Source organism: Homalodisca vitripennis, chromosome 7 (assembly GCF_021130785.1).
Source record: "Homalodisca vitripennis isolate AUS2020 chromosome 7, UT_GWSS_2.1, whole genome shotgun sequence".
NCBI lineage: Eukaryota > Metazoa > Arthropoda > Insecta > Hemiptera > Cicadellidae > Homalodisca > Homalodisca vitripennis.
Genome location: NC_060213.1, coordinates 37242268 through 37314356, shown reverse-complemented (window position 1 = coordinate 37314356; position 72089 = coordinate 37242268). Strand labels below are relative to the sequence as shown.

Here is a 72089-nt window from a genome sequence, read left to right as displayed (position 1 = left end):
TGATCGTCGGTTGGCGGAATATTTCCCCTACTCTCTTTTCCAACTGAAATTTTATTAACGATTTCGAGTGATTAAAAGGCATGTTATACGAGTATATCATCTGTTAAGATGTACCACAGTTAAAAATTTAAAAGCCACCACAATCTCACTAATTAAATTAACAATTTCGAAAGGTTCAATAAATATAAGGAGTAACCAATAATTTCTGAGAAGGAACTAGGGAGGAAAAAATGAATAGGTATTGATGGAGAAAGGGAGGGAAATATTCAAGTCAGAACATCTCTTGTCAGCGAAGTGGTTAAATTACGTTATTTATTAATAAGACATTTTCCTAAGAAAACTATCCCACCTTAGACTTGTATTTAATCAAGAATAAATACCTTCACTCCGTGCTGTAGTACTAACATATTAATTGACATCCATTAGATACATCATATTAATAGCTAGAAAGTTTCTCGTCGACCTATTCAATCTCGTTGCTTTTTGGCATGCTTCAAAATCCTCATGTAGATATCGCGATACAAGTATAAATATTTCACAAGCGGCTTTGGGGTAAGGTATGTTTATTTCAAAATCGTCACTTTCTATATTCTCTCCTATCGTAATGTTCAAAGACAGATTTCACATTGCTTCCAATATAAATTGCACTCAAATGATTAGTATGCAAGGACGACGGTGTATTCCCTAGTATATACCGGGTGTCCCAAAAGTTCCACCCCCCCCCTCAAAATTTTGAACGGAATTAAACAAACCAATATCCTTTAGGGGGTTGTTATATTATGACAAATTATGATTTTTGAACTACATGAGAACTTAGCCCCTCAAGCCAAAATGGGGGTTGGGGGTCAAGTGAAAATTTTTAAATGCAAACCCCCATCAAATGACACTTCATTTTAAAGGTGCTTATTAAAAGAAGAACAATGCCAAGTCTGAACAGATGAGTTAAGAAAAATAGTGTTTTTTAGAGTAACTTTTTAATAAAACTTTGACAAGCCGTTGTTTCGTACTGGATTGAGATAGTGACCTCTAGTCTGTGGCAGTTTTCTTCTTCTTTTTTCTCGTTTGTAATTTCCCAAAGTAATAAAATTTACCTTACGCTTACTGTGGAAAGAGTTATGAAACATGGCGTACAGCAACGATATATATTTCTCTTCAAATATTCATAATGCTCCTCAAAGATGATAGGGACCATATAAATTTCCATGGTATTATTCCGAGTGGTATCAATATTTAGAGGTAATACATTCCATCCTATGTTATGATATTTAAACGTGCCACAGAGTAGAAATCTAAAGGTTTGTGGGACAAAAATAACATACTAAGTAAGTAAGTTGCTCTAAAAGTCTTAATTTTGAGGAATGATATGTAAAAAAAATCTAAATTGTTCTATACAGCACAGAAAACAAAAAGCTGTTAGAAGCGTAAATCTTGCTGTTGGACTTGTTTCGATGGAAGATATACTCACTAGATAAACCATTTCACGTTCATAACAGAACTTTCTCCTGTTACTGAAAATAAAACAGCAAAAGAACTGCAACATAGTTTTTAAGTCGATTATAATAGACGGAACACAGTAGTAAAAGATATGCTATACATTGCGTTTCAAATGTATAAATCGGGATAATAATATTATACAATATCAGTTAAAATATTTTAAATGATTTAGTACCTGTTTCTTATGATTTATGGATTCTATGTAATTTTTAAATTTCAACGTATTTTATGTTTCCTTATAGGCCTAATATTTTTATTATTTATTCACGATTGAAAAAAAAACAAGAAATACTCGTATTAATAATATATTGATTTTATATTAATAAAAGCTGTCATCAATATTACTATTTAAAATTATAATAAGTTCTCTCTCTCTCTCTCTCTCTCTCTCTATATATATATATATATATATATATATATATATATATATATATATATATATATATATATTGCTTAGACTATTTTCTAAGTTGTGCTGTCTCATGAGAGTATTATTGAAGAGCTTACAGAAAAGAATTGTTATAATAATAAATAAACAATGATACCTCAATACTGTTAATAGTTGAACCGATGTCAAGGAGACTAAGGGCACAGACTAACTTATTTGTGGTTTGGGCAAGGACGCTAAACTCGTCTTTGTGCAGCAGCTAATAATTTAACTCGCTTGTATCGTTCTAGTTCCAGTTGGTTATTGTTGAGGTCAAGCGAACAATCATTTCTTCACTTTTCCTTTTTTTATAATTCAAGAGTAAAAGTATTTTATGATAATATATTATAAAAAACTCAACATAAAAGAACATAGGAGACATTGAAGCCTTGCAAGTGGAACTGTTTGGGTAGTCAGTCACGGAAATTGCAGACGGAAATTAGCTAAGAATAAATTAGTTACTCAATCGAGGAAGAGCTCAATTTAAATGGAGGGGACTCGTCTTTGTTGCAGCTCAGGAAATTTGTAATTTTTTCATAAGTGGATCAGGATCAGCTGCACTAATGTTAAGTTAACACTCAAAGTTTTGTTAGTGTTTAGGGGAGATAACCTCAACCAAAGGTCAAAACTGCTTGTAGTAATACTGATATTTAAAGGAATTTAATCTATGTTGTTACAATATTATCGCGATAAATTTATAAACAATGCATAATATTGTTACATATAAATCTATTATATTTGAGACACTTGGTAATAAGTAGTTTATGCCCTTGTAATAGAGCATAAAAAATAAATACTCTCTAACTGACGGCTGGTAACGGGGGAAACATTAGAATTTATGTGACAATGGAAGGTATAAAACAACAATCCATTGTTTGTGTTTTACCTCTAGTGAAACTCCACGTGTGTGGAGTGGGATGGGAACCTCTAGACATAAATATTTATTTTACCAACTGATATACTCGTAGAGTATCAGATACGGTCCGTAACGTACAATGATTTAAACATACGTACTGGTTCATACTTTGTCTGACAATACTTCGTTTTCACTATCAGCCAAGAGCAATGATTAAGAACAATGACGATGCAGTGGCGGTTTATGAGGGGATGTGGTCCTTGGTGCAGTAATTCCAGAGCAATCGTCTGCATTTGAACGGCGACAAAACTAATATAACATTACTTATTTCCATATTGTGGGTTCTGTCGATGATGGTTTCAGGAGGTACCAAATTGGAGAAGATAGTGTCTCCTCCTGTAATTCTTTTAAGTTCCTTGGAATCTTCATTGAAAGAAACCTGAATTGTTCCCCTTTAAGTTGACGCTGTCTGTGGGGGGATCTTTTGGGGATATTTTTACAGAGATGCTTGTCTGCGTTTGCTGATATAAGTTTGTTAGAGGCTTATTATTGGCATTGTATATCTATTTCTGTCATACGCTGTTGACATTTGGAACTCTGATTGCACTATAACTAAACTGATATTCAGGCTTGAAAAAAAGGTATTAAGAGCCATCTTTAAAAAGTCGCAGATTTCTTCACGCAAACCTTTTTTTAGGAAAGTACAATTTTTAACTACCTATCCATTTATACCTATCTTGTTCAAACAGGCCTACCAACACATAACCGCCACCTCCGGGAAAATTACCAAATGCCCATCCCCAAACAAACAACTACTTTCTTTTAGCTTAATCTTCATATTATTGGGATCAGACCTTACAACTTCCTGCCGGAGGAGCTTAAGGTCGAGAACTCCTTGCAGTCACTTGGAAGGAGGGTAAAGAGACTTCTTTTGCAGCGTTGTTTCTACAGCATCGAGGATACTTTACTCAGTTAAGAACAAAGACAGTTATTTGACTTATTTATATAGTGTGTAGATTATGAAGTTGCATATCTATTATAATCAACAACTAGTAATTAAGGAACATCTATTGTACATTCTAGGAAATGTTCTGTTGTGCATATTACGAATCGTATTTCTTGACACTACTATACGGCTTCTTTAAACTGTCACAATACAAATATGAGTTGAGGCGATTTGGGATAGCTGAGCGTTATCGAAGGTTGCTGATGTGGTCTGACATTTTGCTCTAATCCATTATTGGCTTAACGTTAGCGAAGCCTATTACTCCAGGAACAGGAAGAATTTGTTTCTGTCTCTCCTTCTAGTATTTCCTGAACGAACTAACCTAAATCCTTGGAGTTTTAAAAGAAAATGTATTTCTATACAAGTAAAATTAATTTCAATACTAGTTCACGTTACCATTTGGGTTAGGATGAGCGTTAAGCGTTTTTTTGGCATTTTTATATTAGTGTCATGGGTGGAAACGAGAAAATCGCAAAATAAATAAATTTGTAATCAATTTGACTACAATCATATGACCTTCTATTATTTGACATAGTAATACACGTAGAAAAACCATCCACAAGGTATATATCGAGAAATATTTTACCTGTTGACTATCAATTTGCGTGAAACTTCACTCTAAACAGGCAAAAGTGACATCTGTTATGGAGCTTGTCCAACCATGAGATTTGGCTGAGCGTCATTGAAGGCAGGCACAATTTTTGTTTTGTCTGTAGGGGATGTAATTATTCTTTCTCTGTATGATTGTCTGTCTGTTTTCAATAATGAAACGAGTTATAGACTTGAAAATCTATACACAACCTCAACGAAGCTGTTCACAGCGCGACAGGAATGTGGCGTACTCCTACCTTGTAAATATTGACAAATTCAATAATTAATTCAGAACAAAACAAATTAAAAACGTACTTTCGTTAGTATTTAAACGTAGTAACTGTAATGACGTAGCTACATGTCGTTGAACTCCCTTTATAAACAAGGTAATCACTTCTTGATGTGTTATGCTGGCAGAAAGAAGGAAAGATAAATAATAAATATAATATTTATAGGCTTTAGAGACGTTGAGAGTCAAATCTTATCGTTGGACGTTAACCGTTGAACTCATTCTTGTTTGTTTCTAGAAATGAAGTTTCATGCTAAATTAAAAAATTGAAGATGAACTCTTTCTCGAGATATCATACGGATATTTAGTCTCTAGTATGTTTCTATGTCACATGTTAAAGTTTTATATGATTGTATTGTAACAAACGTATTCATCGTACGTTTTTCTTGTTGGCATTATAGTTTCCCATAAGACCAATGTAAAAGTTTTCACTAACGCTCAGCAAAATCATTTGATTTAGTGCACAACCATCAACTAAATGTTTCCTACATAGAAATTAACCTTTCCTTCCTTCAAAATTCTGCATAGAAGGCTGTTACATATTGATTTTTTTAATAAATGTATTTTTATTCGATTTCTTTGCATTTATTTTATTACAATAATTGTGTTTCGCTAAATACTAATTTAAATACAAATTTATTCCTAATGTAGATTGCATACTTTAAATGTATAATATACATTTTTAAACGAAACCTGTTTTAATTAACAGATTACACTATCCATCAAAAATCTTATTAGTTAAAGTTATTAATTATTCTTGATATGTTACCAAGAATAACATATGTTGGTTGTTGTTGTTCTTGTTGTTATCATTGCTTATTACTAACTTTACCGATACAGTCATTAACTTCCACTCATCACTGTCATCCGTGCGTCATCGTCTCTGAGATAATGTATTTTTTTGTTTGTCCATCTTCATTTGTTTTTACCGTGTTTTGATTTAAATGGTGCTAAGACAGCATATTCTAGAATTTTTGTGTGATTTCTGATTAAATGTTATACTTTAAATTATGTATAGACTGTCAAGTTTTTATTTTTTAGTTAAAGTTTCCTTTAGTTCATTTCTATTTTTATTTATTTATTTTTCATTAACATATAGCATTTCTTATTTTATTATTAATACTTTGTACATTCTAGATTTGAAACTGGACAGCACGCACAGACTTTGTTCTATGTGCTGTCAATTTTCATGCATTAACATGTACAAGTGTTGGAAATTTGTTTTTGAAAATAAAATTTATTTGAGTTTGCTGAGTATGTTATGAAATGTTGAGATAAAAATTGTTTTCAAATAGACGATAGTTTGTTCATAAAAGTTTTTTTTATGTTTTCTTTGACATGAAAAAATTTACTTTCCATTGTAAAAAGTATTTTCATTTATAGGCTTATTAAATATACGGAAACATACATGTACATATTTGATATGTAACAATTTACAAGTATTTTTATATAGATATCCGTGATTTCCACTAGAAAAGAATGTAGAGTTACGTATGGCAATTTCTAAGTGTACAGTTTTACATTTCGATCTTGTTTCGAGAACAAAATTTATTAAAGTTCATTAATATTGTGTAAAGTAAATATCAGAATGTTATATGCGGCTATTGGCAGCAATGTGTGTCGCTTACCAGTTTGGGGGGTTGCCAGACCTGCTTGTTTCCAGGACATGCAGTTTGGTGCAGCTTAGCTTCGTCGGAGATTGCAAAAACGTTTACACATCTTATGGTTGGCATCTCTTTCGTTAAAACAACAGAGAATACGTATTATTTGGAGATAATAACAATATATCAGTACTGTATGCGAAAATATATATTTATTAAGGTTTGGTTTTTACCTAAGACTTGTGTCATGCAGAAAATTTTTAGCTTGGAAGTAAAGTATTCATTCCCTCAAAAAACAGTTTGCAAGCAATCAACACCGTACCCGATTCCAGTGGTACACTGGTTAATCATTAAAATTCATTGGCTACGAACCAACCTAGATACGTTTGAGAAATTTAAGGTTTTAACGTTTTATGTAAATAGAACTGTAGTTGAAAAGATTTATAGATAATTTTTGTGATACACTGAGATTTTAAAATTTCTAATATTTCTAATAGTAAAATTTAAATTTACTTCTATTTTATCTCAAATAATATCACACAATTTTGTTTTGATAGATTACCCCCTCATTACGAATTTAACCCCTTATTTTGCAAAATGTTAAAACCTAATTGATATTCCTCAACGTTTTTGGGATTTCTTTCTTTAAAAAACAAAGTTTGAATATTTAATGGGCCTTTAATGGGCTTTAAGCAAAACACATAGTAATGATCCCATTTAATTAATTTTAAAATATTTAAATTGCCAGCGAAAATCTTTTGAAAGACTAATGGAACAGTTTTTACATTTTCTGAATTAGTTATAGTAAAGATAAAATAGAATTTAGGACATTTGCTATCGTTTTGAGAATTACAATATATCCTCTTCGTCAGCTGATAAGACAATTAGTGCACGGCAGTTTGAATGTGTGGCATTAGGCTGCCTCTAAGAAAGAAACAAATAAATATAAAATAAAAAAAGATATTTTGTTATTGGCCGTCCATTGCTGCATATTGAAACTTTCACTATTTGTCTTCCACCTAATTCCAATCCTCTAAACGTTTTTTGTAAATGTTGGGGATATTTGTATGTAAGTTTTGTTTGTTAATTATTAATAATTTGTATACATTTTCGTACAGCTTTATTCACGCAAATGTATCTATTTCTCAAGATTTTTTTGTAATTTGTAACTGGTTTTTAACCTCATGAATGTGCAGCACATTGTTGTTAGCAACAATATAACACCACAAATCCAATCTTATTAGGACAGTTTTAGTACGATGTTGGACTCAAGAGCGAGATATCCTCACTATTGTTGTCACTGATGAGATTTCCGCCTGCCTTTGTTCCGTGAGATACGGAGTAGTTAGCGAAAAAGTTAATGAGTGTGAATAAGAGCTTATTTAATCAATTCGAATAAAATCCTAATAATTTTGACAACACACCAATAAAATTGTATAAAATTTAATACAAATACAAATGTTTTTATTGCTATACATATATACTTTACCAACAAATAATAACACAAAATTATTACACCTTTCAAGCATCATTCATAAGGGTGGTTTTAAATAGAAAGTAGTTAATTTGGATCGCAATTGGCGAGTAATAAATGTTTGTATTTTCTTAGAGTGTTGGCTTTTAACGCTCTAAGGAATCTTGTGGGTCTTTATTTGAAACTGTATTCTCCTCGGCTTTTAAATTTATTGTTATATTTTCTCAGTTACTAAAATGGTTTTGATAGCTCACTTTCTTGTCTATTTGTTGAGTGCCGATTTTGTAATCGATTTGAATCAACTCTGAGAAGACCTAAAAATTTTGGACATAACTCAGAAATGTATTACAATGCCTTGTCATCCTACAATAATGATATACATATAATGGTACATGCAATAACAGGAGTACCAACATCACAGCTGTTAAAAGATTACAGATAAGAATACATCACTTGAATCCATAAATATTTTTTATTTGAATTTAATGGCAATACACACATATAAAGTATAAATCACGAATAACTAAAGGTAAACTGTGGATTAAATTCATAAAAATGTATAAAGATCTATGAGAATGAAATAAGAATAAACAGTAAATTTAAAAAATGATTATGCAGGATCATATTGGAAGACAGCCACTACTCCTCTTCGAAATGTTGAGGCACTTTCATTGAAAAAATAAATGCCATGGCAGATACTGTTTTCCAGCCTCACTATTCTCGCAAGTGGACCATGGAAGTTATAACCACGTGAGCAGTGATGCCCGCCGAACAGAGTCCTGGATGGAGTACGGTAATCCACTTGAGAGAGGAGTACCGGAGAGTCGAGTACGGAAGCCGTTCATCAATTAGACCAGAGGTTCTCAAAGTGTGGGGCGCGACCCTCAAGGGGGGCGCAATGGAGGTACAGGGGGTGCCAATGCTTGGTTAAAAAATTAATTTATTTTACTTACAAAATAATAAAGCAAACTTTTTTTAAATTTCAACAAGTGTATGTATAACTTTTAGTCGCCATCGTAATAGTGCCAAATATGTTATTTTACTTAGTTTATCGGCAGCAAAATACTGTCAGTGTACACCGACATCTTTTCAGTACAGGCCTGGAGATGACTTGCGGTAGCACCTGATTGTTGTGGTTTCCCAAAGTACACTGGACTTCGAGGGTTGATCAAAAAGGTAGCTCCAGAATTTACATAGACACACTACATACATAATTTATAGAGAGGCTTTAGCAGCAAAAGGTATGACCTAGGAACTTGATGAAATTTTACATGTGGTCTTTAAACAATCAATTTCATTAAAGGGCATCCTTTTAGTCTGAAGTTTTTAAAATGCTCTGTGAAGATGTCGGCTCAGAACACACAGCTTTTCTGTTTCATACTGAAGCTCGCTGGTCATCGAGAAGAAAGGCTTTGGTAAGAACATTTTAGCCTAGACATGAAGTCCTTGCATTTTTGCTTGACAAAAACCAACAAAACTCAATGTTTTTCACTGACTCAGATTTTGTGCTGCGATTAGCGTAGCCTACATGAAAAATATTTAACAAAACAAGTCTTCACAGAAAAAAGATACAAACCTTCTGCAATGGACTGAAAAGGCGAACACCTTTGTAAAAAAGCTAAGTTTGTACGAGGGCGGTCTGAAAAGTCACAATATTCAGCTATTTCCTAATCTTAACATTATGATTGAAGAAAAGGATAAAAAAATATTCTAAAGAATCCAAATAAATGCTTTCTTAAACACTTAGAAGTCCTTAAATCTCGTTTGAGGACTTAGATGGTTTGGCATGGATTCAAAATCCTTTCAAAACATCCGTCGATGAGTGCTCCCTCAACATGATAGAAAGTAAAATCTCATTGACCTCAAGGGTGACACTGACCTTGAAAGTAAGTTTAAAGAATCTTCTCTCACATCCTTCTGGATTTGCGTACAAAAGGAACACCCAATTTTGAGTGCAAAGGCGTAAAAAATAATCACTCCATTCGCCACCACTTATTCTTGTGAAACTGGGTTTTCTGCCATGAAGAGTAAATATCGCTCAAGACTAGATTTGTCCAAGGAACTCATCAGAACTGACACCGCGTTTCGACAAATTACGCACAAAGAGAAAACAACACATTCTTCTCATTGAAGTTCTTTTTATTATGATTACTTTGAGTTATAAATAACAATTATGTACTGTAGTAACTGAAATAAATAAATAATAAGTTTTAATTGTATATATAGAATTAGTTGCTTGATTACGATTAAACCTATTGTCCCATTAGGCTCTAATATAGTATTCATAAAATGTGCAAAACTAAGCAAATAAAAGTCGACTAAAATTTCAAAACTGACTCACTTATATAGTACGCTTACATGTAGGGGGGGCTCGGCTACCAGCTGGATTATGCAGGGGGGCTCGAAGTAAAAAGTTTGAGAACCGCTGAATTAGACAATAAATAAGGTATCGGCAACTTCATGCCTGACTAGAAGATTCGGAAGAGAAGCTTGGCTTCAGAAAGTGGTACTATCCCTGACGCATCCCCACCAGTCTTAAGAACTTCCTCTGGATAACTTTACACATATTAATAAGACCAAGCTGGTAGGTGGGCCAAACAGGGCTAGCATATTCCAGGAGCTGACGTAAAAAGGATGATAAGAGTGTTTTTAGAACAGCAGGACTCGTCATGCCAGAGTTACCTTGCGGTGGACCCCAACATCCTGTGTGCACGTCTGCATAAATATAAACATTCCGCTAAAGTAGATAGCAGCACTTAAGGTAACACCCAAATCCTTTAAGGTACTTTACTAAAAGATCCATAATTTCAAGCAATTTTACAGTTTCATAACATCACATAGACAGAAAGTTTTGAACATTTTAAATGCAAGCATAGGATGACATGCATAACAAATTAAAGGACTTTGTTAGTATAAACCTGCAAAACAGATAGATGGCGCAATGTCCATCCTAGACAAACAAAATGGCGACGGTTAATATTTAATTAAATATCTACAACTTAGCCTATGACAAATTTTAAGAACTGTGTTGTTTACTAACCTGTGTTAAAGTTCAATGATCGAAATATACTCTATTGGTGGTCTGCCAGTGTGTCAATCGGTTGTGAAAACTGGATACTGCGCTTACATTCAGTACTGAAGAGAAATATCTCGAATGTTTTATACTCTCCGGAAGTCTCAGTTACTCCAAATTTTGAGGCCTAATTTGATTGGCTTCATCTTTGAGTTACTCCGCCACAAAATTAAAGAGTTGTGAGAAGTCATGAGATCAGCAAGGCCTCTCTATTGTTCCACGTCTTCTAACATGCTTTGGAGGAAATATTTATAAATATAATATTTAAATGTTACCTTACTTGTACACGAAAGTGTAGTGGTTTCAAGAATAGTAGAGTAGGAAATGTTTTATTTTGGATCATAACTAGGTACAAGTGTGCATTTACATTTCCTTAAATTAAGAACGAGTTCATTGGGAATTGTGTTCATGTTAGGCAAAATATTATAAAAATATAAATGAGTAACCAATTCATACAATCGTTTTATCACCAACCATGTATCATTATAATAGTCATTATTTTCCGCTGACTAAGCTACATTCTCAAAATAACATGCCTAATAATAATATTAAAGCCTTTAGAAGTGGGATCAGTCATGCAACCACAACTGAAAGAAGATACAAATCCATTCCTCTTATCAATAAGAACTGGGGTTGAAGCCCGTTTCATGAGAATATCCAAAACCACTTCTGCAGCTTTTGAATCATGTTGATTTAGTACTGTTTGTGGTGGAGTTTCTTTGTTTTGATAACTATCATAAGACGGTGTATTCTGAAATATCTAGCCACTGTTTGCATATAATGGTTTTCTCTGTTGTAATTTAACTGAAATAGATTATAAAATAACATTTAGCTGCTGCTTTTTTGGCTGGTGCGAACCTTTTGAGATTCGGTTTACGGCGTTGTGTTCTATTAACAAAACCCTTCAAATTGTCGTGATCACTTATAAATGTGAATAGTTAGTATAATGGTACATTCAAGTGTTACATTCTTATACAGTATGTAATATTTCAACGACTGAAAGGCTGGTTTCGGATTGACACTGCATATTGATTTGTGTTAATATTGTTGGATAGTAATATTATATTTAAGATTTTATTGTGCACATAAAAATAAATGTTTACATTGGTCTTATTCTTAACCATGATGGCAAACACAAAAATTACATAATCAACAGATTGGTAAAACAAACTGACTAAACTTTGGAAGTAATCATTTTAAATGTTCAGTAAATTACTGACATATTAAAGGGTCTTACTATATTGGGTTGGTTGGTTTGATAAAAAATTGAATATTTCTCCTTCATAACCTTCAGACGAGCGCTTCGATATTCATATTTCACACCGGCGCTGTGATCAAGACCAAAATTCGTCAAAATAAATGTTGAGCGTACTGAACAATCAGGTGTGCATTGCTCTTAAAAACCCATAAAAACTGTAAGTTCCTAAAATTTTCTGATAGTTTGGAAGGATTCCTATTTCTCAAGGACGGATTGTTATTGCTGTCGTTAAGACATCAACGGAATCCAAACAATGATGTTTTCTATGAACTCTGACGAAAGTTGAGTTAGGTTTTAGAAAGCAGCATTTTCGTAATCAAATTTTTCAGAATGTTTTATAGGACGTTAAAAATTTCGTGAAACTTCGAAAAAGAATTTAATTTATTCAATAATTAAAGCAAGACCTCTCTGTGGAAGCCCTGTTTTTTTTGTCATAAAAATAAGTTCAGTACTTTCAGATAAAACCCAGTGGACAAAAAATCATATAAATAATAACAGAAACATAGAAAGAAGTCGAAGTCCATTAAAACACTATACCCATTCTAAACTAATATAGACAAACATGTAAGTCTGCTAGATAAAGTGTGTAAATCATGTGTGAGCTTGAGTTGTGTAGTGGTTTTTTATTTACACTTCTCGTGACTTTGGTGGTGGGCTTAATTTATATATTTGATTCTAAGAAATGCACATTTTCTGCCATGATGGTGACCTTCATCCATCTTCCCATCTTGTTATCTTAAATTGTTATGCATATTTTTAGGTTATTTTTTATATTTATAATATTTTAGGTTATTTCACTTCAAGTAGAAGACTGATACTAGCTTTCGAATGAAGTCCTCCAGTTTTGTATCATATACCGAAACCCTTTTAATCCTTCTCTTTTGGGAGGGTAAAAGCTGGGAGTGGGTGTGACGTGGAAGTGTGTGGCCTGCTCCACTGTCTAGTGCTGGTTTCATTAAACCTGGCTCACAGTGACTGTAATATAACCAAAGCCAAACAAAATACCAATTTATGTACAAGCTGATGGCAATCCTCTTGTTTTGAGTTTGAGATTACACACATGTGAAAGCCACGCTGATTGTGTTGTACGAATATATGTGAATGTATTCAGAGGTTAATTTAATATGAATATTTTTTATTTTTTATGAACTATTATCCGTGTGCGTTACTTCTGTTTTTTTCTTTGACACGTAATATACGTACCACACACACACACACACACACACACACACACACACACACCACACACACACACACACACACACACACACACACACACACATATATATATATATATATATATATATATATATTATTTTTAGTAAATTACTGTACAACAATTAAAACAAAGTGTTTTTAAAACATTGGCACTATATTTCGGTGAAAACCGTCTTCAAGTGCAAACATTGTATAAAATATAAAAATATAAAAGAAAAAGAAAACAGTACAAACGAAAGTAAATAAACAGTGAATAAATAATAATAATAATAAATACAGATGACATGAACTAAACAATTGTTCCATATGTTGATTTCAAATTTAGACGTTTTTGGCTAAGTTATCTGATGTTGAGTCCATGTGGAATTTTGCTCTTTAAAACCAATTGGTGTGCTTGTTCTAATGTTCTGATGTAAATTTGGTTTGAATTTGTATGTACTTGCCGAATAGGTTTGACTGAATATGTATTTTCAAAAGTTTCATTGTGATTTATACCATGAGTCACGACAGTTTTCTTTAAATCTTTGTGTTTATAATCAAATCGGTGTCCTGTCATTCTTGTCCTCAAGGTATTTGTTGTTGATAATATATATATATATATATATATATATATATATATATATATATATATATATATATATATATATATATATATATATATGAGGGTAATGTACCATATTCTTATTGTTATTATAATACCAGTTGACTAGTTGTCCCATTAATAACTATGATCTTTATAAAAGTTCTGATATTTAACCCATTTAAAAATCGATATCTCAAAGTAACAACTTAAATTTTGAATATATTATAAGTAGAATATTAGTGTATATAAACTATACAATCTGAAATCTTTTTACAATAAATACAACCATTTCACGTGAATATATTCTACAACAAACTAATTAGAATTAAAAAATTGTAACAATATTTCATTAAATGGGTTATATTATGTTTCCAAGTTACAAAGTCTCCGACTTAGAAAGTTATATTTTGTATATATACAAGAGAAAACTCTAAGTTACTCACATCACTAACTTCTCGACATTCCAGAAAATTTAATTTTAGCACAAGTATGTTTTATGATTAAAACAGAAAACTAAAGAATTTTCATGGAGATCAAATCTCCACAGGAGTTGAAATGGAATTTAAACCACTGGAAGATCTCTTTTTTTGGTCTTTTCATGTCCGATAGATATGATATTTCATACATATCTTCCTCATCACATAAAAAGAAGAAACCACAAGGATTTTTATGCAGATAAACACGTTATGTGTAGAATCCATTTACTCCATTGAAAACTGTTTGAATGAAATAATATAGTTTATTTATTTCTTAAAGTCTCCGGCCTATGTATTGAAAGTATTGTTTTGTGCCAGATACGCTAATGTACGCCGGTAGTCTGAGCAGACGTGACTCAGTCTGCATTGAAGAAACAAAACATTTCATATACACACTGCTCAGTGAACTCTTTAGGCACATGTAACGTTAGAATGTGTGTTATCTAACCTTTGCGAATCACAGCTACAAAACCGAATATGCGATGCAATTAGGTAAAACAACTGTACTTCAAAACATTCTAAACTATTATAACTGGTAATGATGAAAACCTTAGAATGGCCAAGAAAGAATATTACTTTGACAGGAAGATCGTGCCTCAAACATTTGGGAGCCTCTAACAGAGAAGCCTTATTGGTCGCTGTCTTGTATTTTTCTTCGACGGTTGGTCTCAGAAAAAGCCTCAGCAAACCACATACAGCTTCAGGACAGGAGAACTTATAGTTTTTTTATTTTAAGATGGGTCTTCAAAGCAAGATCAACGTATTTCATTATTTTTATTGTGTTGATAATGTTTCGATGCGATATGAACCAAAAATCTATGATGATAGGAACTTTATCATCTGGCTCACATTATCACGAAGTCTATTTTTACCACTTATCACATTTGCATAAATTGGTGTTCGTGGTGAGGATAATCAGTGGCGACTTAAGAATCAAAGCAGTCGCGCGGTATGTGGGTCACCTTAAAAATATGAGTTGATATTTTACTTTTTCGACCTTCTTATTATATTATAATCGGCCCGTGCATAACTGTTCACATATATTAAGGTTTTGACCGCTGCAAATTTTAACAACTTTATTTATTGTAATAAAATTAAATGTTACACTTTGTTATAGACAAACCTGGATCTCAAAGAATGTCAAGGTGAACATATTCTCAATCGTTAAATGTTACATGAAACATGTCGGGACAGGTTGGCGGAGACGTGTTTTTAATGAAAAGTCCTTCCTAGAAAACCTATTAAGGCAGATCATCTACTCAAAGATGCAAACGTAATCACAAACAGAGGAGAGACAGCATATAACGTTCGTTACGTTACGTCGAGTCCTTCGATATTCTATCGTATCTATTTATTTTTTATCAGCTAAATTGCATTTTTGGTGTATTATCAGGATCGTATAAAAAGGTATATTTATAACAAATAAATCCTAATCCATTTCGAATATCAGAATTATTACATTTGTTTATTTCTGTTATTGCAATTACCACTTTAGATATGGATAAAGTTAATAACAATTACAGTTAAATGTTTTACACATTTATGAATTAAATAACAACGAGAACAATTTTAAGCACCACGTTAACAAATAAGCACGACACACTCATTATTGGTGCCTGGTGAGGACAATGTGTCTGTGAACCAGGACGGTTGCTAATCGAATACTATCATTTCTGACACATAGGAAATTATCACTTAACACATTTGGTCTCTACTGAGTGAGAATGATTGATGTATCCAAAGTTTGACACATTAATGTGTCTACTGAAATCGTGTTACTCCGCATTGTTCAATTCCAGTTGAAAGGATGATAGGATTTTAAACATTTTAGAGGATTTAAGTAAATTCCGTCATCAAATTATCAACTCCTCAGAGTATCTCTGAAGGAAACCTCAATACGAAATTAGTCATTTCCATGTACAAATAAAACAAAACTGCTTACAAAAACTTAAGGGAATATGAATTATTTATACTATAGTATAATATTGTTATTATTCCTTGGACACATAGAAGGCTAGCTCGTTTAATTTCGTGTGTTGTTTTGCTTGGCTGTGACAGATAAAAATATACGCCTGTTATCAAAAAGAAAGTCACTGAAATTTGGTGTTGCAATGTTTTAATATAATTTAATCAAATACGAAAAATGCTTTTGAAACTTTTCTATATGCATCTCCTGTTTAGTAGATATAAGCTAAAAGCTAAAACATTTATAAATCGGTATAAAGAAGTATAAAATGACCCAACAGAACATATGATCAGAAACAAATGAGTACATACGGAGAGGGAGACAGTGTGAATTTCTGAACCGAAAATCAATAAAGTTCTACCAAGGACCAGGAGAAAGTTATGCAATAGGTTTAAGGCCTGTAAGTTATTTTTTTTAGATTTATCGCGCATTCTGGCATACATATATATAGGCAGACATATGGACTGTTCCTTTCTTTACACGTAAATCAATAGCGATATTCCTTTGTACAAAAAGAAACTTATATACTTAATTTCAGGTATGTAGGGCTTTTATATCTAGATTTATCGTATAGCTGAACAGACGGACAAAACCCTACATGATTTAAATAAGGCCCTGTCGAAACCTTAGATCTAAAGTTTAACTTTACCACGTATCAAACGTTTTAAGAATTTCTAAACTTATGGATACAGGATATTTTTCTGCTCATCGTTGTGACAAGAAATCTATTGCTGGTGCAGAGTTGTTAAATAAATTCGTGTTATTGCCTTTTTGCAAAGGAAAAGTGCATACAAAGTTTATTTAAACATAAAATATTATTTCATGCACCTGTGATTAGGTAAAATATTTATCTTTACATGTTTCTGATGTTTCAGTGTAATTGGCTACTATGAACTTTTTATAATTTATGTGTCCTGAATTTTAAATCTTATCGTCTAAGGTTCACGGTAGTCACCAGACGTTTCGTAGCACTAATGAATATAGGCATATAGTGCGAGGTCCAGTCTTCCAAAAAAATATATTTTTGGGAGTTTTCTGGGTGAAATAGTCCTAGGAACGCCGGTTTTAGATTTCTCACTCGATTATTTAAGTTGTATCAATGTAATAAAACCTAAAATTATATGATTTGGGTCACAAGTCAGTTTTTAAATTGAAATTTAAGTGTACGTTGGGGAGAGCCGTTCTCCGAGCGGTCTAAGACGTGGATTTTGAGTCTCAACTAGAGACAGCGCAGTTATGTAAACGTTGAAGCTTTTATTACTACTATTTACTTGTACTTATTCATAACGTGATATAACTGGTTTTAACTAAGGAAGCGTTTAAACCGTAACATTCTGTCATTCGTATTACTAAAGACCATTGGATTTTAGTAGTTACAATGTTGTCTGACTGAAAGGGTGTTCGGTCTTTTGAAGGTACAGTATTACGTATACGCTGAGACAGCAATAGACATGAAACCGTAACCTTAGCTCTTGTTCATTGACACTAAACATTTCGGTAGTTGCTTTATAGCTATTATAATAAAGTTCAGTACTGAATATTACGATACAAAATCGTAACTAAACACCTACAATTTCGTATACGTGACTGAGTTGAACAATTTTACTTCTGGTACAAGTAGAATAGTATTCGACAGATAAATTGAACTGTTTCAGACCCGAAGGAGTATTCTCGCTGTATTTGTCAGTAAAATGTTAATTTTGCGTATTATTGCATTATCCTAGTTATAATCTGTGAGTTGTTATAAATAAAAATACTTTGTACTTTTGTTATACGATTATATGTAGTCCTACAGCACCTTTTAGTGCAGGATATACAAATTCGACATGTGAAATTGGGAAACACTCACAAAAACAACAGTGTGGTAAAAACAACAACAGAAAGCTGAAAGTGTGTTAATTAACGGAATTTATGTGTTTGTTTTTGTAGTGGAATTGTTATGGAGGTTTACACACATTTGCAATATGAGAGAACCGTCTTCACTGTTGTTTTTGAGTTTCTCTGTTCACCCCTTAAACGTCGGTTATAACGACTGTATTACCTTGTTTGTATTTCGACCTACGTGACGTTTTTCCCACTTTCTGTTTTTTCTGTTACTTTGTGTATAAATGTGTAGATTAAGCTAATTCTAGTCTGATTCAGTAAAGGTAAAAAATATTGTTTGCAAGAAGCATTTTTATTAATTTTTCCAATGAGCTACAAAATTGTATATGTACTTTTATACGTTATAAGGGTATTTCAATGTACGTGAGAAACGTTATTGTTAAATCAATTAAAAAACATTACGCATTAACCTAAAACTCCTTTTATAGAGATTTTCTATCATAGAAGTTTCTATACAAGCATCGTCATTAAATAAATAAACATTATGTTACACGTTTATGTTATACTAATCATAACGAAATTAACAAGCACGAAATACATAATGGCATGTTTCATTTCAAAATATGACAATTTAAATTGTTAAAAACGAATATCCTCAAACATCACAAATACAAAAATGTTGCATCAATAATTTTTGTTTTGAATTTAGTTTAAAATCCAACGATGTCCTGTTTTATAGTATGTATATATCAAATTATTCTACTTTAAATTGGAATTTATATTTTTATAGCAAGTGCTGTTGATGAGTCTCAAATCCATAATAAAAAAGAGCAATTAGACCTAATTTTACCCTGTCCACCCACAAGCAGTATTTAATATTTTTTTATTGAAAGATGCAAATTTCTGAAATTTAGTTTTAACATTTTTCTTTTCTTAAATAAAACTAACAACAAACATAGCTGAATCGGAATCATCTTTACCCCTCAAACTATAACATTGTTTACGCCCAGTATTATATACAAGTACCCCCAGATTAACCGTGGCACCCGATTTGTTGTTACCGTGGCAATTATTTATAACATGTGTTTATAAATGTTATATATCTTAATTTTTGATACAGAAAGAAAATATCCCTATTATTGCACTAAATAACTAAATCCCTTATCAAATTATTGCTGCAGTTTTTAATATTCTACTGTTATTTAGATTTGTTTCCAGATTATAATGTCTATTACAGTGCTTTATTGAAACAGATTCCGACGTTCCTAGGCAACCATGCATGAGATGCTACGCTTACGATCAGCCAAGACTACCATATGTGCAATAATACTCGTTTCATCCAATCAGGATGGAAATATAAGTCAGTCCATGTGTGCAGATTAAACTTTATTTAGAGTTTCATTCATTCTTAGTATTTTAAATTACCTTTTATTGTAATAAAAGGGTTACAGTAATTATTCTGACACAATCCATTAATTACATATATTAACAATAGGGTTGTGCGTTTATAATATATTTTTGAGTTTCCCTAAGGAAACTCCATTATTGTAGTCGGTGTGTATTACAAGAATAAAAAGGACAATAAAGACAGGATGCAGGATATCACATTATGTTTCATAAGTGCTTATATCTCTGCATGTAGTTTGTATTACAAACAGCTGTTTCTGAGAAGTTCAATAGTTGTTCCTCTGTTGTTATTACTAGTATAGCAATAAACCGGGCATGTGTACACAAAGTATTGTATTGTTATAGTGGGTCGCAACTGTTGCAGTAGAGTTTTTCTAACTTTAAAATTTCTATATTCGACACAAATTGCATTCATTATATCTACAGATATTGTAGATTTTTATTAATTCTAAGGGAACTAATGATGTATACGATTAAATTATATTACGAAGTAACACTTCATTAATCTAAAAGTGTTTGCTATTATGCTACGATAAGATGCTCTACCCAGCCTTCGAGTAAGAATTGGAGCTAAAATTCCCTTGTAAATAACATAATTCGACTGAAAAATTCAATGCTTCAAAAGTGGAAGTATTTTTTAGTACGTGAATAAACCAATCTAGTTTGCTGCACCTGTTTGAACTATTCATGAGATTAAGTACAAACTCGAGGTATTTGGAGTCTGTGGATTTCCGCTTCAGTGTTCATGTCGTACTTAAATGGCAACAGTCAAAGAGTGCACGTAAACTTCTTTCAAGGACGAGCTATCTCAATAAATCATAGAGTCCTCCAGAGGTCTATACTTGGCCCTGTTTATTTTTTATTATATGGTGATTGTCTAAGTTGTATATACAATTAGCATACGAAAGGACTCTCTCCGCATAAGCAAACATTAGCACGTTTAGGAAACAAATATACTATATTAAACTTATGAATTTTCTCAGTTACATTAATTTAAAAAGAAGTCGTTGTAAATCAAATTATGTAAACATCTGTCTTTGGCAGATTATAAGTGAAGATAGACCAATAATATTACCGCACTCGAACAAAATTATTCTTCTTGAAATGTGCATCTCGACAAATTTTTGACCTGGAACGACCATATCGCAAGCATTTGTTCTAAGATTGTATCAAGTGTTTTTGTCACGTAATCGAGTCCAGTTCTGCTCATATTTCCTACTCTACACATTGATAGAGTAACTCAAGGGGGTAAAATTACAAAAATAAAATTTTAAATATTGTTTAGGATGCAGAAAACGGTATTCAAATACTTTTAAAACTACTAGCCAAGGAGTCACACGAAGTTGGTTTCTGGGGATTTGGCCTGCTGATGTTTCCCTGCCTTTACATACCAATAGATAAAGGCTACTGCTGTATACTTATTGTAAGTTGACACAGGGTAAAGACATGTTCAGGTAAACCACGAGAGGCTGAATCAATTTCACGTCCTACAGCATAAAACATCTCTGATTGTTTCGTCTCAAGCTGGATCCAAGGATATTAACAGGCTTCTTGAGGCAAAGAAACCTTGAAAATATAACCATTTAAACTAATAAGATCCATACACACGGCATGACTTTGAGGGCAACAACAAAAAAAAAAGGTTGGTGACGGCTGCCCTTCGCTCTACCCCCTCGCAACCACCGCCTTCCTGTTTCTTTCGTTTCAGGTGACACGCCGCGATATCACAGGAAGTGCCGAGTTCTTATTCATTGCAACACCTTCATTACTTCAGGTGCGACGTGTTTGTGCTCTTGGTTCCTGAGCAGTGACATTCCCTGGGTTCATTCGCTCCAGTCTCGACCTAATATTTAACTTTGAGTGGCAGTCTATTGTCCAGTATTTTATAATTTTTTCAATGCATGAGATTCTTTTACGCACCTAAAGAAGATTTTAATCATCAAAGTGTAATGTTATAAATTGTTGGAATGACAATATCTGTAATCGTTTTATCCTTTTAAACATTTCATTGTAAACAAAAAACATTAAAAAAGTATTCACAGTTTAGTTAACTAACACCACCTAGTACCACAAGCCTTATATTCTATGGATATAAGGCTCCTATGGATAGAATACAACTCCTGTATTCTATGGATTCCTCACCATGGCACCAGTTGGGTTGTTTAACTATTATAATTACAGCAACACTGCTACTACTATATGACGTTGGCATGAATGGGAGCGTGATTAAGTAAGATTAACAAGTATTGATAACAGTGTATTAATACAAATTATGTAATTTAAATGTATTTGATTCATGAATATTACGTTTGGTTTTATGTTCTACCAGACTATAGTAAAATGTTATCAGTGTGTTTCCTCACTTTTATTTAATTCTGTTTAGTATTGGAAAATATATTTCGTACCTTCAAGGTGGCTAGTTAAACCACACACATACAACACATTTACATAATACCTAATGTAGTTTTACATTTCTATAATCATCCTTCTGGCATTTTCTTGCTAATGCTGTGTTATACTTGTTCAACAATACGGGTTTCCGTAAGTTAGGAAGAGTTACCTATACGTTGTTTCTGTAATCAAGCTTGATAAATCCGCCATAAGTACATTAACACTATGTAAGATCGTAGTAAATAAGTAAATAATTATTAACGTAAAAAAACTTTTTGTAAGCAATACTTTCCGTGTCATAGCTGAAATAATTATTGTTCTCCAGAGTCAAATTATATGAAGCAGTGAATAAAATATTCCGTTTTCGGCTACGGTCAGAAAAACAACATCGATGAGATCACATCAGGAGACTAAACGGTTTCGTCCGTTATTGGTTTGTTTTCATCCGTTCTGCAATATCGAGTTCTCTTGTTTGTGTAACGCTTCCTCCGGTTTGTTTTTAAAAGAATCGATACATGTTCCTCGCCTCCATAGGAAACAGTCTGTAGACATTGTTATGAAAATGTTACTGTTGATATCCATAATTGCTGATTATTCTGATAATCGGCATTTCTTTGATAGCTTATTCGTAATTGCTTTATTCAACAAAACAATAATAATAATTTTATTTGTCATAATAATTATTTTCTGTCATGTGACATACCACATAATATTATGGGCTAAATAGCCTTATCATTTTACTGTTCTTATCCCTATTTCTTGCTCGAGCGACTTATGTCAGTCTTCCTTTGCACTTTCAACATAATGCCTCTAGTTCTATGCTTCCTTTGTGTATTCTCTTTCGAATTTCCTTTAATTTTATACATTTTTGATTTATTTTATAATATAAATTAAATATTTATAGTTATTCTCTAACATTTAAAATTCTTAATCTAAGGTTTCTTGTGCATCCCTACATTCTTCATGATTTCTTGTGTTTGTATTATGCTTACACATAATTAGATGTTCTTGTACACATTTCACCTCTGGATAAAAAAATTGGTATTGATTGTGTCTTTTGTAGTTGTTTTGCCCTTATATTTTGTATTAAAAAGATGTGAAATTCATCATTGTAATAATACTCAATGGAGATTTAAACAAAGAACGTCCACGACCATATACGAGTATATGTCTCTCGTATGTCTCTAAAGACCTACCTAATAAATTATATATATACAGTTGTAAGGTTTACGTGGCCGGTTAAGAACCAACTACTGGCTAATATCCAACTTTTCCGGTTTACTCCACATGTAAACACTGCTCACACGTCACTGTAGTGAGTCATCTTCACCCATCATATGGTAAATTTAAACTACCAATAATACACTACTGCCTATACAGAAGGGGACGGAGAGGGCCCTAATTAGCTGAAGCTGAATCAAGCAACCAATATGGCTTCAGTCCCACAAGATTCCTACCGTCAGGCTAAGAAAAAGCTGACAATATTTTCGAGTGATACAGTCGGATATAAGTCCAAAATAATGTATAAATAATAAAAAAAAATACTTATATTAGAAGTAAAATAATTTTCAATTGAGTCGTACCATTCTTTTGTACCAACAGCACCTCAGGCACAAGTTCAAGTTCTTATAACTGTAACACAGATCTCCCAATCACAAAATATTGACAATAATGATTTAGTTTATTGCGCTGTGATGACCTAATATGTTAAGTCCGTTTTTACATAACCCAAGAAATGTCAATCATTTGTCCCACAATGTGGATTTTTATTTTAATCACTGATGGTCTATTTTTCAAGATACAGGCATTTGAAAAATATCTATGTTTTAAGAAACAGTAACTGTTTCTTAAAAGATAGATATTTACAACTGTTGTTGTGTACAACAGAAGAATTTATTATTTTAATTTTACTTTTAAAAATAAATTTATTTAAATAATAAAAGTAATAAAGAATAAATATTTCTCCTATATATATATATATATATAACACCTTCATGGCTAATGTGAAATTTATTTGGATAAATTCAAAATATACAAGAGTTTAGTTATATATCTAACTAAAAAAGTATCAAATAATATTTCAGTAAAAGTAGTTTGTTGATAATATATAAAACTATAAAAGATGGCAAAAGTGTCTTATTTCACTTTTTTATATATAATTATGATAGTTTTGGTTCTATTAAATGAACTCATTATGTAACTAAAATGTAATACGTGTAGAAGAAAAAATTAAGTTTATGTTTTATGTACATCATTTCAATGGCAACAATTTCTATTTTACTAAAGTAAAAACTGTGAAAAAAAGGCCTAATCTTTTTTAGGTAACAAATTTTTAAACAAAAATTATTTATAGGCCTATAGAAAGTACACTTACATAAGTTTACAACAATACATTTTGTACATACACATAGGCCAACCTGCTGGTAATAACTTACACACACATTTTACATTTCATTAATTTATAAAACACTACACAAACGGTTATTTATTCACACTAAACAATTGGAAAATGTAAAAGCTACAAATAAACAGCAAACAATACATAGTATTGTTGTAATGGTGTAACGATAACCGGTAAATCACTAGTAAACACACGATACGAATTCTTATCTACTACGTGAGTCGGTGATTGTGCAACAAAACAAAAATAAAATAACAGTTCATGGTCTTCACTGACGATAATGTTGCTTAGCGAAGTTATTCTTTGATCCGATATGATTTTCACTAATTCCAGGCAACGATAGAGTAAAGGAAATAGCAAAATGTAATGAAGCTCTTTCCGACACGTTAGGCATTTTGGAATTCTACTAAACACAACCTATTCAAACAACACTATTGTTTTAACGTTTAAATTGGGAATCGATTTAAAATTTTAATTCAAAAATATTCGAGACTGCTGTTGATTAATTCTTTGGTATTTTCAATAATAAATTACTCTCTTCATGTGTTTTGAAACTTACTGTTTCACCCAGGAAGTATAAATGATATATTTGATATTAAAATGTGAGTATATACCATATATAGGATAATATATAAGTATGTATGATCATTTCACTGAGGCGAAACTGCACACAAAAGTTTGTTTTCATTGTGAGAAAATTATATCGCACTCCTCACCATATAAAGTCAGCCAATGTTCTATCAATTGAAGATCTGGGAGGGATCATGCATAAGGTTTAGGAAATTAGTGAATACCCTCAACTGTCAACGCGAGCGATTATTGTAGATTGTCACACCCGACAAGATGACATGCTAAACAGTTTCGTGAAAGGCTGGAAGCAACAAAGAAAGCTTCCTTGTTTTTCTGGACTCCAGGGATACAAAGCCTTCCACCCACCTTTGAAGGTTAATACGAAATTCAAACTTTACTTATAGCTTGGCTAAAATAACGTGTTAGTATTTTACTCTTTTCCATCTTCATGGTTGAAAATATTAATGAATTTATATATAGTTAATTAAATTTTGTTCTAGATATATTTATATTTAATGGCACAGTACAAGATATATCATTGCAAGCCTGATCTTTTCACTTTATCATTTTATAATAATGTAATGTCATTTAAATTAATATTTCCAATGATAGATACCAATCTCCTATAACCGTGCTGTTTAGTAAAGTTTCAATAATACATCTCAGAATGAAGTGCTCAAACAACAGTTTATTTGCCTCAAACCAGGTTTTAAATTATGTATATCGCACTATAATCGACTTGTGAACCAGAGTTTTAAGACTGAAATCTGATCAGGAATAAAGACCATTTTTATATATTTTGCTGCTATTATTATAATATTAGTATAGCAGGCGGAGATTTTAAAAAGATGTTTAAAAACAAATTCAAGAATGAATAAACATAATTGTTTATGATGGATCATATATTGAATGACTAAAATGGGTACATGATGAAAAGATTTTGTGATAATTGTCAAAATAAAGCTTTATGAATCGTTGAATATTGTTTAAATGCAAACCTCTAAAATTTATGACACGGAATTAAGTATTGATTTGTTAGATATAAACTGCAATAACTTCATGCCATTACAGGTCTTTGTGGTCTTGGTATGAAGCTCCTTCCCCCCTCCTCTCTCTTCCCACTCTTTATTAGTAAATTCATAACTATCCAGAAGTCGTCATAACAAATTAATATACAGGACATGATGTTTTTCATCCATGAATAATTTATTATCAATTTTCAGAGTATTTTAGATAAAGTTTCAACTTCTAAAATTCTTATACAAAATCTGCATATAGCATTAAAATTCAATTTTAAAACCGTGAGACCAATTAAAATAACTGAGTAAAAGGAAAAATTTATATAAAACTTCTAATCTTTGTCAAATTTCAAAACAAATGTCTTGTAAGGATTATTATTAACTACATTATCAAAGTATGTATAAAAGATTGATATGATGACAACTTTAGAAGTTATAGATCATTGTTACTTAAATGGAAACTTTAGAAGTGCTGCTTATAGAATTTGTCTTTTTAATTTTAAATTTCCTTAACATATTACTTTTTATGTTATAATATGGCAAACTACGACACTAATTTATATATAAAAGAGTTAGCAAGACAATATGAAGATATATTAATATAGTTGAAAACATGCCATTTATAAATTATGTTGAAAATACTTGTTATTGTGGTTATGAGTATTTTTGTCTAACTAATTAAATCTTTTATTTTTAATATTAAAAAATGCTTGGCAACTGCAAAACTGTTTAAAACAACGATTGATAACTATTGTTATCGATTTAATATTTGAGGCTTCGCCAACTTAAAATCTAGTAAATTTGGCACTACATTTAGTGAAGCTAGCTACTAGTCACGTGGTATGGCGTACCTACCTTGCAAGTAAAGCTACGTATATTGTGTTTGTATCTCGCAATGAACACGGGTTGGTAAACAAGACGTATTAATGAATCACGGTATGTCTGTTATACAGTTTACATTATATCCCAGCTGCTTGTAAGTCGTTAGTGCTATATGAGCTGTCAGATATGATGTCTTATACGGAACGAAACCCTGTTCCTAAATGGGTAAGCTAAAAAGCTTATCTTCTTGCTTGGAAATTAAAGGAAATGTTATGAACTTTTGACGTGACAACGTCTTAAATTAGGTTGCGGCTCGGAGTCACTCATGAAAAAGTGTAACGCCCGGTAACGTTACGATGCCCGTCCAGTGGGTCCGCCGCACGGGATCCGCACGGGATAAAGCAGATAACTGTGGGTCCGCCGCACGGGATAAAGCAGATAACTATGTTTATTCGTGAAAATGTGGAGTGCTTAGATTCGTCATTTACAACAACTACAACAATAAAGGTAAATAATTGTACACTGATATTTCATTATCGTAAACTATGATTGATTGATTAATTGTTAGATTGACACAAAAGTTGAGAAACTGAGTTTATAGGTTATGTCACACTATTGACAAATGTTGATAGTGTTAAGTAAATTATTAGTTTAAATCACTCTGCAATCAATCGTAATTCAGTCGATTGAGAAGAAACAGCGCGTATTGCTAGTCAAACATTTAAAATAACAAATTATAACCTCTAACCTGTCATAACAGTGCGACCAAACAAACGAACTAAACCGACCAATCACCACGCGCGGATTTAGAATTTAACTGTGTTTAGCAAGAATTTCAAATTCCAATTTTAGTAAATGTTTTATTCAACTTTACCATTTACAATAACAAATTTTAATTAATTTCAAATTATGTACAATGTTTTAGTAAACAAAATATATTTCTATAGTTAAAATTTGTGCAATTCTTATTTTCATTCAATTCCTTGTTCCTATTGTGCAATTTAATAATATTCATATCAATAAATATTCTACCGAGAAAAAGACGTTGTCACGTAAAATCTTCGCCCGTAAAACCGACTTTACAGGCAACCATAATGTTTTTTATTTTACGTTTTATATCAGCCTCACTATTCAGTTTTGTGTTTCCTATTTAAATAATACATTAACGATTATTGCTTAAAATAATCCTTCACGTGGTGTAATAGTTAAAAATGTAGTTTTTATTAATTGCGTGCATTAAAATTGTGTAAAGCGATCACATTGCCTCATGACATACGAGGTGATAAGGAAAGAAAAGCTAAGATAATGCAAAAGACCAAGAGGAAAATATGGTAGCCTAATAAACTATTCACAACGCTTGATGGAGGCTTATCCGGTGCAAAGTTGGGCTTCGTCCTCGATGTTGATTTCCATTCTTATATTCCAGAGCGAGTGTTTGTATTAACTTTCAATCTTGGAAAATATTACAAAACCATTACTCTTATTCCACATTTCTTTAGGGAAGAATTGGTTTTACGTAAACTTATAGTTTTTCCTTATTTTTTCTCCTGATTTTGTAAAATAATTACATCCTTCTTACACCTTGCATTTTGTTTTAGACAGGTATATTTTCCGATTGCGCATAGAATATAATGATTATGGCAATTCAAATAAATATATTGCATAGTACGATTATCACTATGTACGAGATTTCGGTAAGGAAAAGCATAGTTCACAATATAATATAAAAACAATGGTAAACAAGGTACAAACATATAATTGTTCTAAAAAGTTGTGTAAAAACACTACAAAATTGTAACTTCATACATGGAACAAGAAGTACGGCATGCCGCGTATTCATCTTCTTTGTTCAAATATATTGCTCATTTTAATCTGGAGATGTCTTGTAGATGGAGACAGGTAGACAGTCAACCAGACAGAAAAGGAATTTTGTATGCTGTCCGTTTTGTTTGCCTGTTTGAGGTTGAACGATCATGTGACTACCTATCGAGAGGCTTCTAACATTTTTTCGATAGCAACCGTATGCAGGATACTTACATACTGCATTGTCTCCAAACTGTGTACCGTTAGTTAGTTAGACTTTATATAATGTAAATTTCACAACCTAGTCAGCCAGTATAATTTAATATTATTTTTTTATCCAATGTTCCGGAACTAAATTATCGGCGGAGTAACTACCTAATTGGCACGCGTATGAATATTTTATTCTAACCCTCTGTAGCAGCCCAACTACGTGACCGATTAGACCTCGCGCGCCTTGTCCGTAAGTAAAATTTATATTTCCGTATTATTAAATTAGCCCTTTGATGCCAAACATATAAAAATGAATGTAACGTAAAGTAAAGTTGTAAATAGTAAAGTAACTTACCCTTGAAGATCTTTTATTTGCTTGATTGAAATAGATACAAGTTGTGGCGTCGTCCTTCTGACGAGCACGTTGTTGTAATAAGTTTTTTGTCTCATTAAATGGCTAATACCGTCGCGAATTTGTTTTAGGCGAGCTCACGTATCTCACGTATTATTTGAGTAGATGGCTACCACTTTCATAACTTCTACTCCTCTTCTAGTAATTACCGACTAGAAATAACCCTTCTTAGACTACAGCTTCAATGTCTCGTGCCAAGACGCCGACGCCCGGGTTGTGAGTCTACATATTGCGAAGGAAAGTAAAATATTAAAGTTTTATAAAGTAAAATATCGTAGGCATAATTCCATAGAACATTGGATATTTTAGGCCCACCTATCAGATATACATTTTTAGTTCTTGTACTCTAATTGGCAGCAACGTGGGAAGGCATACATTTAATTTACCAACTAAAAGTGGTGCTTGTAAGTTTCATAAATTAAATTGAACTTATAAGTAAACTTTGCAATTCGAGTATTTATTACTACGACCTCAGAAGTCACCACCCCCATGTGTTATCGTCATTCGGTACAACTGAATGAACGACAGTACCGTAGCGAGAGACTCTATTACCGGGAAGAGATATCTCAGATTACCACCCGCAACAGAAGAAGCTTTATTTCCCACAATTTAGGCTTCAGTCAGAAATAAACATTTTTCACAATTTTACCTTCGTTGTATAAGGCATTTCAGATAGTTTAAAACAAAACGCGGATTCACAATTCGAAACAAAATTAATTCGCTATCTATAAAGCGATGATCCACTTTAGTTTGTAAGCTATCAATGACAAATATAGCATTGGACAGATATTAGGTTAAACCATTTTATTGTTCTTTTTTGTGTAACTATTACTTTTTTGTTAGTGCTTGTAGTGTTATTTATTGCTATTTGAAATATTTTAACTGTACGTAGAACTATTTCAATCTGAAAATTAGTTTGTAATTGAAAATCCCCGTGTAATATAAAGAAATTTGTATTTATTTTATTTATTTATTTATTATTATTTACTGGGCAGGTTTGTGATTTATATAGCAATTTCGTTGCGTTATATCATTTATTACGCCATTTAATCAAAATTCCACTTTCAGTTATCCCAAAAGAACATTTTATATTAGGTAGATTCCAATGAAATCTGCCTATTGCATATACTCTAATGACAGAATATCGAGACTTTTTTTTACATTTTCTCCCTCTAAGGCAACCAGAACAAATAAACAACTATAATCCAAAATGTTTTGTACGTAGTATTTAAATACCTTAATATTGTTTTAACGGTAGCAGACTAGTAATAGTTTCCTAGGAGATACAAACACTGTTAATCATATAGAATATATAGTTCTAGTTTGGGTACATGAAGCCCATGCACTATGACTCTGAGATTCAAAACAAATGTGTTAGGCTGAAGGCATTAACAAACCCATCGCCATCCGGTTTATTGTTTTAATATGTACTGCACGTAATGTAATATGCCAATATCGATTCTCCCTCAGTTTCTGACCTTCTGTGGTAGAGTCAGAATGTTTTGTGTGGTTCAACTATATTGTTTTAGTTTATGTTCTTAAGTACCACACGCAATTTAATGCCTCCATATCCATACTTTCCTACAGAATCTCTCACCTTATTTGTATACAGAATATTTTCTGTAGTTAAACTGAATTGTGTAGTGTTATGATCTTAAGTAACACACGCAATGCAATGCCCCCATATCCATACTTTCTTCCCCAATCTCATCTTCTTTGTATGAACATAATGTTTTGTGTAGTGCACCTGTGTTTTGTAGTATTACAATATTACGTACCGCACGCAGTGTAATACACATATATCGATTTTTTCAAGATCTCTCATTATCTCTGGTATGAACAGAATGTTTGTATAGTTTAACAATATTGTGTAGTCTTATGGTTTTAATTATTGCATGCAATGTAATAAAGCGATGTAGATTCTTTTCTTAGTTTCTCATATTTTCTTTATTAATAAAATGCTTTGTGTTGTGCACCTGTAATTTGTGTAGTTTTATGTTTTGTGTTCTCTTCATGGTTATAAACATGAGGTATATAGTTCACATCATATGTTCTGCTTGTTTTTACAGAACCTATGTAACTCCACTGAACCCGCTTAAAGAATTAATCAGAACTTCCGATGCTTTTGACTCAGGTAAAAGAACTACTCACGTGGCGATTGGATTTGATTAAATAAGTTTAATTCCGAATTTTTACTCACTAATACAATCGGTCATTAAATTCATGCTATAAAATAATACAAGTAATACTTTAGAAGCAAACTAAATTTATAAGATGATTTTAATCAATGCTACAATTACAGGGGTAGAGAGGACGCGGACCGAGATGTTAACTACATATAATTTTGAACGCGACTGACGATCACCGGCTCAGCAGGTCAAGCGGCGGTCATCGCCTCAGCGGCCGTGGCCAATCAAAAAGGACTAGGGCCTGTGTGAGAGGCTAGCTAGCCCTGGGGTCAGCAATTTGTATCAGCAGTGCACGAGGCTAGCTGCACAATTCCAGCTCCATAACTTTGTTCTATTTCTATTGCAATAATATTCGATTCCAGTTTCTGGGCTCAAACCTTAAATTTACTTAGTTGGTGACGGGTCAAATTAACTATTATTATTTAGAAAATAGATTTCTTTTAAAATGGAAAAATTAGGTGACCAATAAATATGTACTATATTAATTCTGAAATCATAGTTAACATATATTTTGTCTGTCGGTAACGATTTACCAACGGGGCGTTACACCTAAAATGAAATTTATCTACAATACAATACACACATAAGCAGCTACGCCAATGTTATAGAATAAGTATCTAAGAGAAAAGAAGGTTTTCGATGATAACATTTGCGTCATGTATTAACTCACTGTCTCCTTCCCAGTTTATTTGTACGTTTTAAAATTAGATTGATTTTTAATACAAAACCTGAGACAGAATACACAATGCACAAAGTAACACTTATACAAGTATCAAAGCATAAACGTTATCTTAACGAAATGGGGCTTTTAGTTAATAACAACGTTTCCAGGAGTGGCAAAGATTTGCTCACGCTCGTCCCATTTCCTGAATTACAAACATTAATCTCGTCGTGGTTTCACAATAATCAGCTAAAGTAGACTTTGCTGCTACTTTACGCAACATTGAGGTGCGCAATATGGTTGCGTCATTCCATTGCGCAATAATTATTCAAACAGGAAAATTTAATTTGATGGCGTTCTTTAACTGGCCAGTTTCATAGAAATAAAACAATTATTTTACGTTCAATTAAAAGGTAATACTTTAAACTGTATAATTTAAAACCAATTATAACGTATCTTTACTGGTTTAATGTATTTTAAGAAGCAATAAGAAGTATAATCCACAAGGCTCATGTTCTATTTTAATATAAATATTGTTTTTACAGAATAGAATATTTCCCAACATTTTCATCTAAATTTTGATTCTAACTATACAATATATTAATAAGATGTTAAAAAACTATATCCGTAAAATGTTATTCAAATAATAACATTTAAACAACAAAATCTACAACAATATATATGCTATTGTAATCAGTCACAGAAATTTCAGTAACAACCATTTTTAGACTGAACTTGTCATATATTTGCCATATTTCACTGAACATCTGATTCTAACACTTTGTGCAGTAAAATATCAGTCAGATGTATCATGTATATATATGAACATATGATCGTTTGTCTGTAGAACGACAACCTTTATAGAATCAAAAAATATTTTACCAATCATTATGAAAAATTGTACTTAAATGTATTTTATGTTAATGTAACTAGCCACCAGGCGACGCTGCAAAAGATACAAGTTTTAAAAGCGCCTGCACATTATAAACATAAATTACGGGACAGTTATGAATATTAAATAGCTAAACACTGTTTGAAGGCGCATAAAATCAATTTCTGTTCGAAGCTTGAATGTTAGACCCCTTATGAATAAAGTACATATACGTGTACAAAGGCAAAAAACGTACACCTTTGACAGATGTTCTTAGTCGTGGCAACAAGGCAATCAGTACATTGGCGTTGGAAATATAATTCACTTGAACCAGAAGTGCTCATGAACGGGAAAAGCTTACGAAAAGCGTGCGAAGCCGCGGGAATAGATTATAATATATTCCAATAAATTATTCTAAATTTGATAGTGAACTCCATCTTTATTTATTATTGCCATTAGCTTTACTAAAAATATTGTCATAAACCTCATTTTTTACAGAGTGAGGTGGGATACATTGCTACTGGTTGTATTTTATCCTAATTTAAAAGTTACAGCCGTTATATTAACACTCATCGATGTTTTTACTCTGTCTTGTGGTCGTCTTCCTAACTTTTTAAACCTTTGAGGTAACTTGGATTATATGTCTCTTCCTGATGTCACAGTTCCAGCACAATATATTTGATGGTAACCGACATTTATTGGCTACACGATAGTCATTAAGTCCCGATAAACTGTTCGGTTTAAACTTAAAGAAAAGCTTACTTTATATCTGGAACTATACTAATAGTAGTAAACAATTGATTGGTTACAGATTATTGGTTTTAAATACGATTTCTCTAGATAGGAAGGGTTAAATTAGAAAAACCAATGGAATAATACTTTTCTGTATCTTAATGAATGAAAACTTTGTGCACTAATGTAAACGATAATTGGAAAACAAAACACATCTGGTTTTAAATATAATTATTTAATTTATACAATAATATTAAATATTGTGTTTGCTAAGTTATACAATAATGTTTTGAGATACACACAATGAAAACTGGATAAAATATTAACTTATAAAACCTTGTATTTTTATTGCGATGATCTTGCATGGCAATTAATCAGCTCTCAAACCAATCATTGATAAAACTAAGCATAATGACTAATGGCAAACTGCTGATAAGATTTGTTAGGACAAACACGATTAGGCGGTAAATCTCCCTTATCGCTCACTCTTTGCTGGACTGCTTTGAGCAATGTTTTGCCAGATTTATTCCATCCCTTCGAGTGTACCTTTACACACGAATAAATATTGTTTTCTACCGTAAAAATGTTTTTGAAACATTTCTAAGAACTTAATTGCATACTGGTTACTCGAAATACTTAAATTGTTACACTGACAAATGAACTTGAAATAAATAGTTCTAACAGTTAAGAAGTGGGGGCTGATTGCGCCAGCATGAAGTGGTTCGAACTGTATAAACACAAAACACACAATCGGGTTTTTCTTTAAGTCGATAAAGGAAGTTTTTCAAAGAAAGAAATCAAAGAAAGAACTTAAAAAGAGACCAATCAGTGAAACATATTTTTGTAGAATTAGGCATTCCAACTGTTTTTGGATTATACATTCTGGAAACTGTAGCATATGCTAAAGTAAATATAAATTTTGTCCAAGAAACAAATAGGCATAATTATAACACTCGTACAAACAGGCAAGTAGAACCTCATAATTTGAAATTTTATACTAAAAAAAATAAATTTGTAGGCACTACAATGCTCTATCACCTTCCCCGGAAGTTTTTGTTGGAACAAAATTTGATTAAATTTAAAAAAATAACTAAAAGAATTGTTAATTAAAATATCACCATATTCCATTGAGGAGTTTTGGGAAAGAAACTATAATTAAAATTTGTGTATACACTTTGTCTATTTATTTACTTGTAAGCTATTATTTATGTTGTAGTTTATGTATACACGTGGTGCCATAAACATAAGAAGATTTTGTGATAACATCCTTTTAAGAATTTATGTTAGAAACTAACTACGTCTTGGAAAATATTTTTTTTTTCTGATTGGTGACCTGTTAAATGTTAAATTTTTATTTGTTTTAAAATTTTGCTACTTATTATATTAGTTTGGTTTAAGTTATATGTCAGCTGTTGCTCGTATTAATTTAATTATTATATGCAAATTTTTGTTATTATTTAACTATTATTCAATATTATTAATTATTAGTAATTATACTTATTGTAGGTTGACGCTATTCATTGTGCAATGTACATTTTATTGAATAAAGGATTTTTGAATTTGAATTTGAATCGATTGCCAGGAACCTTGGTTTTTAAGGTAAAAAGGCGAAGGTATGAAAAGGTTTAAAAATATGAAACTACGGTTGTTTTTAATTAAATTAAATTTAGCTTGATACACTTAAAACCACCAGAAACATAAATGATAGTTTTATCACGGTCAGGAAACTACACAACGAGACTGTGTCACCAATGTAGGATTTTTATATGGTTAGATTGAACATAAATAACATTTATTTACACATCTAATGGTTGGTTTTAGGTGTTACGAACTAAGAACAATATGTGTTGAAACAAAATTACAATTTCAAATGTTTCATCCTTTTGAAACTCTCACATTCGAAGGACTAAATGCCAGTCCTGGGATAGTACTATTGTTTCATGCTGTTCGTGAATACATCGTTGTTTCCGTATCTACTTAAAGTTAAGTAATTTATTTTAAGACTAAAAAGGTTGGTTTTAATTTCGGAAAACCAAACTGTTAGTTCTCAGTTATAACATAAGACTTCTAGTACATTGTTAGTGATTTTCAGTAGAAGAAATGGCCAGTGGGCAGATAATATATAGGTATATATATATTCCTTAACAGTCAGATCTAAATTAGATATATATATATATATATATATATATATATATATATATATATTATTATAATTATATAATATATATATATATTTAATTATATATATATATATATATAATATAATATATATATATATATATATATATAATAATGCAATTTATTTATTTTCTCACAAGATTTCAAAGATTTCATTACTTTTTAATTTTATAAATCTTAGGTGGAAGCGTGGGATTAGGATAAAATTTAGTCAAGGTAAGTACTAGTTAACTTCATTAAAGTTAAGTTAAGCGTATTATTTCTTGATATATTTAATTTAAATTTTAAATTAAAGTAACAACCGAAGTTCAATCACATGACAAAATGTTTGAATTTAATACCGATGCCTTTTGTTTTGACATGGACCAAATATTTGTCAAGTAAGTTCATTTTCAATGCACTTTCGATATTTTATTCTCAAAATAATAATTTCACATAAATTATGTTTGAATAAAATACTCACATAACTTATGATACATATCTTAAATTTACGTTCTAGGAGTTTTATTTATTTTTTTATATATAGGAAATATTTATTACTATTTTAGCTTTATTTTCTTACTCAAAACTTTTTAATATTCAAAATGTATTTCATGTGGAAAATCAGTGTTTAACTTTCTTAGTATTGAAGCTTAGAAAGCAGTTTGAAGATTTGAAAAACTTTTTGTATTTTTTACTAATATATAATTCATTCTTGAAGGTTAGTTATTCTGTTAGGGTTGGTTATGCAGTTACTTGTGTTCCGAACCACTAAGGTATTACTCTAGTTGAATAGAATTACTGACAAAACTTTTTCCATATTCTTCTACTTTAAAGGTATATCCTTGTCTAGTAACATTTAGCCTTTTGTCAAACAAATGACGGAATTTTCCGGAAATTTTATGAATTTCTCCCATAATGACCTCCACATCTCAAAACTGTTAAAATCATAAAACTATATACATACATATATATATATATATATATATATATATATATATATATATATATATATAGGGTCATCCAAAAAGAGCGCAGGTTTTGAAACGGTTGATAAAAATTCGTTTATCGATTATGAACAATGATTTACTTCTGTATTATTTCCAGGAATTTTTCGATTGTTTACACAGCTATTATTTCTCTCGTTCTTGCATTCTTTGTCTAACCATGGATAAGTTTACTTGTGCGCAGCGAGTGTTTATCAAACTCGTTATAAAACGTTTTGCCAGAGTGGAGTTATGTGGCTAGTGTCACGCGACTTTGCGTCACTCTAGGGCGTAATGAGGCACCGAATGAGTCAACAGTTCTCAGACTCATGAACAAGTTCTTTGAGACAGGTTCAATAGTGGACCTTAAAAGTTCTGGTCGTTGTCGTTCCAGCCAAACTGAGCAGAGCATTGTGTTGGTTGGTGACAGTGTGGATGTTACCCTAGCGAAATCAATACCTTTTAAAAATTGGATTTAAGATGTTCCTCTTTACGGAGAATTCCCCGGTACTCATCTTAATATCACCCCTATAAAATTCAGTTTACGCAACATTTGAAAGTAGCAGATCATCAGAAGAGACGTCAGTTTGTTCACTAGGTATTGAGAAAAGGTCAGGAGGATGACAGCTTCGCAAACAAAATCATCTTCAGTGATGAAGCGCAACTTCCACTTAAGTGAGTTTGGTAATACGCAGAACTGCTGTATCTGGGATCAAGTCATTTCTCGGAATTCCGTCCATCAACAGCTACCAAGATTGTGTGACTTGACACCTTGTGACTTAAATTTTCTGGGTTATGTGAAGTCATAGGTGTTGCCAATAAACTTTGAAACATCAGTGGCTTGAGGGAGGAAATTCGACAAGTTTTCAGCACAATGGAAGAGGAAATTAGTCGTGCAACCGTAGTGAATTTCATAGACAGAGTTGTACACTAGAGCAGTAGAGAAGGCCACGTGCATAACATAATTTTTCATACGTGAAATTGTAATGTTACGTGAACATAATAATGTTTTTATTTTTTAGTGCATTTCTTAAATCAAACATCTTACTTTAATAGATATAAACTGGCGCACTTTTTGAATTAAACTTTATATGTAATTACGATACGTGTATATGCATGCTTATACAATATAATACGAGATTGTGAACACGTTAAATAAACTTTAAAAATCTCAATAATAACTAAAGCAAAGAAGCAATAATAGCACGAGTGTTGGGCTGAGTTCGTTGGCCAGTTTTAACCACAAAACGTTTTCATCTACCATTTGTGGCAAAATATTTACTTAATTAATTCCCAATATGAACTTCATTTGATATTCTTTTATACATATTTTATATAGTTCAAAACATTATATTTATTATTTAACATTTTTCGAAATATTTTTGTTTAAGGAAGGTTGCCGTTTAAAGTTGGCAAAATGAATAGTTATATAAGATATTATATATTGTGCCGGAAAACAAAAATATGTTCTCAGGTCATTTCACAATGTTTTTAATATCTCTTAAGATTTTCAGATGGCAGGCGTATAATACTTTATGTTGTATGCAACACTTTGGGAATAATTGTGAAAACGATAACTACTCTAAATTATTTTTATGAAACGTGATGTGGAGACAGTATTTACACATAGTCGGGTTAAGTTCATTACCCAGTCTTAACCAATAAAGCGTTTTAAGATGTCCTTTGCACAAAATTTTTAGCTCAGTTATTTCACAAAGTAAATTAAAAATAACATTTTCATACTTATTTCCAATAACTATTATTGTTTCATGTTATTGCATGTTCAAAGATTTTAGAAGTACGGTGTACAACTGAAGCGTTATAAGTGAATATGTTTACAAACATAATTTGCATTCATTTTACATAAAAAGTCCAGGTTTTTACAAACATATGTATAAGGCTTAAACCATTTTGTCATTTATGGTTTAAATATTATGGAGTAACTAAATGTTTCAAAGTCCTAAGATTAAAATAATATTTAGAGTTATTGTCCTAGTCTTCGATAGCTGCCATAACTGGGAGATCACAAGAGTGACGGTCCAGCTACCAAAAATTGCTGTTCGTTTTAGCGTTACCCATTGAGCACGTGTAGCAAGCTACGGACGCGAACAACTTCACCCCCCCAAAAAACAATACTTTTAAATAATTAATACTTTTTAATAATTGTAATTTTTAATTTATTTATTTATGGATAGCTGCCTTTGTCCCCCATACGATATATATATATATATATATATATATATATATATATATATATATATATATATATATTGTTCTAGTGGTCATGTAAAAATTGAAAATATAAACTAATAATGCATCGTCAGTTTGATTTTGTGCCACGACGGCCACATGTTAAATCTACCTTTCTTCCAAATGAGCCTAAAAGGGCATTTAAAAAGTGAAACACCAATCATTTTTTACAGCGCAAAAATCTCAATAGAAATAAAACGCACTGGTCGGGAAATATTTCAACGTTCCCACGAGTGTGGAATGTGCACGACAGTCGAGGGAAGGAGAAAGCCAGGGAAAATTTTTATTGCGTCCTTTCATCTTATAATATACACGCCTGTGTACGGAAATGTTTATATGAGTATTAAAATCATTTGTTTAATTCGCGTTTTAAATTATCCAAAATATTCCTGTTAGAATTACTATCACAACAGAAATTAATGAATTATACTTCCATCTAAAGCGTAATAATAGTGAAAGTTATAAAATTCAATGTTAAAATAAATTATAAATACTTTTTAGTAATTAATATAGTTTTAAATGGTTACTTGGTGAACTGGCTCTGCGGGTTTTCTAACGAGTATAATACTTTAGTACTATCTGTTTGTAACAGTATACACAGGTATGTGCCTTACATGATACGAATGAACAAGTAGTCGATAGTTTTTAATATCATTCGTTCTGAGTCTCCATTAACCAACGTACATTGTTTGTACAGTGTTAAACTACACTCTATAAATAAGTTAATGAAAACAATAATCTTTTACGATATTTAAATTAGCAGGTTACTGAATCAGTTTTTAATAACTTAATCTCCTCCAATTCCTGTGATTTATACATAGTACATGAAATTTCAAAGCATTCAGACACTTATCGAAGGGCTTGACAGAACATAACGAAAATCTTTATTAAACGAAATGTACTTTTTTCCGGATTTATAAAATTGATGATCGAAATTATCTTTTTCGTGCTTATTAATTGCGGAAGGTTTCAAGTCATGCCTAATACAGATACACAATGTACGAGGCTGACTGTGGTAATTGCATGTCCTGACTAACCTAACCGCCGACAAAACCGACCGTAACTTCGCAAAACTACATTGCTTCAATTAAATCACTTTAATCTGATCATTTGCATATAAACTAAAAAGGTTTTCGTGACATGTCATTAAAATACACAAAATTCACAACGATTATTCTATGAAATAAATAAATTAATATACTTATTAATTATACTTATTACTTATGAGTAATCATGGTGAAAATGAAAAAAATCACATAATAAATCTGTATTTATTCTACCGAACACTTCAAATTTTAAATGTTATTACTATATAAGGTTGACTGTATGTTTAAGAATGTTTCCAAAATTCAGCTCTGTTGTCTCAAAATATTTATATGACACATTTTACTGTTTTTAGCAATCCATAAAACCTCTGAAATATACATTAATAGTTATTACGCATAATTGTACGCGAAGACAGTAATACCTACAAAGCTATTAATAGCACTTTTAATGTCAGTTGATTTACAAAGAATTTTGCCAATATTGAAAAAATCGTTTGTCAAAATTTCCAACGTTTTAAGTCTAAATATAGAACATTGAGAGTGGCTGCTCCTTGGATAGTGATGGCTGAGAGATCCTCTCCGTGCAAGGATGGCGGGTTCCCGGCTGTTGGTGGTTTAGAAGTCACCTAAAGCTGTTGATCCCCAGGTTATTATTTCTTTTACTATTTCTTTTTGCTGACGACACGCTAAGTATTATCAAAGTTAAATCTTAGCAAGATGTTAAAAATAAATCTGTAATTGACCTCATGACAATTAAAAAATGGATGGACCAAAATGTTTTATCACTTAACGTTTCAAAAACTAAATTTATGCCCCTTTCTCTTACTTCAAATTCAGATTACAACTTACACGATTTAAGCATTCATAATTGTAATAATTACTATAACAATGCCTGTGCATGTTATAAAATCGAGAAAGTGTCGTTATACAATATTTTGGTGTGTTGTTTGATTCTCGAATGAAATGAATAGATCACATTAATTTGTTAAAAAATTAAGCAAGGAAGTATATATTTGCTTTTAGACAGTTAAATGACATTTTGTGTTTTGATAAAACTAAAATCGTTTATTTTGCTTATGTGCAGTCTCTTTTATCTTATGGCATTCTAGCTTGGGGGAAGCTCTGCATGCCCAAATAATACTTAGGGCATGCAGAGTACAAATATATACAAGTATAAGTACAAATCTGTACTTTGAAACCATCCAATGTAATACAGATGAAGGGGTTTTTTATTATCTGATCAGGATGTACAATTGAGTGCACTATGATGTTTTAGACACGATCCAGCAACCGAGTCTTTTACACATAACAACTATGGTGGGAAGGGTTGATCCAAGAGATGTCTTACCCAAGAAATTAAAAAATAAAAATTTTTACAATAAATGGCTCTGGGTAAACCAGGTAATAGGTTTTAAAATCGTGTTAATACGATTGTGTGAAATATTGTAAATCTTTCTTCCACAATGTGGTATCTACTTGGTCTCAGGCCTCAAAATGCTGGAAAGCGTTAAGAGATATCTACATAAGTACAGGGGAGCACAAGAAAGTTGTATCATTGATAGAACTGCTGAGACCCAATGAAATAAAGCATCTTTACTTGAAGGTGGTTATCATGCAGCTAATACTGGTTTAATTTGCTGCTCACGCTGGCTCGTGGGAGTAGGTAGTGAAGAAGATGGAGAAATTAGAGCATATTTTTGGCTTTGTTTGGTTATAATAATAATGTTTGTTTTGTTAATTTCATGAATTTGACTTAGGAATCTTAAAAAGGTGATTTTTCATATAGCCTAAAAGTTGAATAAAGGAATAACGTAACTGTCATGTCAACAAATAAAATAAATATCCGCATATGTGAAGGGGTCTTTATAACTTTGACTTACATTTTGAAGAAATGTCTTACTAATTTTGAAACAACATTACGTATAATTTATTAACGTGTTATCAACAAGAGGTTTCCGAATGTATACTTGTATAAACGTTCAGTGTTATGTTTATAAAAGATAGGTTTCTTGCAGTACTATTCTACTATTGTACTTTTATTCAGTAGGGCTGGGTCGATTTCTTCTATATAAACTTCACGTAGTTTTTGGATGTCTTTAATTTGTCTAATTTTCTTTCTTTTGTTGTTAGTGGAAGTTCATATCCATACGTTGTAGCTAAGTATTTTCAAATGTACTAATTGTCTCTTTACTTGACGAAGGAGATAGCTTTCAATCCTCAAAATGTAGTGTTATTTATTTTGTAAAATATAACGAGGGTAAATGTCCAATAATCCTTTCAAGCCAATCGTCAATAACACACTTTAATCATACAGGTTTCAAGAAAAATTATTCTAAATATTTTTGTTCACTGTTTCACTAGTAACGCACCCTCAAATATCTAATCACACAAGCTGTCACTGTTAATTGCTACTGAATCTACAAACGGCTTCTCTGCTGGAACCGTACTTGCCTGACTATACATTTATATTCGATGAACACGACAAGGCAATCGTGAAGCTTCGCGATGGCGTACAGTAACAGTGATAAGTATAACATTGATCAGTGTAAAAGTGAGAAATGTATTATGGACTGTTTTCCATCGTTTAGGTTATTTTAGGAATTACATTGATTGTTCGTTGTATTTAATCAGTAGACTAATAACTCAAAATATAACATAATTTGGTTTAAACATATATTTTTGGCACTGATAAACGATTATAATAATAACGCGTTGTAAAAAACGATTAAGCTATCCATAAAGGTGTAAGTAGTTTTGCAATTTTCAATAGTTTAAATAATGTTTGTTGAGCAAATTAACAACGAAGAAATAGATTATGACTTTGTAAAGCTGGTGACCTGCTGAGAGGAAATTACATCTTCCTTCATAGCAGCAGTAAACAGAAACACGACATTCACTGACATAAAGGAAATGGTTATTCCCTGAAGGTCGCCGTGATCAAGTCATCCTGAGATTTAATTATGCTCTTAATGGGTTTTGGAACAACTTTGTCTATGACACGCTTTCGTATAATTGATTTCAGGAAACAAAAGTATATGTAAATATGGGGTTCCTAGACCTCTTTTAGTACAGTCATAAAATCAATGTAAAATACTATTCAACGTACCATAAACGAATCTGAGAAATCAAACAGGAAATCAAGAATGAAAAATAACCGAATCTATATATGTTTTACTGTTCATTGTAGGCTTATAATTTCTTAAGCTGTTTTACTGAAAAATCAAAAAACCTTAATGAAAAATCTTTATTCTACAAAGTTAATTGTAACACATACTTTGTCTTTTATTGTCTTTTTACTAGTAATAACCAAGTGTAATTTGTCATTTTTATTCAATTCTTTAATATTTTTTAATCCAAAACATTCATAAACCTGTTCTACAAGTATACTTTACAATCTTCCTCTGCAATTATAGTAAACCCGAATTTATTTTTCATTTTCTCCAAATTCAAAATTTAAAAATTACCATACTAAATAGTTTACCTACTATACGTGTGCTGCGTTAGAAGAAATATTCAAACGGCCTGAGGTAAAAAACATTAGTATGAACCTCATTCGTTTTCCTAAATCAAAGTTATATAGTATTTTATCTAATTGAATTAAAGTCATTCAGTAAAACAATTTTATTTTTGGTACGAATAAAAAATTGCTTTTTGGTTCATAGTTTAGTTGTTCACAAAGTCTTTGCACTATACGCGTAGCGTCAGTCAATTACTGTACATAATCAATTCCTTTTTTAACTGTTCTAGCCATCGCAACTTTTATATACAGCTAGTATTCTTACCTAAGTAATGTATTTCAAACTTGTCATTTAATAAAACATTCTCATTACTATTCATAACATTCTCTAAATTGGTTTTTATTATCCCACATTTGAATAGTGGAAGTGGCCTTTGTAACGTCACCTACAACACAGTTGTACATTACAGTATTTACTACGTCATAACATCCCCTCGCTGGTGTACATTAGCACACTTTTGTCACCGTCATACACGCAAATAACTCATTGGTGCACACCTCAACAGTTCACGCTAGAGATAGATCATTCTCTAGACATAGCTTATGTCTAAATTATTTTATTTAACAAAATTCATGTTCGGTAGTAAGTTGCATTTTAAAATGTAAATGCTCGTTAGTCTATTGTTCTAGGTTATTTTCATGAATTTTTTCTTGAATAATAAGGGGCAGAAAACTAGCAGTATTATTTTCCTCTGTTATTTATTACCCAGCAATATAATTATATTATACCATAGTTGTGAGGAACTGTATTTTAACATTACAAATGGATATGAGTGAAATATAAGATATTCTTCTATCATTCAAATCTGTTTTCTTGATTTAAGAGCATTATTTATAAACTATAAAGAAAAACCCGACACATGTGGTATACTTTGCTAATAAACATATATGTAGCAATTTTAATTTGTTGTCAATGACAACAAAGGTTTTCGAGGAACTTGTATTTGATGCATTTACAGTTGCCTGAGTCGTCAAATCAACCTTTTAGAAGCCTATTACTCTAGGGGCTGGATATTTCAATTTGTTCTGTATTTTTGTCATTATGACATCTTGAAAACGAACTGATACATAGACTTGAAACAATGCACGAAGCAAAATTTTTATATAAACAATGTTAAGTTTGATAAGAGTACACGACACTCCATGGGATGGGCGACCATGATGCACAAGAGACAATATCAGAAAAATATGTAAACAAACTGAGTTCAACTATATAAAATTGTAACACGTAACATGGTAACACATTTAAAACAATGATATCACCAATATAACTAATGAAATTTTGTATGTAACTTCAGAGAAGCCTATTACGTGGCTCGTGGTGTGGCGTACTCCTGTTTTGTTTTTTGATGAAAAATAGTTGAACTAAAACATCATTTGTGATAAAAGTATCGAGGATTTCTTGTTCTAAAACCTTATATCTGATGCTATCGTACTAGACACAAATGTATAGTCTTTCATCTCAACAATTACCAAATTCAATAAGAATTATCATCTTATAATATTTTATATACAGGATCTAGCATTTTAACGTGGATATGAATATGCGATAACTTCCGTAATTAGTGTTTTGATTTAAGGTAATAGAAGTCTTTGACAATGACTGATCAAGACGGAGTTTTCTAAATTTGTATTGACACTTTTCCCACTGAGGGAACATAATTATTATTACCTTATAAAATTTTATATACAGGGTCTAGCATTATAACGTGGACATGTATATGTCCAATGTAATAACTCATTGATTCAATGTTAAACGCACGGAAGTTAAGATGCTTAGCTTGTCTCAACCAATTAAATGTTTAAGATGCAGCCGTTCGTATAATTCTTTCAACTCAGTTATTACTTCTCGCATACCGGTAATGAACTCTTTTTGAAACTGTAATGAATTTCAAATAAATTCTGGCATTACACATTATGGTATTCTTAAGTTTGAAAATGGTGGCTATTCAAAAATTTTAAATGGTAAAGTTTTAACTTAGCTATCACGCATACAGAGTAAAAAAGAAAATGAGTTTTATAAACCTAATTGTAATTCACAACGATTGTGTTTTAAAACTCTTTTATATTTTTAAATTGTACAGCAGTACTGTATAATCATAAGTATATGGTCACTGTGCAAAAATACGCATTACTAAGAAAAATACCATATCCATCATCTTTTAATTTACAGTATAAACTATTACTTGATTAAGTTATCTGATATGAGGAACATTTGACGTAATTACAATATATATTATGTAGGATATTACTTTATATAGTGTATAAATATCTTAGAAGAAATTAAATTTATCGTGTAACGTCACAAATGTGGAGGGTCTAAATATTTTAAGTTATATATTTACATGCAAACCATTAATCATTATACTAAGATTATTATTAAGATTTAACTGGATCAAACCTTTATAATTCTGTGTCTGGAATCAATAAATTGTTTCAAAAGTGTTTCATAGTAAAATAAAAATTAAATGTAAGAAATAATTGTGACTATCATTTTATTTATTTTATTGTAAAGGGAGATTTTCAAACGACTGTATTGCAAAAGCAAAGCTATGCATATGAGAATAAATTTTTGAGCATGCTACATTTTTTAACTCCTATTGGTGGATACCTATAGATTTCTAATTGACATAGATATAGATAATAACAAATATAAATACAATTTATTAGCCTATTTCATTTTTTTTTAATGAAATAGGCTGTATTAGGCTGTATTAGAATACAAATCTTAATATTTGTATTCTAATAAAATCGTATTTTTGTACCAACTTTTTTAATTAATCTACAATTCTCTTCCAAACTCAAGACAAGTTGTATTAGATAAGTTACCATGACTTGACCGCACACTTGCTGAATATAAATTAGGAACGTCTTCTACCTGTCACAGAACTTCGGTGGGCTACGGCAATCTAATTTTGTAATTATTTTATCAAGGCACACGTATTTATTTCTGCTCTATAATAAACGAACGTATTTCAGTTCCCCTCGTATAAACATAAGGTAGGAGCTTACTACCTAACAAAATTCTAACTAAGTTAACAGAAAAAGAATGAAACATAATATACTAGTGATTATGGTTTGTTTCCTGTAACTTATCATTACGCACTGTATTTATTGTGATATAATTCTTTAAAACTATCTAATTGCTGTTTTATGTTTATTCCACTAATATCATAGTTATTTATGCTTAAGAACTTAGATTACCTCCCCATTTTTAATATTTTCTAAAAAGTCAAAACTTTTGTTTTGGTGTTCACCCTTCAGCACAACTTTTAACTTCAACTACCCAACATACACGGATGTTACGGTTATTATATATTTCTGTTAAAATGTTTAATATTTAAATCGAAGGTTCTACTTAGACCCAAAACAAGATTAGATAAGAAATAATTATTTATTTCATTCAAATCTTATCCTTGATAATTTTTACCTTATAGTTTGTCTTGACATAAAGGAAGATGACGGAAGTCCTTCAAAAATGTTAAGTTTAGTTTCGATGTCTGAATACCTTTGAAATTGCTACGTATTATCATATTAATATACAGTAGTATGTACATTGATATACATACTGCATTCATATTAACTGGGGTGTTTTATTCAACAGAGTCATGAATAGTGAGAAGTGGTGAAGTGGTGTACCGACCGCAACAGGTAGAACTCTCTTCTGAATCTGATAAACATTAAATTTCTTTCTACCCTCCCTTCTTTCCATAGCAAACGTAAAAAATGTCAATGGCAATTGAATTACTCTCTTAAAACAGCTTATTATGTCAAAAACCAAATATTTTTTTAAATTTGTGTTTTCACCAAAGAGGTATTACTTTTAATCCTCTTCAATTTGATATGTTACATAAAGTACGTTTTTTGCTATTTTAAAGTTTGGGTAGGGGAAAAGTAGTGCCAAATGGGAGGTTGGCTGTAAATGTTCAAATGTTTTTTCGTTTATATAAAGTTTATAAAAATGTTATATCAAGTGTAAAAGCACTGTGTACATGAGAAAGTTTTGTTTACAATATAAATCTATTCTATTGTTTTTGCGGAAATAAGCAATAACTTTAGAAGTACAATATCTATAGATTAATCACAAATCCTTCATTTGTAGCTTATTGAATTGAATTTAGTGACAAATTAAAATTTACAAAGTGGGTCATATTGTTCCAACAAGTTGACCGTCTCGAAATACAGCATATGAAATATTTTTATGCGTTTCTACACGACTTGAGTTGTATCAAGATTAAAAAATTAAAATTCTCGATACAAGTGTCAGAGTCGACGTAAACTAAAGTGTTCTACTGTATTTCGTTATCACTTCTCTGTTATCTACTGTATTTCACCGTTATCTCTCCTCTAATTAACCATTAATCCAAGTATCTTACTGACGTGACAAGTGTCAGAGTCGACGTAAACTAAACTTTTCTCTCACATCGTTATCACTTCTCTGTTATCTACTGTATCACACCGTTATCTCTCCTTTAATTAACTATTAATCCAAGTATCTTACTGATGTAACATGTGTCAGAGTCGACATAAACTAAACTGTTCTCTCACATCGTTATCACTTCTCTGTTTTCTACTGTATCACATCGTTATCTCTCCTCTAATTAACCATTAATCCAAGTATCTTACAGATGTCTTAGCACTAAAGTGACAATTTCCTGTGTTGACGCAAACTAAACTGTTCTGTCACATCTTTAATCACTACCCCAATCGCCACCGTATCACATTGTTATTTCTTCTTTAAACAACCGAGAATCAGCATATCTTACTGGCGTCTTAGCGCTGAAGTGACAAACTGTTTTTTTCCTACTGTATCACTTTATTTCTTCTATAATGAATCAGAAATCTGAGTGTCTAGTTCAAATCACTCAACTTAATAAAAGACGTTTGTGATAATCTAGGTGAAACACTTTGGTGTGATATCTTGCCCAATTATCAACATTTGGATTAGTTATACAGTTTACAATAACTCTATGCTTTTATAAGTTTATTAATTAAAATTTTATAGAATTACATTATACTAAGTACATTCGAATGCCCATTACGTTTTCTATAAATACATTATTTCTATGATTATTTTCAAGAGCACAGCAATTAAACGAAGGTTTATCCGTTGCTAGTAATATATTCAACCAAAGTAATTTATTCTGATAGGACCTTTCTTCAAGTGTGATGAGGTCAATGGGCAGAGCGAAACAAATTTTTAAAATTCTTGTAGTTCGTTAAGCACATTTTACTTTTAGAAATAATCCTTTATTTGGGAACACTTATGAATTACCCATGTTTACAACGACTCTTATATAATGTTTCACACAAAATTATTATAAAAACAAACTTTTTTCATGAAGAAACCTCTTTTTCATATTTATATAAGGTAGTTTACATTTCTTTCAATTATAAAATCCTTTATTCAAAGTATAATGTAATTAAATGTGAATTATTGGTAAATAATAATATTATTGCAATATTTGAATTTGAAGGATTTATATAATTATTTGTAATACTTATACTGGAATTTTAACCCCTTGGTAAAAACACACACACACACAAACAAAAGACCATACAATTATCAAGAATATAGTATTACTTTCTGTCCCGTCTGTACAACATGTAAAACTTAGATATTCTACATTGTTCGCAATACTGTTTTTTCACTATAAACGACAATCAAACATTTTTTTCCACACTAATTCTTTTTTTAAGTTGTAAATATTCATAGGACTGGCTTTCAAGTAAAATATGTCGCAAGTTTATTTGTTATAATTCATTCCTCGAAACGTTATGTTATACATTTTGTCATATATAATGATGGCAAATGTCCAAAATTCTATTATTCTTTCAGTGTCTAGTAGTTCAATTAACCCCTATTATTTCCATCATTATTTTATAATATATCCGAAATCTATATCCAACCACAATCAATTTGTAAAAATTAAGCAGTTTACTAAATTGACCTAAAGCTTAAAATATAAAAAAATTTTATACAACCAAGAGAGCTCTTTTGTATAAAATTATTTATAATTTGTTATATTATTTCGAATATTATGAAGTCAAAACTGAAGCTAATAAATGTTAATTATTAAACCTCAAAAGGTACTGTATGGAAGTTGGTCGCCCACTATATTACGTCAATACCGAATTCCATAATTGGTTTACTCAATAATAAATTCCCTAATCAGCTTTTCAATAAGATCACAACTTACTTTGCTAAAAATATCCGTAAACAGTATACTATAAAGTGACTATTGGTGTACAGGGGGTACATATAGTGTATATGTGTGGTAAATCATTTTCCCAAACAATACAACGTTATGTCAATCAAATGGGCACAGAATTAAATTAAATGGGCACTGAAAGCTTCTACTCGTTACTTTAAAGATATATATTTAGCAATTCTCAAATGCAAGAAACGTTTTATTGCATAATTTCTTGATAGTGGTTTAGGTGCCGTAAAAGTGGTGAAAAATATAAAAAAGACATATAACTGTGCACGCTACCGGAGCAGGACAAATACAAACAGGTATGAAAACATCGGTCACTGTAATCTAACTACGAATGGACATGATAGCGGTGATAGGAAGCAGTCCTATGTTTGCAGAAAGGCTCACAGTTATATCCTAAAACTGTTTTTTATGGTGATCCTGTAAAATATCATGATTAATATTACATTTTGTATAAATTAATGGGCTGAGATTTTGCGAAGCCTATCACTCAGGGGACTAGAGACACATCAATTCTACCTGTCCGACTGTCTATGTGTCTGACTGTCTATGTGTCCGGCTGTCTATGTGTCCGACTGCCTATGTGTCCGACTGTGTATGTGTCCGACTGTGTATGTGTCTGACTGTGTATGTGTCTGACTGTCTATGTGTCTGACTGTCTATGTGTCCGACTGTCTATGTGTCTGACTGTCTATGTGTCCGACTGTCTATGTGTCCGACTGTCTATGTGCCTGACTATCTATGTGTCCGACTGTTTATGTGTCCGACTGTCTCTTTGTCCGACTGTCTATGTGTCTGAATGTTTATGTGTCCGACTGTCTATGTGTCCGACTGTCTATGTTTCCGACTGTCTATGTGTTCGACTGTCTATGTGTCTGACTGTCCATGTGTCTGACTGTCTATGTGTCCGACAGTTTATGTGTCCGACTGTCTATGTGTCTGACTGTCTATGTGTCCGACTGTTTATGTGTCCGACTGTCTATGTGTCTGATTGTCTATGTGTCCGACTGTTTATGTGTCCGACTGTCTATGTATCTGACTGTCTATGTGTCTGACTGTCTATGTGTCTGATTGTCTATGTGTCTGACTGTCTATGTGTCCGACAGTTTATGTGTCCGACTTTCTATGTGTCTGACTGTCTATGTGTCCGACTGTTTATGTGTTCGGCTGTCTATGTGTCTGACTGTCTATGTTACTGACTGTCTATGTGTCTATGTATCCGACTGTCTATGTGTCTGACTGTCTATGTGTCCGACTGTCTATGTGTCCGACTGTTTATGTGTCCGACTGTCTATGTGTCTGACTGTCTCTGTGTCTGACTGTCTATGTGTCCGACTGTCTATGTCCGACTGTCTTTGTGTCTGACTGTCTATGTGTCCGACTGTTTATGTGTCCGACTGTCTCTGTGTCCGGCTGTTTATGTGTCCGACTGACTATGTGTCCGACTGTCTATGTGTCCGACTGTCTATATGTCTGACTGTCTATGTGTCCGACTGTCTATGTGTCCGACTGTCTATGTGTCTGACTGTCCATGTGTCCGACTGTTTATGTGTCCGACTGTCTATGTGTCCGACTGTCTATGTGTCTGACTGTCTTTGTGTCTGACTGTCTATGTGTCCGACTGTCTATGTGTCCGACTGTCTCTTTGTCCGACTGTCTATGTGTCTGACTGTCTATGTGTCCGACTGTTTATGTGTCCGACTGTCTATGTGTCTGATTGTCTATGTGTCTGACTGTTTATGTGTCCGACTGTCTATGTGTCTGACTGTCTATGTGTCTGACTGTCTATGTGTCTGATTGTCTATGTGTCTGACTGTCTATGTGTCCGACTGTCTATGTGTTCGACTGTCTATGTGTCTGACTGTCCATGTGTCTGACTGTCTATTTGTTCGACTGTCTATGTGTCCGACTGTTTATGTGTCCGACTGTCTATGTGTCTGACTGTCTCTGTGTCTGACTGTCTATGTGTCCGACTGTCTATGTGTCCGACTGTCTTTGTGTCTGACTGTCTATGTGTCCGACTGTTTATGTGTCCGACTGTCTCTGTGTCCGGCTGTTTATGTGTCCGACTGACTATGTGTCCGACTGTCTATGTGTCCGACTGTCTATATGTCTGACTGTCTATGTGTCCGACTGTCTATGTGTCCGACTGTCTATGTGTCTGACTGTCTATGTGTCCGACTGTTTATGTGTTCGACTGTCTATGTGTCTGACTGTCTATGTGACTGACTGTCTATGTGTCTATGTATCCGACTGTCTATGTGTCTGACTGTCTATGTGTCCGACTGTCTATGTGTCCGACTGTTTATGTGTCCGACTGTCTATGTGTCTGACTGTCTCTGTGTCTGACTGTCTATGTGTCCGAGTGTCTATGTCCGACTGTCTTTGTGTCTGACTGTCTATGTGTCCGACTGTTTATGTGTCCGACTGTCTCTGTGTCCGGCTGTTTATGTGTCCGACTGACTATGTGTCCGACTGTCTCTGTGTCCGGCTGTTTATGTGTCCGACTGTCTATGTGTCCGACTGTCGATGTGTCCGACTGTTTATGTGTCCGACTGTCTATGTGTCTGACTGTCTCTGTGTCTGACTGTCTATGTGTCCGACTGTCTATGTCCGACTGTCTTTGTGTCTGACTGTCTATGTGTCCGACTGTCTATGTGTCCGACTGTCTCTGTGTCCGACTGTCTATGTGTCTGACTATCTATGTGTCCGACTGTTTATGTGTCCGACTGTCTCTTTGTCCGACTGTTTATGTGTCCGACTGTCTCTGTGTCCGGCTGTTGATGTGTCCGACTGTCTATGTGTCCGACTGTCTATGTGCCTGACTATCTATGTGTCCGACTGTTTATGTGTCCGACTGTCTCTTTGTCCGACTGTCTATGTGTCTGACTGTTTATGTGTCCGACTGTCTATGTGTCCGACTGTCTATGTGTCCGACTGTCTCTTTGTCCGACTGTCTATGTGTCCGACTGTCTATGTGTCCGACTGTCTATGAGTCCGACTGTCTATGTGTCTGACTGTCTATGTGTCCGACTGTCTATGTGTTCGACTGTCTATGTGTCTGACTGCCCACTTGATATCTCGATTATGAACTGGCTTATTGACTTGACATTTTTTATCAAGCTACATTTCTGTAGAAGTAACATAAGTTCCATGATTGTGAATGTCACTGCATGCGATTTAAATCAAATTTACTGAGCATTTTTACATTTACCTAATGGATAACCATAACCACAACGATAAATTTACAAAATTAAACAAAACTTGTAAATTAACTAAAGTTATGTCGCTATAGATTTAAAATTACCTATGCAGCCTCAGCGAGGCCTATAAATAAAGTTTATTTTCCATTTCTGATCATTATTTTAATCACGAACGTTACGTATTTTAACAAGGTATATCTATTATCTAATTTATTTTTCAAACTACACAAATTTTCTATATCAGGGGATTTAAAACATGTATTGGATGTACCCTATTGATTCTCTCAATATTAAAATGTTTATAGTTATTTTCATAAAACACTGTTGGACATAAAAATAATAATAATAAGACATATGATATAGTTTTAAGTAACAAATAACGTTAATAATAATAATAAAATAAAAACATCAATTTAAAAATTCTACCTAATCCACGTGAGCACTATTATCCACGGCCCACTCTACAATAACTGCAGGCACGCAATGGCAGTCCTTACCACTCATTAGTGGAACACAATGGTAGGCGGCAAAATTGCTGACATTCCACGAGTTCCCACCTTTCAGGTCTCTGGCCTGTGCATTGAGCGGACTGATTAAATGTAAAACCGCTTTCTCGAAACAGCTTTTGAAAGTGGCAGTAATATAACATGTAATAATGTATTTGTACTATAATTTTATGTATTAATGGTGATGACAATTTTAAATAGTTACCAAACTATAAACTCATTCTAACAATATCGATTCCTTTAGTTGCATCCTAAGACTATTCCATAATTGTCTTATTCTTTGTTTCTTAGTAACGTTTGTGGAGCCTCGAGAGACTGACAAGATTTCGTTCCATTCTGTCCGAAGGAAATATTAAGAACGAACTGACCTATAGACTTGAAATTTTGCATTAAGCTTATTTTGTATATATGCAACGCTGAGTTTGATTATGATACACGTCACTCTATCGAGTTTTGATGAGCGTTAGTGAAAATATTTATTATTATTTTATGGGTGACTATACCAGAATAAATAAGTGCATAAACAAACTTATTACTATTACATAATATTAAACGTGTGCAATAGTAACACCTTTAGTGGAATGAAATAAATTGTAGACTTGAAATTGTGCCCACAATCTCAGCGAGATCGGATATGCGACACATGGTGTGTCGTAATCCTACCTTGTTTTTTATCAATAAAATGTTTAATAATTAATTATTGGTTTAATTTTACTTAAAATAATTCCTGCACTTTTTAAAAGACAAAACTCAGAAGATTCTAGTGATGCAAGCAGTTTAATACTTAGAATCCATATGCCCTTTATAACATTTGACGTACACCGTTTAAACGAATTTTTAACATAATGTTACTACGAGTTTAGGTAGGAGATGGGATTACATTTGGCCAATCAAATCTACCCAACTCCGTATAATCTTTCCATTCACTATTTTCATTATTCTTATTTTCATTACGATTGTAATTCACATGTTGTTGGTATCAACAATAAAAAAATATTGTAATGGTAAACAAGATAATGATAGCATTACTTATTGCAGAAAAACGTGTATTTAACTTAATTAATTTCTTTTTTTACGAAGAGGTGTTTTATAATTGCTCAATCACATGTAGGAAAAACAAAACTAATGGTGGCTAAATTTAAGTGTTTTATATACTTTGTTTTAGAACATTATCCTAGAGATATGCAAACATCCATATAAGTATATACAAGAAATTGATATACTTATAAGACACTTTTAACTATCGTACCATGCTCCATACCAGTCTTATCAGTTATCCCAGTAAACATGGCACAGTAAAAGAAGACGTTAGCAATTTTAAAAGAAAGTTATAAAAATTATATTGCGTGTAAACTAGAATCTTAAAACTTTACATTAAATTACGCAATCTTACAACGCACGTCAATGACTTAATGAAAACGTCTAGTAGTTGTATTACGAATTTTTATTGTTGCCTCGTTACATGTTTACCCATGTAACTATAGTAACTTTGTGACAAACAGAAAGTAAGACCTCCAATAGACCGATACTTACCATTTTCCATAACAAGAAGTTTGTTTTTGACGATGAAAGAAGAAGTTTTATACCAAATTTCAACCTTGTATGTAAACTTGTTCGACGCTTTTTGTACGTACACACAAAGAGAAATTGGATATCGTTCATCAGCAACTGGCAGGAGAGGCTTAACTAAACGCGCAGCCAATAAATTTAACAAAGGTTGGCAGATGTATGTATCAGGTACAATAGAGTTTACGATAACATACAATGGCTGTCTGAAAAAAGTATGGGACACTGATATCCCATACTTCCTCTATTCTTTGTGAATATATTATTTTTGAATTAAGATTGAGCATGTTTTAAACATGACTGTGCGTTTTTGGAAAGTACTATTTCGAAATGCGGCATCTATGTGTTACAATAGGATGAAAAATAATTCATACATTGCATATTAAGTTTATGTAAAATATTCTTTATTTTATGCTAATTTCTATGATCATGAGGACCTTTTGACTACTACTCAATATTAATAACAAAAATAATAATTAAAAGTAAAACTTCCACGCTGTCCGGGAAATCGTTTGTGTCACTTAGTTTTTTACATATTTTAATAATTATTCGTAAAATTTGTCTTAGATGTATTGAAACATCCGCCATTTTTAAATCAATAAATGACGTAACGTTATATTTGGACCTTCGGTAAAATAACTCAGACAGAATTGCATATTTAAAATTATAAAATATAAATTGTTTGTTCTCTTTTACCAAAATCTCTAATAGACTAATAATTTATCTTTTAACATATTTTTTTGTCAAGCAGCAATTTTACAAGGTACTTTCGGAGTTTATTTACAGGACAATCTCATAACGTGATGATATTGTAATGTATGAAACAAGTTTTACTAATAATTATAATATAACGTTCAATGACGTGTTTTATTTTTGATTCCCATAACAGTAAATACTAGCTTCATTATTATACTCGTACTAGTGTCGTTGCATAAATAAACAGATTACTACTTTTTTATTAGGTATAATTGTTCATATTTTCAACCTTCTGCCTTGAATTATCAGTTTAATTATTTGTTGCTCCTACACAGAATTACTTTACCATACGCAGTCAGTCAGTCAGTGTTTCTGTCTATACGCATAAGTAGAGGAAATGCAGTCATTGGGTTAGGATGCAATTTCTCGCTTCACATCCACCGGAAGTGGTGCACATCACGAATTACCTGTCACGGTACAGGAACCGGATGTGGTGAACTGTATTTAATCACAAAGGAAATTCCTTTATAAAACCTGACTTCCGTATGCTCGCACACACAAGGATATTGAGCAGATTTATGTTAATGTAGAATATCTGCTGTGACAAAGTAGATCACTTAGCGCTGCCTCATTCTTCTTAGTGTTTTATATAATTATTACTCTGTACCGTTATTATAGTACATATTTTATATTAATTTGGAACTAATACTTTATAAATCAAAACAACTTTTCGGAAATACTTGATTTATTCCGAAATAAAGTTCACCCAAAATTTGAACAAAGTTTACAAACTTTAGATTTGATTTTCTTCAAAAAGTTCTCACAATCGATCAAATCTAATTAAGAGTCTGATCAAAAAAGAATTAAAATTAAAATGAAACTAAAAATGTATACTTCTCCAAAAGGTTTAAATTAACAAAATAAAATAAAAGGTTCTCTTCTCAAAATATTCAAAATCAAAATAACACAAAACTTGATATTAACTTTACGACCAAAATTTAATTCACAATACTTCAAAAAATTTAATTAATTCTCAGACTCTGTAATATGGGAAATTTTACAAATTTAATCACAACAGTATAAAAATAAAAGATATTAACTAAACGCTGGTACGGGACTTACTACTTTGAAGACTATGGAGGCTGATAGGAAACTAAAAATGCACTAAAGAAAATTAAAACTTGATTTGAATGTACATCCGAATAAAAGAATTACTCTAGATCCCAAACTATAGGATTAGAGGAAGAAATACTGCTTCTATACTGAGGTCTGCACCCTGTCGTCGAAACTTCAAGACTGGTCCCCCTCTCTCCGGGAACCGGCTCGGAACGTATCACCGTAGTCATCTCGATCAGCTGATGTCTTGTCTCGAACCAACAAACAATGTCCACGCACCGCGTCTAGTTAACAAAAGAGCCTACTTCCTACCGCGATTCAGCATAAATAATTACAACTACGGTACAACTCTTTGATTTAAAACATTTTTACATTATTTTTATTTAAAAAGTAGGTTTTAATTATTATTTTGGTGTTTAACTCATTTAATCCGAAATTGTGCAGTAATACTTTGTACTTCTTGTAATCCATATCTTTGCAGTTTCCGTGGTAATATAAACAAAATCTCATTTAAATTTATATATGTAGCAACAATTGAGTATGTAAACTTCGGATCTACATTGATGGGAGACTATTTACTCAGAAAACTAGGAAAGCTATCGAGATAAAGCTTATAGCACCTAACTTGCCACTTACAATTAAATGTGTAAAATCAGAGGACAATGCGGTGCAGGCTGTCTGTCATAGGGTATCCAAAAATGTAAATAATATAAGTAGAGATAAGAAATCATCGAGAAAACAAGCAAATAACCGTTTGTAGGGCGACAGTTAAATAATACTAATTTTCTCCTTTCTTACATAGAATTAAAATAACAACAAAGCAAGGACCTGTATATTAGAAACATTTATAATAACATAAAAAGGTTGTACGAATTCTAAGAATTTCTATTTGGACAAGTCAATAGTTTCCTATAGAAATAAATGTAACAGGGCAGGTAAAATATATCAATTCATTAATGAACTTAGCGACATCCCTGTATTTATAAGTATGAAAGAAAAGTAGGCGATATTTTCTAACCATTCTCGTAAAATAAAGGTAAGGGAGAAATAACGTGAAGATTGCACAATAGAGAAGCCAGGCCGAGTATGGAAGGGGACATTTAACTCCAGTGATCGTATCGATAAATTTAATCGTGTCTAAAATAATGGTCCAGTTGGTTTAATTTGTTGTTGTTTGGTCTATTTGTTTTTCTCCAGATTAAAAATAGTTAAGACATCAATGATATACATTTTGGTATGTCAAAAGGGTGTGAAAATGGCAGTGTTAATATAACAGTGAACTGAAATGAAATGAAATGAAATGAAAAATGTCTTTATTGGAGGCGAACTTAGGACTATAAAGTTCTCTCTACCACTTAACCTCCAAAGAGAACCAGTGCATAAGCAAAGAGATACGTCCAGGTGTGTAAGTTATAAAGAACAAGTGTGATTAATTTTAAAGTAAGAAGCGTAGTATATTTTAAAATCCAAACATACTTAGAAAAACTGGTTTATAAATAAACTTGCACTACCGTAATATTATAAATTGACTAAAGTATCTTTCACTATTCAAGCAAAAATTAGGAAAATGAATGCAGAAAGACGCATGAGTCATAAATAAAACAGTGGTTTGCAACTGTAAAGTATGTGACAAATGTGTGTATCCTTCGAAAAATTGCATATTTTAAGGGGAATTTCGATGTTGACACGGTCTAGATGTATTATAAAACCATTTTAGAGAGTTGTAGAAAAAGCAGACATAAACATTTTTCAAGTGAAACAAGTGTTTACCTACAATGCCATACGTCACATTTAAAAAATTATTTTCTGGATTTTAGAGCCTTACTGAAACACTGAATTAGAGCCTTAAATAAATGTATTAGTTTAGTAGTAAGAACAGGAATCTCAATTTAATCAGCATCTGTCTATTTCTGTTACTCTCCGATGCAGTTGTCTATATTTTCTTCTAATCAATAGAAGTAAATTATTGGATTAAAAATCACAGACTATACAGCACTTGGAACAAATGTACGAAGAAATGGTAGGTAGTGGTAGATTAAAACTACTTATCACGTGAAGTGTTTTAGTAAAATAATATGAAAATGTCTACAACATGTAACACTAAAAATGGTAACTTTATTGTTTAGGATATAAGATAATTATAGTAAATCTTTTCATATAACTTATTATAAAATGGTATTTTAGTTACGTAAACAAAATATAAAAAACAACAGACAACCTAATGTAATTTTAAATTTGTTAGAATTAAGTCCACTCACCTTCTCCGGAAAAAGTGACCGTACACCTAATTTACCTTCACAGGTTTTGATGTATAATTCACACTAACCATATGTAGTTATGTGGTCTTATCGGTAATGGATAGAATATGATAGTGTCAAGGGACTTTTATCTTCAAATAATCTTCAATTTTCCACACAGTTGACATTTCAGATCTAGTAAGTTGGAATCGGTATTATAAAAATAGTTTTTGAACAAAATCAGAATTTTATTTTAGGGATTTAGAGAGCTATCACAAATGTATTAAATTTTGATAACAGCATACTCTTTGTATGGTTAATAAATTGTTATGTTTTCTTAACTACTGTTTGTAATCAGTCTTTTTTGATCAGAATAGTTTATTTTTTCAAATTTCTTGTTGAATTTGTATAGTATTATTATATCCTTATCTATGATTGGTGTAAATTCTTGTGTCCATCACATTTTACAAGTATGTACAGTGGTAGTACTGTTACATCACATTTATTATGTTTTTTAACAAGACTTACGAACTGAATATCAAATTAGCTGTCTTGAATATTATTTTTAATCTCTTTTTAGGCAAATAGAGTTTTGCAGCAAAACCACTGTGTATATAATAAAGTTCATAAGTGTCAAAAATTGTTAACAAACGTACTTAGATTAAGTTGATAACTCAATACCTTTTACCGCAAGAGCCGTGCCAACTTCTTCAATCCAACTTTTAATGAGAAGTGACGATATACTACGTCACTCGTGTAAGAGGTTTTATATACTCCTGCGTTCTGCGGTCTTATATTAGTTGTTCTATAAGGTCAAAATTTTGTTTATTAGTCAACAGACACTAAACATTTCGATTTTACCATTCTAGAGGTACTAAGTTCCTACAGAGTCCTTAGCAGTGTAATTTATACGTCTTACTCTTATTGTTACATAGGGTAATAAAGAAAACTTCCCTTTTTCTGACATTAAACTGCAACTTTTTCTTAAAAATTAATATTCTCTGGGTAAATTAAAAGTTAACAAATAAAATATAAATTCAAGGTTGTATATTTTAATAATTCAATAATTCATAAGATATGACAAAATTCGAGCAATTTCAATATCTATTAATAGAGAACTGGCTGAGATTTAGCGAAGTCTATCACTTCTGACTGTCTGTCTGTCTATTAATATTTACGTCTGTCCACACAATATCTAGAAAATGCCTGACCTAACGACTTGAAATTGTTCGTGAAGCTTCATTTTAGTAAGAAGCACACTGATATTCAGGATGGTGCGTGTCACTCAACGGGGTTTGGGTGAGAATTAGCGAATACATTTATATTGATCTTAAGGGTAGCTACGTGTAAAGAAATTCAGTACATCCATAAGAAATTCAAATATGTAGCATGTTAACATATGTCACCTAACTATCTGAAAAAATACAACATCAATTAACATTCATTTAGCCCGGTGGAGGAAGTGTTTTATGTATATATATATATATATATATATATATATATATATATATATATATATATAATATATAGGTATATAATATTTTGATGGGGTTGTTTCCGGGGAAAATAAGAACAGCAATAATAAAACTAAAAGAGCGGACGTAGATGTAAGCAGTAATGTAATAAGACTGCATCGCTGCAGCAACAATTATTTCATTAAATGATAACTTGGAACTGGGAGAACTTTTCACTTTATATTGCAGGAGATAGTTGGCAATCCTACAATCAGTGCTGACAACTGTTAAGGAACTAAATAAACACACACTACTGGACCATAATAGTCAAAGAACTTCCCTTCTAGCTAAACTTTGTGCTTTACGATGCTCATTTATTATATGTAGGGTAATCTAAGTTTAGGTTGAAATCGTCTTCTTTCAGTAATATAGTAATTCACGTTTAGATTTATAACTGCATTAAGTTAACTTTGCATTAACTATAAATTATTACTAGTATCCAATGCCTTTTTACATAATATTTTTAATGTTACTTTAATTGCAATGATACATTCCATCATATTATAGCATAAGTCATAAGTGCTTTTTTTAGGGATTCTACTGACAATATTCCTCCACTCTAGCCCAAAATAATCCATGTGTAAATTATATTATTCAAGATTTTCTTGAAAATATTATGGTACGTTGCAGATAAATTGTGTTTTATTGGTACTCAAAAATTGTTTCCAATACTACCTTTAAGGAAAAGGTTGGCAAAAAATTATAAAAAAATTACGACTAGTGTGAGCAACCTACAGCTATTGGCTCTGCTACATATGATGTATATATGATGATCGATAGAAAGTGTTTGGCTGAGATGCACTCCAAAACCCTCAATCCCCGTACATGCTGCAGTAGTGTGCCCTAGATTTTGTTGACATAAAAGGAGATTTCCTAACGCTCCACAAAAATACTTTTATTGAAACCATGTTCTGTGGATTATATTCTCTAAACTGTAATATTTATGCATTCACTGGTTTTTTGTAAATTATAAATACATTTTAAATTAATAATTTATAAGTTTCACCTTATACTAATGATTTTTTACAGACATTTCCATTAATAAATGTTTACTTACATATTTTTAATATATCCTAAGAAATGTAATCTATCCGTCAGCTATCCATACATTACGACTGTTTTCCAAGTATATCAGTTTAGCTGATATTCTAAACCTGCAGTGCAATAACTATCCAGCTGTTTAATATTAGCAGTTAACCGATATTGAAATATTTCTGAATCGATGGACCTTATAACATATTGTTTCAGCCTTATTCTCAAACAATAATTAATATAAACACAATTTATGATACTCCTGCCATTTTGAAGTAGTTTATAGATATGTTTTGTGGGAACAAGTCTAAGTATCGCCTTTGCCTAATTCAAACTTGTTAATGTTTTTTGAAGTTTCTATCAGAATATATTGTGTGGAAAGGTGAAGTAAGAACCCTTGCTTTGCACCTACAAACTGAACTCGATGTAATAGCGGACAATATCAGAAGAGAAAGCTTTGAGTAATACATCGGCACAGTAAAGATTTAATAACGGGGAGCAGCAGGATATTAAACTCGTGATATTTGGAGCTTCACGTTAATGTTCATAACAGGTTTCTTTGGCTTCTCACAGAAACACACAACGTTACTTTATTCTAAACTGAAATGTAAGGGAATACTTGTTTTTAAATGGTCCTAACCAAACAGAAACGTTTCGTCGTTGTTTGAGGATAGGCTTAGTATTCAATTATTTATATTTATAAATAGTGGTTGTGCAGACAATTCATTAAGAACATTAATTATATTTCATTATGTCTTAATTGACTCAAATGAATATAAGAGAACATACGATTAATAAACCAAAAACGTATTACAATAAAAAACATATTTAATATTACTAAACTTTGAAAGGCGAATAATTGTTTATCTTTACAGTTCAATTTGCACAAAATTATTGTAACTAAAAATTAACAAACGTTCAAGGTCTACCTTATTTATAAAATTATTCTACCTCATTTGCATTTTAAACTACTGATATCATGAGATTCATGAGATATTTGTTTCAATTATTGAAAAAGTAATTATATTGAATTATATATTAAATACAACAAATTCTACCTGCTTTTAAGCATACACCTACATATCTAAGAATACACCACGCCAGAAGTTAATTGGGCACTCGTTTTCTTCTTTGAACAATTGTTCAGACTATCGATAGATTAATAACTTCGGTATGAATAGCAGTAATGCATAAATGTCAATTAATATATATATAGTTACCATAATAGTGTTTAAATAATTAGTCTATACGATTTGTCACCATAAAATTATGTTGTATACGTTGGGATGGTTAGGCCGCATGAGTTTTTTTTACATGTTCAAATCTCTTATGGGTGTATGAAAATGTATCTTTTTCCAAAATTTATAAACCTTGGATATCCAGGTTATGCTCTTAGTCACTCTTGTATTTGTCGGTACATTTGTTAGTATATAAGATTATCTTAGAAATCTGTAAGTGCCATTCAGGATATTTAGGTGCTCTCCGTCAACTCTCATCCTATTTGGTTTCCTTCGTTTTACTTTATTTTCCCGTAGAACTGGTTGACCTCACAAATAGCAGCTACTTCAACATAACGGATGTTCACGAGTATACATAAAAATAGCTTGATGAGATGAAAGCAGACATTTAACGGACAGTTTCTAAACTGAAATGGAAGAAATCGCGTTTGGTATGAAGGATAAAGCTATTTCGAAACAAGTTGCTTGATATATTAATCAGATTTGTTTAATACACTCTCCTATTCTGGCTGATCGTGAGCATATTGTTGTTGTGTGTGCTGCTCCAATCAAGAATCTGGCAGGGGTAGTAGTTGTTGCTGATGTCACGTATGGTGCTACAGATATATGCTTTATTTAAAATGTTTAAAGTTAAGGTGCTTAAACCCTGAAAAATATATTATCATTTGATATCTATCCATTTTCTGTGACTTTTTTTCTACTAAACTATCTTGGCGATCAATACCTATCTTAAGGTAAAAACTAAGAAGTGACTTTATGAGTTATAAATTGACATATATTTTCCTAATTATAGACGCTTTCACTAAGTCGTTGTATGAGGCGCAGATATTTTGAGCACTATTTTAAATAAGTTATAAGCTATAATATTTAACGTACGGAAATAGTAGCGCCAAATACAGTGCTGAAATCACTAAATTCGCAGTGCAAAAATGTTTAGTGAATTCTGCAATGAATATTATTGACGGTATCGCTCAAAGAATTGCCAATCTAATATCCAAAAGTGATGGCCAATATTTACAATTTATTCATTATTGTTTTAAACCTGTCAAAGGTAACACACCAGCTTAAAGGATACTACCTAACCGTACAATTTTAATGGCCATAGTGTAGAGCACAATTTTTGTAAACAAGGATGAGCCCACAATCACTGAGATCTATACTTCAGTACTAGTTTGAACACAAAACACACACTGTAATAGTATAAGCACTGAACGTAATATAAGCTACATTCTGGGAAGTAACCGGTATAAACTACTCTATGTTTTTGTTCCTGAGTCTATTCCACTTCAGTTCATTTATGGAGCCAGTGTGCTTCAAAGTTTTAATAAGGCCCACTGTTTTATCAATACATATTTCCGACGATCTATTTTTAGATTGAAATCATAGCAAGGATTCTATTACCAACACATCTTAAACGATGTCTGTAAATTAAAATTAACTATAGTTATTCTGGTTTGATACAGAATAAGATTGTCACGTATGTGTGAGAAAAGTTCGGTTCAAGGGAAATAAAAAAGGATGGATGTCAGTATTAATCACTTCCAATAATTAATGATAACCTAGCGTAATACTGAAGCATAATTGAACTATTTGGTTGATATTAGATTTTAATCTTATCTTGTTTTCTACAAGTAATAACCAGGTTCTTTTGAACTGTGAGGTAAACTTAACATCCTTGCAATTGTGTAAACATTTCAGAAGTCAAAAGTTCATTTAACCTAATGCATAACTGTATAGCATAATAAATGATGTTAATACCTTCACTGCTGCTGTGTAGGCAGTAAAACATCTTAAGTAGCCAAACGACTGGCGACGCGCACTGTGGCATCTGCCGCAGTCACATAAGAGAAATTGTGACGATTAAGTTATTGTCTGGCTAAATTTATATTACAACGCATGTTGTAGTAAACATTGAGTTTTATAGTAATTACAGATTTGGTAATTGTTTAGAGGAGTGGTTAGTAGATAAAGTTTTTTGTAATTGAAAAGCGAAAATAGAAGGGCTGTATATAATCCACTCGAAAAGTAATTTCAAAATATAATACCAAAATATTTAAAAATAGTACAAATGTACCTAATTAATCTAACTACCTAACTCTTCAAACATATCGTATTGAATGAATGTTTGTTTTATAACGTATAACGAAAATAAATGTTACTACAGCTTTGAATTAGTAAAGTATTGTGTTTCTTGAGAGAAATACATTCAGGAATATATTTTACGAAGACTTCAAAGACATCCAATGTACCATAAATATTTTATTATCGTCGCTACTGATCAGCTGATTTATTTAGATAAACTTTCACTGTGACAGGCGAAGTCATTCCAGTGTTCCACACAGTTGACTCTCAATATCTCGGGAGCCAAACTCAAAAAAGTTTCAATATATTTATTCAAAAAATTATGTTCTTCCTGTATTTTAAACAATAAAAGTTCAGTATTTATTGAAATCATGCATCACCCACCCATTATGCAACGAATCTAAGCACTGTATACAAATATAACTAATTCAGATGTTTATATTGCCTGCTATGGTGTACATACTAGTTAACCAATTATTATTACTAATTTATTCTAGTCATAGATACATATCATATTATTAAAATAAATAAAATAGCAGAACTAGTATACATTACAGATTGGTATATATTTAAAAGAATTTTAAATCAAACACAAATACTCTAATTCTATTCTAATCATTCTATTAAATAAACACAAATATATGGGCACGATTTCTATCTGAATTTACAAGTGTTCATACGACTCACTGTGTACTAGAATCTGGGGATCTCTACGCAGTGCAGCCAAGTTTACAATGGAGATATCAAAACAATGAATTCGAGTTCATGAAGACATTAGTTCCGGCTCACAAGAAATCATGATACTGAATGTCAGCCGTGAAAGAACACTGTCTCAAAACAAAATAGGAAATTAAATGAAGGCTGTTATTGTAAACTAACAGAAACAATTATGAAGTGATATTAAAATATTATATTAATTTTACCTATTGATTTCAGACAGTAAATTATTAATTGTGTTCAATTATGTTTTCTTATTTCTACTAGGTATTTAATTAAAAACACACATAGAAAGAGACAAGACAGACGTTAAGCTAAGCATTTGTTACCCTTTTTTATATTACATTTTTTTTTAATTTAAAACCAAAGAAGAAATTTCGAAAAAAATTTCCTGTCAGTTCGTAAACCCTGGATAGTGGAAGAACTTAAGTACTTTAAATTCTTGTTATAAATTTTTTTTAATGTTTTTTAAAAATGTTTTTTTTAATGTTTTTTTTAATGTTTTTACTGTTATTTAATTAAAAACACACATAGAAAGAGACAAGACAGACGTTAGGCTAAGCATTTGTTACCCGTTTTTATATTACATTTTTTTAAATTTAAAACCAAAGAAGAAATTTCGAAAAAAATTTCCTGTCAGTTCGTAAACCCTGGATAGTGGAAGAACTTAAGTACTTTAAATTCTTGTTATAAATTTTTATTATAAATTTAACACTGTAAATCTATGAAATATTCAGAAACCACAAGTGTTGTAAAATGATAAGTTAAATATATTACGTGAAAGTTGAAATGAATATATTTTCATGGGGGAATCTACGCTCTTTTTTCATTTTTGTGTTGAAATACACTTTATAACGTTAAACCACTTAAGTTATTGCGTGCTAATACGAGGAAACTAAATAAATCATTAAAAAAGTATTTAATGATATACATTTTTATTATTAACTAAATCCATTATTTCATTGTTGTTTATATACATCTGATATGTTAATGCGATTTAATGCCAAACTGTCATGTTATTGGATAAGACATTTGTCAATCCTAGCCATTACAATACTTGTCATTTATACACACAAACACACACACACACACACACACACACACACACACACACACACACACACACACACACACACACACACATATATATATATGGATAGAGAGATCCGGGTTCGACTCCCGGCGGAGCAAGTACTTTTTGTGATTCAATGTTTATTGAAATTAAATAAGGCTATTGCCATTTATACAATTTAATGTAAATAAAAGTCGTTTGACAGGTATTTGGTCTTCCGATCATATGTTAGTTTGCTTATTTAAACGCATATGTGACAGATACGGCCAAATACAAAATAATTGAATCAGAAAAAGTAAGCGCTCTGTGGTGTAATGGTAGCACATTCACCCGGCAAGTGAGAGATCCGGGTTCGACTCCCGGCGGAGCAAGTACTTTTTGTGATTCAATGTTTATTGAAATTATATATATATATATATATATATAGTCTTATGTCTTGGCTCGCAATAAATAAACAATAAACATTAAAAAATCTGGCCGCTTTTTATTTTACTGTTTCTTTTCATATTCTTAGGGCAATTTTAAATAGTACAGCTTTGGTACTACCTATACGTCACATAATAATTTAGTAATTGTAAACTCCATTGCAGGGGACACATTGGTTTCAATAAAAATAACATTATTGTACAAGTTGCGTGGTACTAGTTCACAAAACGAGTTAAACTTTTAATTAAACTAATTAAAATTTTGATATACAGCAGTCACTAAAATTCAGGTTTTAGGAACATAGTTAACGTTTATGATGGTCAGATTGCCATCACCAGTTTCAGCGGACTTCACAATATCTGGTCACATACGTTTCAGGACAGCCAGTTCCTATTCATTTTTTCCCCGAAAATTCTTTACTTTAAACCATTTAATTTTCTGACCAAAGTCAAACTTTTATCGAAAACTCATTTCCTTGAGATGTCACGAGTAACGTATTTAGTTTAACTCTAAGTGAGCTTCTGAATTATATTGTTACTATATATTAATAACGTCATCAAACTACCTACCATTCTTTTCTTCACTAAGATAATAATTGTAGCAAAATACCTTATGCATCGTCCTTTGCTTAAAATTCTTTAAAAACGAAGATAATGAGTTTCACAGATTAAAAAAATCATTCGGGGATACTGGCATACGAATTAGGTTGATTAGTATGTGTAATTTAGACTAAAACAAAGAGAGCTGTTGACAAAGAGAATCTTTAATTATACTAAATTGAGAACACCTGCATATGTTACCCTGTGCTAAACATTTGACTAATACGGGTCAGAAGTTTATATGTTTGATAATTCCAACCATCTATTAATTATTCTTATCAGCAACGATACAAATTATTTTATCGCACAAAATTTTTGTACACAGAACATATTGTAATCATGTGTATAATTATAGGAGATTGCTCTGTCATCGCTGTTGACCTGCGACACGCAACAAACCAATCGGTGTGAAAGCCGACAGCAGCTTGGCGTGACTCACGATACCGACGTCTCCGTACAACCGTCATTTCTTCCTTGGTGCCACTCAACTGCTGTTTTTCACCCCGACACTAAACTACCTTCTTGTAATGGGACGATAGGACAGAACTGCAATAACATTTACAGAGTTATAAGTGTTTAAATATATTTATCTACAGAATCATAAATTACTATCTACTTAGTTCTATTAATCTCAGTAATTAAAAAAACCAAATTTTTATAAGTCTTGCTAATTTAAAACTAGTTTATTACTGATGAAAACACATAATTCACCATTAAAAAGACATTAGTGGATTATTAAGTTCCTACTAGATTATTCTGATAAAATAAAGTAGCAAAAACTGTAATTTATAAGTTGTATAAGTATGACTACAGTTGTTTTAAGCTGTAATTAATTATTAAATTGTTAACTAAGTTTGCTCTTTGTCATCGATATCGACCAAATTTCAGTTATCGTATAGGACTGTTTCATTCTTATTGATTTGAGTTAGAGATTGTTCAGGATCAAACCCAGTCTTGTGACCTTAGCACTATTTATCAGTTCTTGTCCTTGGATTGTATCAACTCTCTCCCTCAGTTTGTTTGATAAGCTCCACGCGAAGCACAGAGATCAACCTCTCCTCTTAAAAATAAAATAAAAAATACAACAAATAAAAATAACATTTAATATATTATTATTATTGTAAACTACTTGTAGTTCATACATTATTTACATTAATTAAAATCTTAAACTTGTATTATACTATGTTCCCGTCCAGGTTTCAGGATATATTAAGTATTTTCATTTTCGTTAAAGTAATGCGTGCTGTACAACGAGTTTTACAGTGGCGGTAAAGTGAAAAAATTATATTATTTATTTTTTGTAATACTGGAAGAAAGTCTTTAAACTTATTTATATGTAAATATATGAAGAATACGGGTACAAAGCAAAAAAAGAAATCTGTATATTCTTTTGTTACATCTATGGACAAACTATCCCTTAATTATATTTGGATAATGTCATATAGTATGTTTTAGACAAAATACATTTTGTTTGGCTTAAAAACCATCACATGATCATAAGATAATCAAAGCAAGATTCTTTTATCAGTATTTTTAATTATAGAACCTCGTAAAGTTTAACTACATCTAGTGAAAGACGATCAAGGAGTGCTTGATAAAGGATATTTACGCCAATTCGAGTTTTTATCTCCTTTTCCAGATATTTGTTTTTCTGGTTCGGAAATTTTTCGTTGTATAACTTAGTCTAAGTTTAAGTGTAATGTTTAATATTTGCTATTTATTTTATAGATTTAAAATGTTAATACCAAGTTACACCTTGTTTTACAATTACCATAACTATGCTAATCACTGCCGTGATAGGTTGAATGAAAATATAAGTACTGTCCATAAAAAGATGAATTGGAAGAGTGGGCTGTTCACGCTGCATTTCAAGATTTATATTATATTATTTAGGCATATATTCTAATTCTGTTTATTTCAGTCTCATTTTTTTTTTTCAAGATCATAAATAATATTCTATTAGTTTATATTATTTTATAATATGTAAAATAGGTAATACTGCAGTTAAAAATAAAGATTGTTGATTACGATATCGCTAGTAATGTAATACAGATACAGATTTATACATCTGTAATACAGATGGTGTATAATTTACTATTTTCGAAACACCATTCGTGCCATGTCAGAAACAAACACATAAGTTTTGTGTTATTTTACAGAAAATTGTGTAAATGCGAATTATTGTGATAATGAAATTAAAATAATTGCGCTACGCATTTTATTTTACTGTTTACGACACGGAAAAGGATATTATACAAAATGTACTAACGTATCGGAAACGAAAACTATCCTCTTCTTAAGATTTCAATGAATAAATAACACGCATAAATTAAAAACTAGTCAATATATGGGGATAAACCCAAAAAATACAAGCATAATAGTTGATATCTTAGTGGATTGCATCTCATCTTTTAGGTTGATTGTGTCGCATCCATTACGCACTTAGGAAATCGCAACCCCTTATAGCAATTTGTTACTCATGCTATAGTGTGGCTGTTTTTCTCCAGCATGAGTCATGGAAGTGAGGTCTGGTGTGGTTCTCCGCATTCATCCAACATTTTCTAGGTCCAAAAAAGAGTCGTGCGCATCATTAATGGCTTACCTCCTCTAAAATCATGCACAGGTGTATTACCACCACTAAATCTTCACATATTCCCTTTAATATTCATCCACTAATCAATAATGTCGACGATCAGCCGTCCTAAAAGTACGCCATCTGTTGGAGTAAGTCAGAAGTATCCGACTAGGCACGGGAGTGACCTGCGCACTTCTAGTCATCGCTCTCCGAAAGAAACCTTGATTTCATTGGTCCGTTCTTCTTTAACAAACTTCAAACTTATATAAAAAAAATGCACTGAAATGCTAAAACCAAAGGGCTTCGGTGAATTCTCAAAGAGACAGAGAGAGAGAGAGAATTGTAGTATACAGGATTTCCTTTCTGCCTAGGTTCTGGAAGTAATTTGTGTTTGATTGCCAACTTATTACAAGCTATATGACTATACATTGTACTTTATAATTTCATTGACAATAGAGGTGTGCCCTATTTTTGCCACTTTTTTATTCATGACACAAAGATATTGCCATGTCTATGTGTTACAAAGTATTCAATGAAGCATTGTGCTATAATCATAACAGGGCCTTGCATTTCGTAAATAATGCTGCCGATTTTATTTAAAAATTAAAAAAAATTATGTTCCTGTCTCTTATACATAAAGAGTTCTAATGATTTCTCTTAAATTGTTCCAAATGCAGCATTGCAAGCCTTGCGCTTGAATGTGCCCATATTCGACTGTAACCGGGTGCATGTGTCAACGTGCATTTATTCCTGTGCGCCACTGTGTGGGCAGATACGCTACTGTACCGGCTGGTTACAATAACAGCGTCTGTTCCGTGCCGTGGTCGTGTGGGAAAGAATATAATTATACGTGTCCTATACGGTTCTATATGTGTCCTGTATGTGTGAGAAGTCGTGCCACAAATACAATGCAGACGTCCGGTTTGCCGACCCTGTAAAAACAGTCTGTTAAATAAATCTACAAAACAAGTACTACACGTAGAACAAGGGTCAATTTTTAGAATTTATTTAAAACGTTATTTTGTAGCCTATTAGTTCAATAAAGTGTTTTACAAATCAAGTTTTAGAAAAACTCTGGGAAACTATTCAAACTGAATACATAAATAAACCTCAATTATAGTTTTATACTGCAATAAACATTACAAGGAAATAAACTACCCTAAGGCTCATTAGCAATATCAAATAGTATAAATTTATGAAATATCTCACACCACAATAAATTGCTATATATGGTAACTGAGCTTGAATAGATTACATGTATGGAATATAGGAACAATTGTTATTTAAATATACTAACTTTAAAAGCTTCTTCTTGACAGTTTGGTTCTTCCTGTTTATACTGAACATTACAATATTTCCCGATACCAACTAACAGATAAATCTAGAGAAACAACTTTAGATAAACATCGCTGCAGTTCGGTCTGCTATCCCTCTGTACTATCAGAACTTTCGACAGTGTAAACATCCTGATGTCAATACCTCAGGAGCTTTTATGGTATTTATTTACCCAAACAAACATCCCGATGTTGCTGGACTGAACTAAGAAGATCAAAGTGTAAACATCCTGATGTCAATACCTCAGGAGCTTTTATGGTATTTATTTACCCAAACAACATACCGATGTTGCTGGACTGAACTAAGTTGATCAAAGTGTAAACATCCTGATGTCAATACATCAGGAGCTTTTATGGTATTTGTTTATCCAAACAACC

At 31.8% G+C, this 72089-nt stretch overlaps 2 protein-coding genes across 2 annotated transcripts; both read left to right on the top strand.

The window, feature by feature from the left end:
* The first annotated feature begins 50427 nt into the window (after positions 1-50427).
* LOC124366679 lies at positions 50428-50853 on the top strand. The gene has a single exon (XM_046823280.1). The coding sequence runs from the start codon at positions 50428-50430 to the stop codon at positions 50851-50853; it is 426 nt and encodes a 141-aa protein (XP_046679236.1).
* Positions 50854-52391: 1538 nt separating this feature from the next.
* LOC124366678 lies at positions 52392-52793 on the top strand. Its single transcript, XM_046823279.1, has one exon. It carries the CDS (start codon positions 52392-52394, stop codon positions 52791-52793), a length of 402 nt encoding a protein of 133 aa, XP_046679235.1.
* The last annotated feature ends 19296 nt before the right edge of the window (positions 52794-72089 follow it).

Bases quoted from the DNA above. Each gene is read 5' to 3' on its own strand.
- LOC124366679 (XM_046823280.1), top strand. From the start codon at position 50,428: ATGTGTCTGACTGTCTATGTGTCTGACTGTCTATGTGTCCGACTGTCT.
- LOC124366678 (XM_046823279.1), top strand. From the start codon at position 52,392: ATGTGTCCGACTGTCTATGTCCGACTGTCTTTGTGTCTGACTGTCTAT.